The sequence below is a fragment of the Chiloscyllium punctatum genome, chromosome 37 (assembly GCF_047496795.1).
Source record: "Chiloscyllium punctatum isolate Juve2018m chromosome 37, sChiPun1.3, whole genome shotgun sequence".
NCBI lineage: Eukaryota > Metazoa > Chordata > Chondrichthyes > Orectolobiformes > Hemiscylliidae > Chiloscyllium > Chiloscyllium punctatum.
The window spans coordinates 57,208,608-57,280,696 of record NC_092775.1 but is presented as its reverse complement, the minus strand read 5'-3'; the positions used below and the strand labels follow the sequence as shown (position 1 = coordinate 57,280,696).

General features: G+C 43.6%; 3 protein-coding genes across 4 annotated transcripts in view; 1 reads left to right on the top strand and 2 right to left on the bottom strand.

The window, feature by feature from the left end:
- The window catches only part of LOC140463234 (uncharacterized), a 2,091-nt gene extending 983 nt beyond the window's left edge, over window positions 1–1,108 (top strand). The window contains exon 2 of the mRNA XM_072557018.1: window positions 1–1,108. This exon is cut by the window's left edge and continues 122 nt beyond it. Within this exon, the coding sequence (XP_072413119.1) occupies window positions 1–328 (328 nt within the window). The 3' untranslated portion in view covers window positions 329–1,108.
- A 16,720-nt stretch (window positions 1,109–17,828) lies between these two features.
- On the bottom strand, window positions 17,829–60,130 carry ttll9 (tubulin tyrosine ligase-like family, member 9). 2 transcript variants are annotated; one of them, XM_072556883.1, is made up of 14 exons: window positions 60,003–60,130; window positions 59,847–59,887; window positions 55,837–55,929; window positions 53,620–53,731; window positions 51,076–51,261; window positions 49,405–49,473; window positions 43,230–43,320; window positions 39,299–39,339; window positions 32,397–32,484; window positions 29,333–29,391; window positions 28,607–28,803; window positions 25,376–25,489; window positions 21,077–21,192; window positions 17,829–18,236 (listed from the first exon to the last, which is right to left on the bottom strand). In XM_072556883.1, exons 1-14 carry the CDS (start codon window positions 60,078–60,080, stop codon window positions 18,169–18,171), a joined length of 1,353 nt encoding a protein of 450 aa, XP_072412984.1. In that variant the 5' UTR covers window positions 60,081–60,130; the 3' UTR covers window positions 17,829–18,168. The 2 variants fall into 2 exon arrangements, with proteins under 2 accessions (XP_072412984.1, XP_072412985.1); XM_072556884.1 differs by lacking the exon at window positions 51,076–51,261.
- Window positions 60,131–70,736: 10,606 nt separating this feature from the next.
- Window positions 70,737–72,089, bottom strand: part of LOC140463135 (myosin light chain kinase 2, skeletal/cardiac muscle-like) — a 275,704-nt gene continuing 274,351 nt past the window's right edge. The window contains exon 13 of the mRNA XM_072556881.1: window positions 70,737–71,383. Within this exon, the coding sequence (XP_072412982.1) occupies window positions 71,303–71,383 (81 nt within the window). The 3' untranslated portion in view covers window positions 70,737–71,302. The remainder of the gene's footprint in view (window positions 71,384–72,089) is intronic.

Sequence of the window (72,089 nt, the reverse complement as noted above, 5' to 3'; positions counted from 1 at the left end):
CAGTGGCACCATCTTGGTCCTAAACCTGGCATACCATAAGGAGGTCACAGTGCGTTATACCTGCACTGACTGGAACCTTTTCACTGATGTCCCAGCTTTCTTTGAAAACAGCATTGAAGATAAAAAAGACCGCTTTGCCTTCACACTGAACCTATCATTTCATGTTTTGAAGCCAGGCTCCTCTGTCCAGTTTGCAATCAAGTACACAGCCAATGGAATCGACTTCTGGGACAACAATGATAGCAACAATTACACATTGACATACCAGCCATTTCAGCTCACGATCCCCAACAACAACAGCAGCAATAGTTTGGTCAATTCTGACTAACACTTCTACAAACTAGAGGTGAGTCAAGTTGGATTACAGATCAATAAAGGCCCACCAGACTGGATTGAAACCTCCAAAACTGCAGCGATATCATCACAAAGCTGGGCACAGTGTGCGTGACAGTCAGAGACTGAGGTTCCCCCATGGGTAGGAATTCACTTTGGAATAGAAAGGCCCGCCAGGAGAACTAATTGAAAGGGCTCGGGAACAACTGGATCAACTCAGAAACAAGGAAGATCTGCAGCTGGAAGTAGCCCAGATCCTGGGGCTGCACGGGTATGTGTCAGTTCCTGCAGGAAGTGTGGCTACATTCGGGGAACTGATGGTATCATTGACCTGATTAATCATCCGCAATGTTTGCTTACAGTCTTAGTGATCTCATTACTGGCATCCATGGATGGTTCTGTTGTGCTCCTTGATCTGGACAAGGATGTTAGAAGCTTTCCTGTCAAGAGAACTTGTCCAGAATTTGTGAATGGACAATTTCTTAAAACAAGCTCTGAACTGGAGCACGTTCTGATCTCGAATTGATTATTAAACTGTTCATTGATATTAATGACTATTGCAACAATTATTACATTACAAAAATTATGAGACAGGGTTTCAGGTTCCTTGTCTGGAACGATTTGCTTGTCTTTTTTTAAGTACCATTGACACCAAATTTCACTGTAATATCAAGTGAGGAACTCTCCACGTCCCTATCACACAAGTTCATCTTCCAGGACAGCTGAGTTCAGTTATGACACCAAGTATGCCTAAATAGATGGCGTTGCCATGGGATTGCCACTAAACACAACCCTCATAAACATCTTTGTCAGATTTCATAAGAAATGTGCTTTTGTTGGACCTCCACCTAACCTGCTACCCCTTGTATCTTTCTGGTACGTCAATGATATGTCTGCTACCTTCGCATCTGAAACTGCATCGAACAATTTTCTCACCTGTCTTTTATTGGACAGTTCCATTCTGCTCGTTAGTTTCTCAGGCAATGCCTTAACAATCAGAATAATTCTGCCTGGTTTAAAATTTAAACAAAGCCTGGCTATTGATTGGCACATTCTCCATGGCAACACCTCTACCAATCAGAGTCCACTTACCAATCTTTCACAGATGGTCAGTGTGGAAACAGGCCATTCAGCCCTACAAGTCCACACTGATTCTCAGAAGAGCATCCCACCCTTGCTCTATGCCTGCATTTCCCATGGCCAATCCACCTAACCTACACATCTTTGGACTATGGGTAAAAAAAAAATTACCAGAGGGAACCCATACAGACACAGAGAGAACATGCAAACTCCATACAGCTGCCCAAGGCTGGGCTGAACCACTGTGAGGTAGCAATGCTAACCACTCAAGCACCGTGCCATTCAGTGCTCTCCTCTCATACGGGAAAAATGTTGGTTTTCCCCCTTGAATTGGTATTCTTGTAAATTATCCTCTTGAGTGAAAGATGAAAAGATTCTATAGAATATGTCTTTTTCAGCAATACTTGAGCTATGCCAACTTATGACTTATAATAGCTTTTTCGGAGACATTTTGTAAAGGTGGCCATGGCTGGAACAGGAATATTCAAGGATATTTGACATTTCAGGAAGAGGAGGATATGGTTTCGCTCTGGTAATACAGGATGCTCTCAGTAAATTAGTAATAAATAATCTTGGCTTGGAAGATCAAGAATTAGTCAGTTTGGGAGGAGATACATCAAAGAAAAAGAAGATGGTCAGTCATGTGACTTAGAAGCATTAACATATAAAGGAATCAAAGTGTGTATCAGTCCATAAATACATGGAAGTGGCAACTGTCGTGATGATGTGGTCTAGAAGGAATATGGCATGCTTGCCTTCATTGGTCGGGGCATAGAGTATAAAAATAGGCCAGTCATGTTGCAGCTTTGATAACTTCAGTTAGGCCACATTTGGAATATTCAGGTCTGATTGCTACACCACCAGAAGGTTGTGCAGGTTTTGGAGAGAGTACAGTAGTAAGTTTACCAGGATGTTGCCTGGTTTGGAGGGTATGCACTAGAAGAGATTGGACAAATTTGGCTTGTTTTCACTTGAATATCAAAGGAAGAACGAAGACCTGATAGAAGTTTACAAAATTATAAGGGGCAGAAATGGGATAGGAGCTGAAAATGTGTTGCTGGAAAAGCGCAGCAGGTCAGGCAGCATCCAAGGAGCAGGAGAATCGACGTTTTGGGCATGAGCCCTTCTTCGGGAATGAGGAAAGTGTGTCCAGCAGGCTAAGATAAAAGGTAGGGGGGAGGGGCATTGGAAATGCGATAGGTGGAAGGAGGTCAAGGTGAGGGTGATAGGTCGGAGTGGGGGTGGGGGGCGGAGAGGTCAGGAAGAAGATTACAGGTTAGGAAGGCGGTGCTGAGTTCGAGGGATTTGACTGAGACAAGGTGGGGGAAGGGGAAATGAGGAAACTGGAGAAATCTGAGTTCATCCCTTGTGGTTGGAGGGTTCCTAGGTGGAAGATGAGGTGCTCTTCCTCCAGCCGTCGTGTTGCTATGGTCTGGCGATGGAGGAGTCCAAGGACCTGCATGTCCTTGGTGGAGTGGGAGGGGGAGTTGAAGTGTTGAGCCATGGGGTGGTTGGGTTGGTTGGTCCGGGTGTCCCAGAGGTGTTCTCTGAAACGTTCCGCAAGTAGGCGGCCTGTCTCCCCAATATAGAGGAGGTCACAGTGGGTGCAGTAAGTGATGTGTGTGGAGGTGCAGGTGAATTTGTGGTGGATATGGAAGGATCCCTTGGGGTCTTAGAGGGAAGTAAGGGGGGGGGGGGGCGCAAGTTTTGCATTTCTTGCGGTTGCAGGGGAAGGTGCCGGGAGTGGAGGTTGGGTTGGTGGGGGGTGTGGACCTGACGAGGGAGTCACGGAGAGAGTGGTCTTTTCGGAACGCTGATAGGGGAGGGGAGGGAAATATATCCCTGTGGTGGGGTCCGTTTGGAGGTGGCAGAAATGACGACGGATGGTACGATGTACATGGAGGTTGTTGGGGTGGTAGGTGAGGACCAGTGGGGTTCTGTCCTGGTGGCGACTGGAGGGGCGGGGCTCAAGGGCGGAGGAGCGGGAAGTGGAGGAGATGTGGTGGAAAGCATCGTTGATCACGTCTGGGGGGAAATTGCGGTCCTTGAAGAAGGAGGCCATCTGGGTTGTACGGTATTGGAACTGGTCCTCCTGGGAGCAGATGCGGCAGAGACGAAGGAATTGGGAATATGGGATGGCGTTTTTACAGGGGGCAGGGTGGGGGGAGGTGTAATCTAGGTAGCTGTGGGAGTCGGTCGGTTTATAATAAATGTCCATGTTGATTCGGTCGCCCGAGATAGAAATGGAAAGATCTAGGAAGGGGAGGGAGGAGTCTGAGACGGTCCAGGTAAATTTGAGGTCGGGGTGGAAAGTGTTGGTAAAGTGGATGAACTGTTCAACCTCCTCGTGGGAGCACGAGGCAGCGCCGATACAGTCATCGATGTAGCGGAGTAAAAGGTGGGGGGTGGTGCCAGTGTAGCTGCGGAAGGTGGACTGTTCCACATATCCTACGAAGAGGCAGGCATAGCTGGGACCCATGCGGGTGCCCATGGCTACTCCTTTGGTTTGGAGGAAGTGGGAGGATTGGAAAGAGAAGTTGTTCAGAGTAAGGACCAGTTCAGTCAGTCGAAGGAGGGTGTCAGTTGAAGGGTACTGGTTGGGTCGGCGGGAAAGGAAGAAGCGGAGGGCTTTGAGTCCTTCGTGATGGGGGATGGAGGTGTACAGGGACTGGATGTCCATGGTGAAGATAAGACGTTGGGGTCGGGGAAGCGAAAATCATGGAGGAGGTGGAGGGCGTGGGTGGTGTCCCGAACGTAGGTGGGGAGCTCTTGGACTAAGGGGGACAGGACCGTGTCGAGGTATGCAGAGATGAGTTCGGTGAGGCAGGAGCAGGCTGAGACAATGGGTCGCCGGGGTATTCCCAATTCCTTCGTCTCCGCTGCATCTTCTCCCAGGAGGACCAATTCCAATACCGAACAACCCAGATGGCCTCCTTCTTCAAGGACCACAATTTCCCCCCAGACGTGATCGACGATGCTCTCCACCGCATCTCCTCCACTTCCCGCTCCTCCGCCCTTGAGCCCCGCCCCTCCAATCGCCACCCGGACAGAACCCCACTGGTCCTCACCTACCACCCCACCAACCTCCATATACATCGTATCATCCGTCGTCATTTCCGCCACCTCCAAACGGACCCCACCACCAGGGATATATTTCCCTCCCCTCCCCTATCAGTGTTCCGAAAAGACCACTCCCTCCGTGACTCCCTCGTCAGGTCCACACCCCCCACCAACCCAACCTCCACTCCCGGCACCTTCCCCTGCAACCGCAAGAAATGCAAAACTTGCGCCCACACCTCCCCCCTTACTTCCCTCTAAGACCCCAAGGGATCCTTCTATATCCACCACAAATTCACCTGCACCTCCACACACATCATTTACTGCATCCGCTGCACCTGATGTGGCCTCCTCTATATTGGGGAGACAGGCCGCCTACTTGCGGAACGTTTCAGAGAACACCTCTGGGACACCCGGACCAACCAACCTAATCACCCCGTGGCTCAACACTTCAACTCCCCCTCCCACTCCACCAAGGACATGCAGGTCCTTGGACTCCTCCATCATCAGACCATAGCAACACGACGATGGAGGAAGAGCACCTCATCTTCCGCCCAGGAACCCTCCAACCACAAGGGATGAACTCAGATTTCTCCAGTTTCCTCATTTCCCCCTCCCCCCACCTTGTCTCAGTCCCAACCCTCGAACTCAGCACCGCCTTCCTAACCTGCAATCTTCTTCCTGACCTTTCCACCCCCACCCGCACTCCGGCCGATCACCCTCACCTTAACCTCCTTCCACCTATCGCATTCCCAACACCCCTCCCCCAAGTCCCTCCCCCCTACCTTTTATCTTAGCCTACTGGACACACTTTCCTCATTCCTGAAGAAGGGCTCATGCCCGAAACGTCGATTCTCCTGTTCCCTGGATGCTGCCTGACCTGCTGCGCTTTTCCAGCAACACATTTTCAGCATAAATGGGATGGTCAGGTAGATACCTCTCCCCCTGACGGAGGGATCAGTGACTGGGGGCTTAGAGTTAAGGTTAGGTGCAGGAGGATTCAAGGATAAATACCTTTTCACCCAGAGGATGGTAGGAATCTGGAAACCTGTAAGAAACCCTCACTACATCTACAAAGCATTTCGATGTGCACCTGCTATGTCAAGGCACACACGGCTATGGGTTGCATGCTGGAAAATGGGATTAGAACAGGTAGGTGCTTATTTTGGACAGCTTGGATGCGATGGGCAAAAAGACTTTCTTTTATGCTGTACATCTCTAAGTGTCAAGAAATCTCAAATGTGATTTGTGAATAATTGTGTTTTTACCAATGGAGTGCAGTCTGCAATTATAACAATGTAAGCACGAGAACGAGATTCTTTACTATGTGCGTGGGTACTTGTATATTTTTTTTGAATCATGGGGCATGGACCTCACTGCCAGTATTTATTACCCATCCGTAATTACTCTTAAGAAGCTGGTAGTGAGCTGTCTTTTTGAATGGCTGCAATCCTTGGCTGCCTCGTACATCCACAGTGCCTCTAGGCAGGGAGTTCCAGCAACAGTGAAGGGATAACAATAGAGGTTCCAGGTTTGGATAGTGTGTTGCTTGGAGGGGAACTTCCCATTCATCTGTTTCCCAATCCTTCTAGGTGTTAGAGATCATAGATGCGGAAGGTGACATTTAAGGTACCTTGGTGAATTGTTGCAATGTGCGTTGGTAGTGAGGAAGTGAATGTTGAAAATACTAGATAATTAGATTACTTACAGTGTGGAAACAGGCCCTTCGGCCCAACAAGTCCACACCGCCCCGCCGAAGTGCAACCCACCCATACCCCTACATCTACCCCTTACCTAACACTACGGGCAATTTAGCATGGCCAATTCACCTGACCTGCACATCTTTGGAGTGTGGGAGGAAACTGGAGCACCCGGAGGAAACCCACGCAGACACGGGGAGAACGTGCAAACTCCACACAGTCAGTCGCCTGAGGTGGGAATTGAACCCGGGTCTCTGGCGCTGTGAGGCAGCAGTGCTAACCACTGTGCCACCGTGCCACCCACTAATGTGCCAGTCAAGCACACCACTTTGTCCTGGATGGTGTTGCTTCTGGAGTGATGCTGACGTTTCACTCATCTAAGATATTAGATGAGTAGGTGTGGTAGGTGAAGGAGGAAAGGATGATGGGTGGGAGAACGTATGAAGTTGGTATGAGGGTTTTGAGGGTTCATGGGATTACCTGGGAAGGGTGTGGGCTGAGGTCTGGAGGGATGTTTTATGGTTTTTCCCTTTCGGAGAGGTCAAATACCTTTTTGTGTTTTTGAAAATGCATGCATTTTGCATTAAAAGAACATAAACATTTTGGGTCTTGCAAACCTGTCAAGAAACTGAGCAAAAAGTGGATTAAAAATAACACATTGATGGCCATTTAGAAGTGTCTGGATACACAAAACCATTGGGGGATTTGTGCTGATGACTGATTTCCCAATCATTACTTTCACAATGGTGGAGTCTGTGGGCAGGCAGTGTTAATTACTTGAGCGAAATGTTGGTTGTCATTACGAATTAGTTGAAGCAATTTCGATGTATTGTGAGTTTTTAGATCAATTAATGTGTGTTTTTTCAACAATGACATCATCCAGAGGCTGCCAACTTTATTTTCTGTCAGGTTGCCTGCTGGTTAATACTCACCCTGGATAACAGTTGGTTGGAGGATTTGGGAGTCAGGGCTCAGTGGAGCCTTGGGTGATGTGTAGATTGGCATTGGAGGCAATTAAAGGTTTGGGGGTTAGGTACACAGGACAAAAGGGTGAGAAGAGGAGGCATGTTTTCTATTTAAACCTTTATTTTTGAACATAAATAGAGTGCTGGAGCCCTCAGCCAACTTTTCCACCCAACAAACCTTGAAAACTAAGTGAATTCTTCGGCTCTTCCTCAGTCACCTGGCCAACCTCCCAGTGCAGCACACCCTCCCAGATCAAAATTTACAAATGCAGCACTTACTTCTGACGAGTCTGCACCCTTGACCTGGAAACAAAGCTTAGAGCCAATCAACCTGCCTTTATCAACTTTGTTACTAACATCCTTAAAGAAAACCTGCAACAAGCTAATCAAATACAATTACCCATTCACAAATCCATGTTGAATATGTCCAATCAGATTATTGAGATTTAAGCATCTATTTATCCCATCCTTTATAATAGATTCTAGCATTTTCCCTCCCCTGATACTTAGCTACCAGGTCTGTAGTTCCCCCCCCTTTTCCCCCCCTTCCCTTCCCCCCCCTCCCTTCCCCCCCCCCTCCCCTTCCCCCCCTTCCCCCCCCCTCCCCTTCCCCCCCCCTCCCTTCCCCCCCCCCCTCCCCTTCCCTCCCCCCCCCTCCCCTCCCCTTCCCTTTCCCCCTTTCCAGTACCAATACTTGTTGCATTCAAACTGCAGAAACAATTTCAGAATCTAGAATTTTGGAAGATGGTTGTTAATGCAGCTGTTATCTCTATAACTTCCTCTTTCAACATTGTTGGCTTAAAATATCAAGTCCCATGGACTTAGCAATCCTGAGTGCCATTGTATTCTTCAATATAACCTTTTTACTGATACTAATTTTCTTCAATTCCTTTCTTCCTAGTCCTCGGGACTTCGAATTCTGGAGGTTGTACTCTGTGTTTCTTGTTGGAGACAGATACAAAATAGTCATTTAGTTTCTCTGCCTCAGGGCATTGTGGGTCAATCTACAGCAGATGGACTGCAGGACTTCAAGAAGGCAGCTCACCCCCACCTTCTCGAGGGCAACTAGGGACGGGCAATAAAAATGCTGGCCAGCTAATACTGCCCACATCCCACAAGTGAATAAAAAACATTTCTCTATTGCCCATTATAAACTCTCCTGGCTCTACTCGCAGTAGACCTATATTGGACTAAGCTAAATACTTCCTTTTTACGTACCAAAGGAAATAGTACTGTCCATTTAAATGTTGTTTGCCGGTTGACATTCACAGTTTAGGTCAGAGTGGTGCTGGAAAAGCACAGCAGGTCAGGCAGCATCTGAGGAGCAGGAGAATCGACGTTTCAGGCAAAAGCCCTTCATCAGGAATGAGGCTGGGAGCCTGCAGCATGGAGAGATTTACATTCACCTTCTAGTCTCCCTTTTTTTAAAATCAGTTCCTTGGTCCTCCTTGGTTGCATTCTAAAATTCTCCCAATCATCAGGTTTATTATTATTATTTCTGACAAATTTGTAGACCTTTTTTTAATCATATATAATCCTTAATTTCTTTTGTTAGCTACAGTTGATTTATTTCTAAGGGTTCTAACTGGAACATTGTGTAGTTGTTGTAAACTGTGTAATAATTCTTTAGAGGCAATACATTACCTATGTACAGCCATCATACTTTTTAAAGTATTTTCCCAAATCACCTCATCAATTTACTCCTCATATTGTTATAATTTTCTGCATTCAAAGTTAACACCTCAGGTTCAGATTAATGTACCTCACTTTCAAACACAAGATATCATTCTACCAGGTTATGATCACTCATCAGTAAAAGTTATTTTATAACAAGATTATTAATTCAATCTTTTTCATTACGTAATGCTAGATCTAAAATAGCCTGTTCCCTAGTTAGTTCTCCAACATACTGTTCTAGGAAACCTCCTCTAACATACTTCAGAAATTCATCTTTCACAGCATCAGTACTCAGGAAGTTTATCCAATCTATGTGCAGTTTGAAGTCATCAACAATTACTGCATTACCGTTGCTAGATGTACCTCTACTTTCTTGATTTAAATCTTGCACCACATTAACACACTGTTTGGTAGCCTTTGAACAATTCTGATCAATGTTTGCTGCTCCTTGCTATATCTTGGCTTTACAGATTCCACATCTAGCTTTTCTGATGAGACCCTCCCTTACTAATATACTGACTCCATCCTGTATCATCAGCACATCTCCTCCTCTGTTTTTGTCTGTCCTTCCCAAATGTTAAATATCCTTTAATATTCAGTTTCCAGATTTGATCACGCTGTGGCCAAGTTTCCAAAATGACAATTTGATCATGCCTCTATTTGTTCCTTTAAATCATCTACCTTGTTATGAATGCTGTGCATTTTAGTAGAGCACCCTTATTTTTCCCTCTCCAGTAATGGTCAAAATGACAAACTGCAAAGACTGATGGGACTAAAAACTGACAAGGACAAGCAGCTGCCAGCCTGTATCCTGGTGTCTTCCAACAAGTGGCTGTAGAGATAATGGTTGTCATCTCCCAAAATGCCCAGGCCCTGAAAAGATCCCAGCTGATTGAAGAATCACAAATTAGATTAGATTAGATTAGATTACTTACAGTGTGGAAACAGGCCCTTCGGCCCAACAAGTCCACACCGCCCCGCCGAAGCGTAACCCACCCATACATCTACATCTACATCTACATCTACCCCTTACCTAACACTACGGGCAATTTAGCCTGGCCAATTCACCTGACCTGCACATCTTTGGACTGTGGGAGGAAACCGGAGCACCCAGAGGAAACCCACGCAGACACGGGGAGAACGTGCAAACTCCACACAGTCAGTCGCCTGAGGCGGGAATTGAACCCGGGTCTCCAGCGCTGCGAGGCAGCAGTGCTAACCACTGTGCCACCGTGCCGCCCATGAATATAACACCTCTACTCAAGAAAGGAGAAAGACAGAATTAGGAAACTGCATGCCACTTAGGCTAACTTCTTCTTATTCACAAAATGCTAGAATCAGTTATGAAAGAGGAAATGAGTTGGACTGGGGTGGACAAGATCAAATATCAAACATCATCAAGTGATAGTCCAACAGGTTTCTTTGAAATTCCAAGCTTTCGGAGCTCAGCTCCTTCCTCAGGCATGGTATGACGTATGGTATGAGGTAATAGCAGGAACTTCAGAAACCATAATGCAATCAGGCAGAATCAATATGGTTTTGTGATTGGGAAACTGTGTTTGACAAATGTATTAATTCTTTGAAGATGTAACAGGTAAGGGGAGAAAGGACAACCAGAGTAGAGTAATTGAGTTTCCAAAGGGCATAAAAATTATTACAGAACCTAAGGTATTATGAATGATACATAAGCATAGATAAAGGACTTGCTAAGTAATAAGAAACAGGGAGTTAGGAGAGTTTGTTACATTTTGAAATCCAAAAACTGACCAGGTGGAACATCACAGGGATCAATGCTGGGACTTCAACTATTTATGATCCATGTTCAGTTGAATGATGGAACCAAATCTTTAGGATGGCACGGTGGCTCAATGGTTAGCACCAGGGCCTCACAGCACCAGGGACCCAGGGTCGATTCCAGCCTCGGGTGACTGACTGTGTGGAGTTTGCACGTTCTCCCCGTGTCTGCGTGGGTTTCCACCAGGTGCTCCGGTTTCCTCCCACAGTCCAAAGATGTTCAGGTCAGGGTGGAGTGGCCATGCTAAATTGCCCCATAGTACTAGGTGCATTCGCCAGAGGGAAATTAGTCTGGGTGGGTTACTCTTTGAAGGATCGGTGTGGACTTGTTGGGCCAAAATGGCCTGTTTCCACACTGTAGGGAATCTAATCTAAAAAGAAAAGCTGACATTGCAGAGACAAATAGAAAAGCAAAGTAGTGACAAGGATAATGTTATGGAAATGTAGGAAAATGTTACAAGTCATTACTAAAGATTTTATAACAAGGCTCTTGGATACATTCAAGGTAATCAGACAGAGCCAACATGGTTTTGTCAAAGGGAAATCGTGATTAATTAATATTTTAGAACTCTTTGAAGAAGTAACTTATGCTGTTGATAAAACACTGAATATACTGTATCGAGATTTCCAGACTTCATTGATAGCCAATCTTCTGTCCAATCCCCTCTGATAGCCTATCAGGAAGCAGAGAAGAAGTGATTGCTGGGCCTCTTGCTGAGATATTTGTATCATCGATAGTCAAAGGTGAGGTGCAGGAAGACCGGAGGTTTGCAAATGTGGTGCCACTGTTTAAGAAGGGTGGTAAGGACAAGCCAGGGAACTATAGACCAGTGAGCCTGACATTGGTGGTGGGCAAGTTGTTGGAGGGAATCCTGAGGGACAGGATGTACATGTATTTGGAAAGGGAAGGACTGATTAGGGATAGTCAACATGGCTTTGTGCGTGGGAAATCATGTCTCACAAACTTGATTGAGTTTTTTGAAAAAGTAACAAAGAGGATTGATGAGGGCAGAGCAGTAGATGTGATCTATATGGACTTCAGTAAGGCGTTCGACAAGGTTACCCATGGGAGACTGATTAGCAAGGTTAGATCTCATGGAATACAGGGAGAACTAACCATTTGGATACAGAACTGGCTCAAAGGTAGAAGACAGAGGGTGGTGGTGGAGGGTTGTTTTTCAGACTGGAGGCCTGTGACCAGTGGAGTGCCACAAGGAGTGGTGCTGGGTCCTCTACTTTTTGTCATTCACATAAATGACTTGGATGCGAGCATAAGAGGTACAGTTAGTAAGTTTGCAGATGACACCAAAATTGGAGGTGCAGTGGACAGCGAAGAGGGTTACCTCAGATTACAATGGGATCTGGACCAGATGGGCCAATGGGCTGAGAAGTGGCAGATGGAGTTTAATTCAGATAAATGCGAGGTGCTGCATTTTGGGAAAGCAAGTCTTAGCAGGACTTATACACTTAATGGTAAGGTCCTAGGGAGTGTTGCTGAACAAAGAGACCTTGGAGTGCAGGTTCATAGCTCCTTGAAACTGGAGTCGCAGGTAGATAGGATAGTGAAGAAGGTGTTTGGTATGCTTTCCTTTATTGGTCAGAGTATTGAGTACAGGAGTTGGGAGGTCATGTTGCGGCTGTACAGGGCATTGGTTAGGCCACTGTTGTAATATTGCATGCAGTTCTGGTCTCCTTCCTATCGGAAAGATGTTGTGAAACTGGAAAGGGTTCAGAAAAGATTTACAAGGATGTTGCCAGGGTTGGAGGATTTGAGCTACAGGGAGAGGCTGAACAGGCTGGGGCTGTTTTCCCCGGAGCGTCAGAGGCTGAGGGGTGACCTTATAGAGGTTTACAAAATTATGAGAGGCACGGTTAGGATAAATAGACAAAGTCTTTTTCTTGGGGTCGGGGAGTCCAGAACTAGAGGGCATAGGTTTAGGTCGAGAGGGGAAAGATATAAAAGAGACCTAAGGGGCAACCTTTTCACACAGAGGGTGGTACGTGTATGGAATGAGCTGCCAGAGGATGTGGTGGAGGCTGGTACAATTGCAACATTTAAGAGGCATTTGGATGGGTATATGAATAGGAAGGGTTTGGAGGGATATGGGCCGGGTGCTGGCAGGTGGGACTAGATTGGGTTGGGATATCTGGTCGGCATGGACAGGTTGGACCGAAGGGTCTGTTTCCATGCTGTACATCTCTCTGACTCTAAGTCGGTCTTTTTCAAGCTGACAGGCTGTCACAAGTGGTGTCCCACAGGAGTCGATGCTAGGGCCACAACTCTTTACAATTTATATAAATTCTTTGGATGAAGGACCTGAACGAAAGGTAGTGAAATTTCCTGATGATACCAAGATGGGCAGGAAGGTAAGTTGTGAAGAGGACATAAGAAGCCTACAAAGGGATATAGATAGGTTAAATGAGTGACCAAATACCTGGTAAATGGAGCATAATGTGGGAAAATGTAAAATTGTCTATTTTGATTTTAAAAAAGCATATTATCTAAACGGTGAGTATTTGCAGAGCTCTGAGATGCAGAGAGATCTGGGTGTCCCAATGTATGAGTCATGAAGGGTTATAGTACAGGCACAGCGAGTAATCAGGAAAATTAATACAAATGTTGTGTTTTATTGCAAAAGAAATTGAATGCAAGCGTAGGGAGGTTATGCTTCATTTATACAGAGCAGTGGTGGGACCACATTTACAGTACTGTGTACAGTACTGGTCACCATATTTACAGATAGGTATTGATGTGGTGGAAACAGTTCAGAGAAAAAGTACTGGACTAATACCTGAAATGAGTGAATTGCCTTGAGGAAAGGCTAAATTAGTTCGGCTTGTGTCCTCTGGAGTTTAGAAGAATCACAGATGACTTGACTGAAACATAAAAGACCCTGACGGAATTTATGGCTGGATGTGGAAAGAGGATTCCTCTTGTTGGAGAATCTAGAACCGGGGTCACCCATTTAAAACCAAGATGAGGAAGTATTTATTTTTCTCTCAGAGAATTGAGAATCTTTGGAATTCCCATCCTCAAGAGGCAATGGATGCAGAATGTTTACATTTTTTTTTAAAGGCAGAGGGAGATAGGTTCTTCAACGAGGTAAAAACAATGACTGCAGATGCTGGAAATCAGATTCTGGATTAGTGGTGCTGGAAGAGCACAGCAGTTCAGGCAGCATCCAACGAGCAGCGAAATCGACGTTTCGGGCAAAAGCCTGAAGGGCTTTTGCCCGAAACGTCGATTTCGCTGCTCGTTGGATGCTGCCTGAACTGCTGTGCTCTTCCAGCACCTCTAACCCAGAATCCAGGAGATAGGTTCTTGATGACCAAGGGGATGAAAGATTATCGGGCAGGAATGCAGAGTTTAAGGTTAAAATCAGATCAGCCACCACCTTATTGAAGGTGGAGTGGGCTCAAAGAACCAAGTGACCTACTCTTGTTCCAATACAAAGATTTTGCAATGGGCTACAGATAGGATAACGGAGTGGGCAGAAAAAAGGCAGACGGACTATAATGAGAAAAACGGTGACATTGTCCAAAATAAAAACACAACATTCTGGAGAAACTCAGTGGGTTTGGCAATATCTCTTGAGCCAAGAAACAAAGTTAATATTTCAAATCAGATATGACCGTCAGGAAGAATAGTAAAGCACAATATTATTTCAAAGGATAAAGACTGCGGAATGCTACACTACACAATCACAATAAATCAACATGCAGTTACAGCAAATATTTACAAAAGCAAATAGGATGTAGGCCTTCATTGTAAGGGGGAATGGAACGTGAAAGTTGGGAAGAATTATTCCAACTATAAAGCGTTGGTGAGACTGCTTCTATATTTTTGTTCTGATCTGCTTAATGAAGGATATAATTGCTGCAAAACAGGTCAAAGAAGGTTCACTCAGCTTATAGTCACTTAAATATGGAAAAGCGAAGGACATCTTACTGTGACATATACGATTCTGAGGCTTTGATAGAATGCAATGCTAAGAGATTAAGCCCTATTGTGGAGTGGTCTGGAACGAGGGGGGGAATGGTTTAAAAATAAATGGCTTCCCATTTAAGGCAGAGTTGAAGAGGCTTTTCATAGATGGTCATTCATGTTTGAATTCCTTTCACCAGAGAGCAGTAGAATATATCTATTGAATATATTCAAGACTAGGTTTGGCAGATTTTTGATCTACAAGACAGTCAAGAGTTACTAGGAAAGTGGATTTAAGGCCATGATCAATTAACTGGTGCAACAGACTTGAGCAGCAACAAATGTCTACTCCAATTTCTATTTTGTACACACCTATACATCAACTCTAAATCTGCTGAAGCTGAACCAACTCTTCCACAGAGACTGGAGCCTTAATCCAGCATCTTTGACTGCTCTGCCATGCTGCCACAGGCATTCAGCTCCAGGATGCAGCTGTCGCTTGTGTGTGTACTCACTCACTCACTGTCTGAGTTCCACGTCATTACTGATCAACTCTGAGGTCCTGAAAAACATGAACCACTTTATATTAGATTAGATTAGATTCCCTACAGTGTGGAAACAGGCCCTTCAGCCCAACCAGTCCACACTGACCCTCCGAAGAGTAACCCACCCAGACCCATTTCCCTCTGATTAATGCATCTAACACTATGGACGATTTAGCGTGGCCAATTCACCTAACCTGCACGTCTTTGGACTGTGGGAGGAAACCCACGCAGACACGGGGAGAATGTGCAAACTCCACACAGTCAGTCACCCAAGGCTGGAACTGAACCCGAGATCCTGGTGCTGTGAGGCAGCAGTGCTAATGTTTTGGGGCTGATGAAGGGCTTTTGCCCGAAACGTCGATTTCGCTGCTTGTTGGATGCTGCCTGAACTGCTGTGCTCTTCCAGCACCACTAATCCAGTATTTAGTTTTCAGCATCTGCAGTCATTGTTTTTACCTTAATGTTTTGGGGGCCGACTTAACAAAGATAGACACAGGTGACAAAATTCAACAATGCTCTCTGTGCCAGTTCAGCCTTTGGTTAACTGAGGATAAGTATACTTGAGGACCAGGATCAGGATTTCGGAAACTTGCAGTCGGCACCGCAAAGCACTGGGGATTACATCCAGTGGAGCGTATTATAGGATCCAGCAAATCGAGTGGCAGGGAAGGTAGCCCGACAGTACAACCCTCTCCCAAACCAACATGTCCAGCATTAAGAGGCTGGTAACTAAATGGAAGATGTCATTCATATACCTGACTAGACTTCTAAAGTAACAGCGCAACTCAGAACTCAACTACAGCTGGAGACTCCCAACAAAACAACAAAACCCCTTTCGGGATACTCTCAAAGCATTGATGAGCAGATGAAACATCTCCACTGACTCAGGAGACAAAAGCAAAATAATGCGGATGCTGGAAATCTGAACAGACATACAGTTGGCCTTTCAATCTGCCACTGTCCAAAATTACAGCTGATCAGATTGAGGTCTAACTCCATATACCCAGCTACCACTGATAACGCTCGACTCCCTTGTTCATCAAGAATCTCTTCAGCTGTGCTCAAAAATATGAACTAAAGCCAGAAAATACTGGAGAAATTCAGCTTTTCGTGCAGCAAGTGTGGAAAAAGAAACAGTTAAACCAGAGGTGGGGGACCTTTTCATGTTGGAAGGCCGCATTATGTTAGTTGTAATCTAAGGCCGCATCGAAGAAACTTCAATTATATATTCTTCAAAATTCACATTATTTTGTAAAAATCTAACTACTATGTACTAACTAACTAAAAAAAGTGTTAATTCTAAAAAGTTAACTCTCTGGTATTTTAAATACATTCACTTTAAAATTCAAATAAAAATAATAAAAGGATGAAAAAAAATTAATAAAAAATAAAAGATTTGTTCTGCAAAATTTGGATTCATTCAAAAGGCCCCACACAATGGCCTAGAAGGGCCACAGGTTCCCCAACCCCTGGGTTAAACATTTCAAATCAGAGTCTTCTTTGCAGCTCACAGATCTTGGCTTAAGACTGATGGAAATAGAGAAGTTTCATTTGAAAGGACTCAACATATTGAGACACCTATACATCAACTCAATCCAGAATGTGCAGAAGTGAAGTCTTGAATCCTGCCCCACATGTGGCAGAGTCTACAGGTCAGATATCACTGAACTCGTGGATGGGGAATGGAAGCTTCCTACATCCCAAAGGGATGCTTAAAAAAAAGAGATAACAATAAGTCATGCTTGACTCACAGTGTGTCTCACTCAGCACTGTAGTGTATCGTAACAGTGAGTCACATGGAAGGACAGTGAGTCATACCAGGCACTGTATTGATTGACAGTGTGTTAATGAGCATTTTTCTTTTATCAAAGGTAGAAACGAGGTTTTTTTTTATTTTTACAGACCAGTGCCAAACAAAAAATGTTTGGGCAAATGCCCAGCAATCACATCATTACTAGACTTTAACTGTATAACTATAATAATCCATCAGATGTTCAAAACATCTCCTGACAGATGGAACCCTTAAAACATTTCTCTACTTCAAGTCATTATGGTTATACCTAACTATGACTGGGATTTCTTGGAAATAAATTAGTTACCTATTTTAATGAGAATTACAGAAACTGTACAGTGAACACGTTGGATGAACTTAGGTTAACAATCCACCGAAGGACTCCAGGATCACTCTGCAGTCATACAAGTTTTGGGATCTGGTGGGTGGGGGAATAGAGATGAGAGACTCTGCATTGTGTATTTAACTGCTTTTCCTTGAAATTATTACATATGAGAAAAGGCTGATGAGAAGTGGCAACTGGGGACAAAAGGTAATATGCAACCTGACCAACTTAAGGTGGTGCCCTTTGGAGGCGCAGTGGGTCCCTGAACATTTAACTTTGGCATGTCTCTCCGTTGTGGTTGTGCTGCTTGGACAATGTGTGGGTCTGACCAATCTGTCTGAATATTGCATCAGGACCAGACTCGTGTCGGTTCACTCAATTCCCATTTAAAATGCAGCGAACAAGCAGAGTTGGGCACCCAGTCAGAAGACCCATTTGAAATAGTCAGTGAACAAGTTGGAAAGGCCATGCACTGTTAGCTGACACTTATTATTAACCAGACAACCAGGCAAGGTATCATGTAAGTGCTACATACGACACACAGAGTCCCGGACATGATACTCCACTGTCTCTACAAACATTCCCGGCAAAAACATACCACTGTTTTCCAGAAACATACCACTGAAACTTAGATGTTATCCTCCTCAGAAAATTTTATTTTGTTTTCTACAATGTTCACACTGAAGTGATTATTCATTCTGAAACGCAGGAAAGGTCAAACTGTGTGTTTTCACTCCATCAATACTTTGCAGTGAGCAGCAGCAAGGACCTGAACGCAGCATCCTGTAGAAAAGTGGTACAGCAAATCATGCTCCATGTGGTCTTTCAGTGTGGCACCAGGCAGAGTACGGGTTAATAAGTAGGGACACACAAACAACTGCAGCGAGTCTGCTCTGCCCAGTATTACAGTTCCAGTACAGGGGCAATGAGAGTGTTTACATGCTTCATCAGTTTCTATAGGGCTACTCAGCATTGCTACTTCTTCTGTGTACTCAGTGGTTTAAGGAGTTGCCACAACTGCTTCTTCCTGTCATTAATGCAGCCTGCAAATAAAACACAAGCAAATGAGACATTAGCTGGAACCATCGATAGGAGGAGAAATGGGAGCTGTCTGCAAGGGAACAGCTGACAGAAGACATAGACTTCCACAATTGTAATGTGCCAGCACAGCAGGACTCCCAGCTCCCATTGCCAGACTGTTTGTCTGGGTTACAATGGCAGTAGGTACAGTCTTTGGCCTATGGTCTATTTCGTACCCCTGGGCAATCTCAGTCAGGAAGATCCTCAAACCATATCACCACCCACTGATCCCTGTATATTGAGTGATAGCATGTCATCATAAATTGTCACATTATCCGCAGCCAAAATTACTACATAGATTCTTTTATCATATGGCCTGATGTGAGTTTGGGTTCAAGTCAGACTGTTTGAGGAGAAGGAAGACAACTCTTCTCTTTAGGCATAGGCTTCAAAGTAAAGCTGTTTCTTATACATTAAAACTGATTACTGCTATCCATCATAATCATAGATATGCCGTGCTCTGACTTATTAGGTCGTTACATTAGGTAAGGACTAATCTGTCATTTTTGTGTGCCAATGTCTTTCTGCTTTTAGTCTCATGTATTATGGCCTATTGTAGTCTGTTCTTCCCGCACTGTGCTAATTATGCTCAGTGATGTGCAGTTCTGTGACACCATCACATGGTTGCTCCAGGGTTCCAAAGCCCTTGTACAACACGGATAAGACACAAGGAGTGGACATAAGTCAGGTGCCCAGTGAGAAAACCTTTGGGAGAAAGGACAGAAAATGAAAGAGGAGGAGAGAATGAGAAGATGATTAAATTGTGGAAGGCTGAGCCAGAAGCAAACAGCAGGATTTTAGGCAGAGTTGGACAATGTCCCAGTTGGAAAAGGAATTTGAGGTTATCAGCTGGAACTGGTTTAGAAGGTTAGGTTAGATGTCTTCATAACACATATTTGTAGAATGGCAGGTAGGACTATGGTTGTATAAACCTAGAATTCTTCACACATTGCATTTTAGATTTCAAAGAAAGATTAAAAATTACAAATAAATGACCCTAATTGGCCATCTTGAATATAAATGACCCAAGGATTGTTACACATGAGAAGATTGGAGTAAGGTGGACAGTTTAATCAATGAAGAGGTGGAAGGGTATGTCAGAACAAGTTCATTCAACATAATTTAATAATCTGAAACAGTTTAAACTCCAAATTGTTACATGAACTGTAAAACTGTTTCATGACTCAGTGACACTTAACCCAACAAGCATAATGCTTTGAAGAGCCGCAAGCATGTGACAGTTGGTGTGCTGTGGATGTTAACAGATGTTCACGTTGCAGCCAGATTTTCTGGAGGGTTTTGTCTGCTATAACTACAAGCAGCTTAATGCACTCAGGACTGCAGTGGCTGGCCTTGTGTCCATGTGTCAGGGAAAGGAGGTTTCAGAAAGGGTGTATCAGAGAAATGGGGGTGAGAGAGGCAATCCCAATATAAGGGAAGGGGATGTTGACCTCTATTAGATAAAACACCAAGATTCATGTTTTGGTAATTTGGAAAAATTAGTATTGCTGGGATTCCTCAAGAGAGACACTTCATTTAACGGAGAGAAAGAGGTGATGTGGAAATACAAGGTGGCTGTACTGAAGAAGACTGCCATGTGCTGGGATAGTATAGTAACCTCAAGTGATGATATGACATGCACTGGGGCAGTGTAGAAGGCTCAGGTCAGGATGTGCTATGACCCAGGGTCTTGTAGGAAGGGAGGAGATAAAGAACTACAGAACAGTTGTGATATTGGTTGGATTTGATTATTTGATTGAAGGTAGAATTCTGGGCAAGCCAGTCAGAAAAAGTGATGATGTATCTCTCTTGGCAGCGTAGATCACAAACCTGAACACCATTAGTATTGTTCTATTTAGCGCAATAATAAACTCCCCAACTCTTAATGCTGTTAATACTGTTTTATTTAATTTTATAATAAACCCCCAATCTTCTCAATGCTGTTAATACTGATTTATTTAATACAGTAATCATCTCCCAGCCCCTCAATGTAGCTAATACTGCTTTATTTTATTACAGTAATAAATGTGCTTAATATTGTTTTATTTAATGCAGCAATAAAGTTCCTGTCTCTTGATGCTGTTAGTACTGATCTATTGATGACATAATAATTCCCCTGATGCTAAATGCTGTTAATATTATTTCATTTAAAACCGTAATAAATTCCATCCCTCAATGCTGTTAGTACTGTTTTATTATAGTAAGAGACACCCTGTCTCTCAATGCTGTTAATACTCCATTTAGTATCGTAATACTAAACTCCCTGCACCTCAACACTGTTACTATTGTTTTATTTAATGCAGCAATAAACTCCATCTCACATTGCTGTTCATGCTGTTGGATTTAGCACAGCAATAAATTCCCTGTCCCATAATGTTGTTAGTACTGTTTGATTTCTTTTGGTAAATAGACTCCATAAACTTTACAATGGACTCTAAAATCTGACCAAAGACTGAGGTCAGGCTACTTGGCCGATAATTTCCCATCCTTTGCCTTGCTCCCTTCTTAAACAGAGGGTTACATTAGTGAACTGGGACCCTCTGTGACTGGAAATTGTACCACGGTCTGTGGCTCTGTTGTTCACCCTGCACCTGTGACCCACAGTGACATAAAAACTGCACCAGCTTAAGACTCTGCTCTGCATGTGACTCAACTGTAAAGGTTTTCAACTCAAATTTGGGCTCATGTCATGTGAGTGTGCATGGTATTACAGTCAGGTTCAATGACAGAAGGATATTTATGTACCTTATACAGATACAACAGTTACAACAAGAGGAAAAAGGAATACCATTTTTCTTATTACCCAAGTGAGTGTTAGAAATGAGGTTGACACCTCCATCAAAGTTTCCATCACTATAAACTGGACCATCATTCCACATCAGGTCAAATCCTCCAACCTGTTTTTCCTTCCCAGACAATCTGAAAAATAGAACATCATGTAAAGGGTATGGCATTGTAAAAAACTACCGTTTTATTTTTGACTGTGGATTGAAATAGAAAAAGCACTGTAATCCAAACTAAAAATCATGTAAGGAATTTGCTGCAATTTTAAAAAGCAAATTACTGAAACTCTCCACAAGTCTTTACACAGCTACTTTGTCCAATCACTGAGGGGAGGCTGTTTGCAGACAAGCTGCATCAGAAGATGAGATTCAGCTGGCAACAGGCTGGTGATGGGTTTGTGACCAGTTATGGAGCTGAAAGACCACCAACCTGTCGACTATCTGATTGGCACTTAAGTGCTGAACAGTAACAATACTGAACAGCTTGTGGATGTAAATGATACCAGCAGGAACCTGTTGGACAGCTGCAAGGGAAGATACTTTGTATTTCTCTCCAGTAAAATCTCTACCGTTTGAAAAGCTACTTTATTCTGCCTTTGGCTTTAACCAATAACTAAGAGACTTTGCAGCTAATTGCCTGTGGATCCTGCACAGTGACAGAAACAAAAAAAAAGCTGATGAAGAAGGCAAGATCCTGGAAAGCAACAGGATGCATTTATCTGTTTAAGTGGGTCGGAGCTTTAACTTTGTAGAGTTATATGTTAACAGTTTGTTGCTAGCATCTGTTTATTTGTAATATATAGTTGTTTGTGTTAAGTACAGAAACCTGGTCCAAGTTTTTTGTTATCCTAGGTCTACCTGACAGGTAAATGGGAATTTTTGTGTACTTTGATAAAATCTTTATCTTTTGTGATGACTTTAGGAATAGAGGGGCTTCATTTCCAGGGTGCTTGTCCAGTGAGGTGTGACAGTATTATCACAATCACTGGTGCATTGCATTGGAAGTCAAACCACAGAATTCTCAAGGTTGACAAATGTTAAAATCTAAATTATCAAATTGCTCAATCTTTACCAACCATCTAATTCAGGTTTAAAGAAATAGACAAGTGGAATTGCTAATCTATAATTCTATAACTTAAGCTCTACACCTTTTTAAGATTTCAATACACATACAAATAGACATACTAAGAGAAAATATACAAAAACTGTGCTGGGGGCGTGAGGGTGGCAGGGAGGTGTGGTGGTTAGAAATGTACACTTCTGGCACCAGATCTTCGATGTTGATGAGTTGTTTTCTTTCGGCCTCTTGTGAATCCTTCTCATTCTGTGCTAAATAGGTGAGGTTGTAGGTACCCCATTCTCAGTCCTGCATTGACTGGTTGAGAATTTTCCTTTTCAGGGCCTTTCAACGAAGAAATTTGCTGAGAGGAAATGCTCACAGGGAAACGATAGGTGAGAGAAGATTTTCTGTCACTTCTCCACACAGCAGGAAGAGAAAGAGAAAGAGATTTAGATTACTTTTCTTTGGAGCTTAGATGCTTCTCCTGTACTACCCAAACATAAAGCTGGAGCTGCTTGTCCAGGAATCACCAAGAAGTTGTTGCTAAGTTAAGTTCTCCTGAACCCACATTTAAAACTGTAACATCTTCTTAAACAGCTTCCTTGGTTTGAAGCTATATGTTTTAGTCCACAGTTCAAAATAAAAGTGGTCCTTACATGTTCCACCCAGAAAGGAGATGACATGCCATTTCAAAAATGCATTTCATCAAAAGATATATGACAGAGACAACAAAGCACGACTTATATCCATTCAACCTGATTCATTCCTTATATATTTCTTATACAATCTGTACAATTCCCTTGATTCTTCACTTATTCTACCCTTTTTTAATATTCTGAACAATGCATCTGTTATCAGATTACCTTTTCCATTGTCTACAACAGACTCCATCAAACAGTTTTTTAATTTGATGCTTTACATTTTTAAAGAGTCTGGGAAATGTTGATACTTTCCTGACTGGAAGTTGACAGATCGACTTTAGAATTCTAAAGGATAATTTGTAGCAGGAGGCTCACCAATCATTTTGTATTTTTAGATTGTACAAAAGCTTTTGCATATCCTTAGTCTCCCCTTCACTGGGCAACACTGCCATTTCCAGAGCACAGTATAAGTGATCTGGTCATGTTGCTACTGTGATTACTGTCCTACAATATTCTAAATAAAAATAGAGATTTCTGGGGAAATTAGCAGGTCTGACAGCAGCTGCAAGAGAGTGTTACTGTTTCGAGTGTCACTGTTTCGAGTGTCATGACTCTTCTTCGGAACTACTCTCCACAGATGTTGCCAGATCTGCTGAGTTTCTACAGCACTTTGTTTTCATGGATGTAGGTTTGCTCACTGAGCTGGAAGGTTCATTTTCAGATGTTTCGTCACCATACTAGGTAACATTTTCAGTGGGCCTCCAGACGAAGCACCGCTGGTGTTTCCTGCTTTCTATTTATATGTTTGGGTTTTCTTGGGTTCAACTTCTCAAAACTTGCTAACTTTGTTTTCATTTCAACTCTCCATCATTTGCAGCGTCCTGCTTTCATTATATTACATTTGCACATTTAATTGCACAGTATTTGCCTACGTTTCCTTATTCTGGGAAGAAATACCACTTCCAGAGCACCACAATCAAAATTTAAACTTGATGGTGTGGATGATCCTGCTACAGGATGCTATCATTGTAGCTACAACTGTAAAAACTACATATGTTTTGATTAGAGCCTGAAATGGGGGAGAAAACTACAGGCAGTCCTCAGGTTATGAACAGATTCCATTCTGAAGTCCATTCACAAGTTGATTTGTAAGCAAGTTACAAAGCAATGCACAGTACAAAGGAGTCATTTGTAACTATGTCAGATCTTTAAAATTACACCCATCTGAGACTGTGTTCATAAGTAGAGAAACCCCTATGTTATAAGATTGCTGGAGGATTACTGCATGTTCTTTGAAAGCAAGTAACTTAACACTCATTGTAGATAGTGTCTACACAGCTGCTGATAAGCAGCAGTAGTAGGAAAAGATGCAGACGAGCTGGAACCAAAGATGTTTACAAGTGAAATTCAGCTGGCGATAAGTAGCTAGTTTTCTCTGGACTAGTGACCAATTATCGTTGACAAAGGATCTCAGCCTGCCAACAATAAAGTAATTGGCTCGCAGGTCATGAGACTGGGAACAAGATAGGAACAAACTATCAGATCTCCACAAGTTCAGGAGCTCCCTGTTCTCTGCAGTAAAAGCTACTGTAAGCCTGAAGAAAATCAGTTTATTCTTCCTTCAGTAGTTGCAGCAAGCTACGGGTTTTAATTAATAATTCAGAGACCTTTTATTAATGTTAATCAGTCAATCTGGGCCTCCTGCAAAACCAATGAAAGCACCTGGAGAAGGAAGATGGAGAAGCTGCATCCTGAACAGCATCAGAATGATCTCAGCAAATCCTGTGAACAGGGATCACTGCACTGCTTTTCCAATCTCTCCCTTTGTCCTTAACACCCTTTTTTCCCCTGTCGGTGTCTGTCTCTCTGTGTGGATAAGGAAATGTTTACAAGGGGTTACAGTTTTAACTAATAGAGGTTATATGCCTACAATTCATAATTGTTTAGTGGCAGCTTTTAAAAAAAATTGTAATAAATTGTAATTATTGTTAAGTACAGAAACATGTTCTGTGCTTTGTGTCAACTCAGATCCAACAGACTGGTAAATTGAGGAATTCTACATATTTTGAACCTTTGTGATGACTGCAGGAATAATGGATCTTGATTTACAGTGCGCTTCTCCAGTGAGGCTAGTACAACTCACAATGAGTTCCAGTAATTCATCTTTAAAGTTGCAACATATTCCCCCACTGTTTCCTTGATTTAAAGCAATATCCTTTCTCTTTCTTTAGTCCACAATTGAAAATGCATGCCAATAAAGGATCATCAATGATGTATTCCATCACAAGTTCCCTAACTCCTCTATCCTGTGATTCAGCTGGACAATACTGAGAATGCGTGGATTTGTTGAAAAACTCTGTCATGCAACTCAACAGAACATAAAAGAGCTATAGCACATTTCTTGAAGTCTTGTAGGGATTCTCCTGGTGTCCTGGACCACATCCCTCCTTCAACTAACTTTCAAAAATCAGTTGACTGTACATTAACCTCATGGCTACTCGCGAAACATTGTTGTGTGCAAATTGGCTGCTTTCATTACCTACAAAACAACTTCAAATGGACTGCTGATTACCAAGGGCTTGGAGATACAATATAAATGCAAGATTTCCTTCACTCACCTTCCTTCCATGTCTACAACGTGCACTGTGTCCTCCAGTAAACGGCACTTCAGCTCGTAATCTTCCTGGCTACTGGCTATTAGTGAAGGAGAAGCATTCACTTCCAAAAGCCACCTAAAGAAACAAAGACACTCAAACTATTTTAAGAATGAGATGGGAAGTGTGTGTTATAGGTATATACAGTGGAACCTCGATTATCCAAAGTCCTTGGCGGGCAGGTTTTCATTCGGATAATTGATTATTCGGTAAATTGATTTGATGCTAAACAAAGGAAGCTGTACTGCCCATAATTGTGTTATAAAGCATGCTAATAGAGTGTTTATTTCATTTGATCGCTAACATCTTTACAAACACTGCATATCGCTTAAAAATTCATGACATTTTACAACTCCGATCACTTTTTGTGTATCTGTACAATAAAAATAATTCATTGAGGTGGAGGTTGTTTATTATTTCCAAAGAAATTCTCCAGCCGCTGTTGATTGAGGAAGTGCTGACTTTTTTTTTCCGAACAGTAACATGTGACGAAGATGCATCAAATTAACAGCATCAACTTCATCTTGTACTTCATACCACTCCACGAAAAGTCACAAACTGTCAATAGCTTCATTCACAGGGACTGGAGGTGGTGCCGGTATCAGAATTTCCTTACTATCCACACCATTCATATACAGTCCTGTTCTTTCTCTGTGACTACGTTGACTAGTTGATCATTGGTGAGTGTCTCTGTTCCAATTTCGTTGTCACAGTTCACCCAAGCATCAATCTCTGTCTCTGCAAAGTCTCCTAAACCCAGGTGTCTGCAGATTTCGGTGATTTCAGTGGTTATGTTTTGTTCTGGACGGGTGTTCGCTTCACTGGCACGGCTCCCAATACACAAGCTGTTGTACCAACAGTCTGCAATTGTTGAATGGCTTGATGAGGTCCCAAGATTCAGCAATCATGAATAGAGCGTCCTTGACTGTGATTGCCTTAAGGATTTCCTGCAGTCCTTTGTCAGCATTGTCTTCACCCAGGACGGCACACAACAGGTCACAGCGGTAATTCTTTTTTCATAATCGCAATGATTCCCTGATCAAGCAGCTGTAACCTTGAAGTAGTGTTGGGTGGGAGAAACTAACACTTGATAGCTCCGTCTGCAAGGCTGCCTTGCACAGTATGTGCCCCCGTGTTGTCAACAAGCAGAAGGGCATGTTGCTCAAGTCCTTTACCTGCCAAATATGACCCGACAGCAGGTACAAAATCTTCATGGAACCAGGATGAAAAAAGGGCACATGTCATCCATGCTTTATCATGTGCTTTGTACCTCACAGAAAACTAGTTCTTCTCACAGTTCTTAAAGCAACGGGGATTAGCATATCGCCCAATGCAGACAAGCGGTAGTTTATGAGAGCCGGTGGCATTGACACAAGGGAAAATCGTGATCCGATCCTTCTGTGCTTTGTGTCCCAACACCTACTTTCCCGTGGTGGATGCCAGAACAATCCATTTCCATCTGCATTGTACAATTGCTCAGGTTCATACTTTCCTTCATGAATGATGGATTGCAGTTTTAGTCTGGAGTCTTCCACTGTGCTGTCATCCACTGACCTCTGCTCCCCACGAATGCTGAGCTGCCTAATGCCGTGACGATGTTTGAAGCCCGCTGAAACACGGTGATCCGATTCATCGGTGTGGAGGCGTTCATGGAAACTGGCAGCTTTTCCCAGTATCATTGGACCAAATATGGGAATTCCCTTTTCACCCTGCTGTGAAAACCACAAAAACACAGCTTAGTCAAGTTGCTCATCCTTTGCTGGCTTCATGGATTTTCTTTTTAGAGCATTTGCACTGTCACTTAGGCTGATGGATTTTTCAATCGCAGGTCTTGTTTTCTTGATGTCAGACATTGTCGCTATCCCAATGTTGTACTCCTGTACAATCCTTGATGCCTTTTCACCACGACCCAGGCGCTGTAAAATCTCACTTTTCTGTTCAAATGTCACTGTGGTGCGCTTTCTCTTCACTGACATGGTTAAGTACAGTACGTTCAACAATCTCCATCAGTTACACCAGATATGAACTCAGAAAAAGTTGTAGAGGGAATGAAGACACCAGTGACTTTGTCAGGCATTTTAAAATCCTTCAGTATGTCAGTTATTTTCATGTGAGAACATTATTTCAATACTACGACAATTAACTGACTAAGATTCTTGGACCAGTGTCATTAACACCTTATCTGCTGCAGTGCTCAGACATAATTTTTTGTGTGAGTACTCCCTGTTTTCCTCAGTTAAACTAAAGATCCGCTCTTTGCACTATTATTGGTTAAAATTATGTTAACACTGCTACAATTGACTGACTGAGATTGTTGAAGCAGTATCATTAACACCTCTTTTATACAACACTTGCAGATCTACTTCAGTGCAGGCAGCCCTCATTACCCTGTGCTGCTAACAAAAGGTGCGATTGGCGACACCATTATCAGTAACACCACTTTGTTGTAACAGTTTCACGGGACCATCAGATTCCGTTTGGATAATCCAATTTTCGCATAACTGGTATTTGGATAATCGAGTTTCTACTGTATACGTGAATATACATGAAGCATTGGCAGAACCGTGCAAGGGAAGGAAACACAGGTTAAAAGCTATCCAGGGTGTGAAAGCACACACTGTACAATACTCAGTTAACTTCTGTCTAATGTAATAGGACAGGATATTACTGGCTGGACAAGGTCTCACAGAAAGGCACTGATCACCAGCTAAACAGACAGAGCTCCACAGACAGAGCTCCACAGGCAGACACTGTCTATTCAGGTTAATGCTAAATCAAGTATTGTAGGATGGATAGTCATTTTATACTTATAAGGAACTGGGATAAGAAATTACACAAGCAAACTTACACATAATCATTAACATTCAGCTTATTGTTTAGCAACCTAAAAATCATTGAGACACGTTCAGCTTTCATCAGTTCTTCCAGTCTGACATTTAGAAATATATACAATCAGAAAGTCTGGGAGAAACTCATCAGGTCCAAATATTCAATCCATACGATTACCACTGAAGACAGCGACAAAACAAATCATACTCCAAATGTTAACATATACCATGCAATATGTATGGGTACATACACACACACACACACACATAATAAATACAAACGCGTGCGCACACACATACACACACACACAGGAATAAATTTACACTGATTTCACACACAAGTTATTTCAACACTGAGTGTCCTCACGGTTTTAGGTTCTTGTCGATCAGAATGTCGTATCCATAGAGTTCAAAACAGTGCTTGTCATTAATGATCACTGTTTGGACACTTTGCAAACTTTTGATGAAGATATTGTCCATGTCTCTAAAAAGTGCTTCCACTGCCTCAGTGCCATGTTTTGCTGTCAAGTACTGTCGTAGCTGTTGCATTAACCACTTGCAGCCCTAGAAGAACAACATATGAGTGTAATAGTGTATTACAGGGTCTTACACTATCATAGCATATCACTGTTCCAAAGTATTAGCATCTCACATTGTTATAGTACATCAGTGTTGAAGGCCTCACAGTATGTCATAGCATATCAGCGTCACTGCATATCACAGCGTTCCACATTGTGTCACAGAATATTATCACATCAGTGTTATTAGCTTGTCTCCTCCTGCATCCCTGTGAAATGCAGTGAACTGGATTGCACCATGATTATCAGTGTGAAACACATTCCATCATACTGCATTAATGTAGGACAAAGTGTCAATGAATTATCGTTTACCCTAATGTCCACATATACCCAAACAGCGAGTAATAAGAAACCTCAGCAATGTCCCTTTCACCAAGCGCCCTCACCCAAAATCACTACCCCTCCTTTCAGTGCTGCACCTGTCAGAGCCCCTGCACCATCACTGCATGACCAGTAGTGCCACTGTCCCCTGGATGATTAGAATATGTCCCAACTTATTGATTAATGCTACTTACCTTTTCTGGATCGTAGTCAGGGGCAGTTTTCTGCACAGCAACATTCGTGAGATGTATGACTGTGTAAAGTACAAGTTATGGAATAAATGGAGCTGAAGTACAAATAACAAGGCTTCACATTCATCCAATACTGCAGTTAAAAATCCCAACATGTCAAATTCACCCCAGATCAAAAGGCCATAAGCCTGATGTTATTTTAGAAACATTCAATTCCAACAAGATGAGGGAGGTTACGGTCTCTCAACGTGGACCAAATTATTGTCCTCATCGGAGGTTATCTAGTGACCTCATGTCAAATATTATTCTATTCAGGGTAAAATTATACTGAAATGTCAGAAAGGGAGATGCAGACATTTAGACTTGCGATTATTCATAGTTAGCAATGTTTGAGAAGATTTATGTAAGGTCGCTCACTGAGCTGGAAGGTTTGTTTTCAGACATTTCATCACCATGACTAGGTAACATCATCAGCACGAGTTTCCGGTGAAGCACTGGTGGTACGTCCCTCCTCTCTACTCGTCAATAAACAAATCAACTTAGATCCTATCTACCTTCCTTTGAAAAAAAAGAACCAGAAATGGCATCACCAACCTTAAGGAACCAAGACTATAAATAGAGAGGAGGGACACACCACCAGTACTTCACCAGAGACTCTCACTGATGATGTTACCTAATATGGTGACGAAACATCTGAAAACAAATCTTCCAGCTGAGCGAGCTAACTTACATACTTATGAATTCATAGATTTAACATGGTTTATATATATATTATATATGTGTAAAAAGAGGAACAGATTTGTTTAGATTGTGGATGGCTGGCTGAGACTTGTTGCTTGCAATTATAGGATCATAGAGTAATACAGCATGGAGACAGGTCCTTCGGCCCAAACTGGTCCGTGCTGTTTATGGTGCCCACTCAGCTAGTTCCAACTGCCCGCATTTGGTCCAAATTACTCAAAACCTTTCCCATTCATATAGCTATCCAAATGCTTTTTAAATTTTGCTATTGTACCTGCTTCAACCACTTTCTCTGGCAGCCCATTCCATACACGCACCAATTCTCTGCATGGAGAAGTTAGACCATAAGACCATAAGACACAGGAGTGGAAGTAAGGCCATTCGGCCCATCGGGTCCACTCCACCATTCAATCATGGCTGATGGGCACTTCAACTCCACTAACCCGCATTCTCCCCGTAGCCCTTAATTCCTTGAGACAACAAGAATCTATCAATCTCTGCCTTGAAGTCATTTAGCGTCCCAGCCTCCACTGCACTCTGCGGCAATGAATTCGACAGGCCCACCACTCTCTGGCTGAAGAAATGTCTCCGCATTTCTGTTCTGAATTTACCCCCTCTAATTTTAAGGCTGTGTCTAATACAAACTAATACAAACCAATGGTAGAGAAATCTACTCGTGAAGCTCGACTTCCCTTATAAATCAGTGGTTCCCCTTCACAAGGGTGACTGAGCTGATTCTTATTCAGGTCACAATGCTGGTTTTACTGGTTTGGAAGGGACACAGGGTAGCAGGTTCACTTTTTAAAGATCTCGGACTCATCAATTAAAAGCCACAGCTTGCAGCAACTGCTGAAAGAGAGAGAAACTGATTTATTTTCAGGCCTGAAGTGATTTTTTACAGTGGAGAGAGAGAGAGCCAGGCCCTAAGCTAGTACTGGTCTGAAGGCTTCTCCCTGTTTTGCTCAAAGACCCAAGCTGTTTAGCCAGCCCAGAAACAATCACCGAACTGTCGGCAGATCGAAGACATTTGTCATCGGTAACTGGTCATTAGTCCATAAACCAAATCCACTTTGTTGCCTACCAAAGATCCATCTGCACAAAACCCTTTGGTGACAGTGGGGACCTCTGGAGGAGGCCCCAGTCGATCACCCAATCAGTGCCTCGGGCTGAAGATTGTTGCCTATGTTTCCACCGGTGCACTGATAAATTGGGCTGTCCCATCATTGAGGATGGGGATATTTGTGGCATCCCCACCTCCTCTTTGTTATTTCATCATGTACCATCATTCATGACAGGACGCAGCAAACCAATAAAGCATAGAACTGATCTGAAAAAAGAACCAGAATTGCTGGAAAAGCTCAGCAGGTTTGGTAGCATCTGTGGACAAAAATCAGAGTTAATGTTTCGTCCATTGATCCTTCCTCAATTCGGAACTGTTGATAGTGTTATTGCTTAATTGTGTCCAGTGATCAACTTCTGCTCCTAATTCATACACTAGAGTGAGTTACACAGGGGCTGTTGGGTGTCACAGTGAGCCACACGCTCGCTGGGCGGTCCGAAACCTGTTGATCTTCCAGCTGAAGGAGTTGACCCCGACTGAGTGTTGCAGACTGGCACATTCCAACGTCCAGGACTACGTGTTGAGGGACATGCTGAAGCTTGGGGCAGCTGCCGCCAAGGCGCGGTGGGGAAAGATAAATTCTGATCTCTGTATGTAAATGTTTATGTATGTATGGCATGACCAACTGTACAGACCATCAAATTATTTTATGAATAAAGTATATTTTTGAAATAAAAAACAAAATAAAAAGTGAGACACACAGGGGCCGCTGGGGGTCACAGTGAGACACACAGGGGCCTGCTGGGGGGTCACAGTCCGACACACAGGGGCCGCTGGGGGTCACAGTCAGACACACAGGGGCCGCTGGGGGTCACAGTCCGACACACAGGGGCCGCTGGGGGTCACAGTCAGACACACAGGGGCCGCTGGGGGTCACAGTCAGACACACAGGGGCCGCTGGGGGTCACAGTCAGACACACAGGGGCCGCTGGGGGTCACAGTCAGACACACAGGGGCCGCTGGGGGTCACAGTCAGACACACAGGGGCCGCTGGGGGTCACAGTCAGACACACAGGGGCCGCTGGGGGTCACAGTCAGACACACAGAGGGGCCACTGGGGGTCACAGTCAGACACACAGGGGCTGCTGTATTTTACCTGACATTACTGGGTCCTTGAGAGGTACCAGTTGCTATGTTGTTTTATACTTGCCCAGAATTTTTCAATGTGCCTGGCGAGCTGTAGCCCTGAGATATAATAAAGGATACAATGATCATCAATGCTGCTGAGTGAAAATCGAGTATTCGAAAATCGAGCAAATCCGTCTCTGTATAACCATGCTTTCAGCGGAACATACTGTATTGTGGGAGAAAGGAGATGAGATGTCAGTAAATACATCACTTATACTCTGGACAAATATTGACCATCTGACTGTGTTGACAAAGGACTATTCAAACTCTTTCAAAAACCTACCCCCACTCCCTGGCTCAATCCTGCCCCTTTTCCTGATATTTTTTGTCCTTTAAAATACCCTTTTGCACCAACCATCCTATATTTAAATGCATGCCAAATTCTAATCACATATTGCATGAAAAACCTTTTCATGACTTTACCTCTGGTCTTTTTGCCAATCAACCGCAGTCTGAATTCTAATAATGAATCTTATTAGTTAAGAATAAAGATGGCCTAAAAATTGATATAGAAGTAATATTAATTCAGATTTTTGTATTTAAAATTGGCATTTCAGCTGTGGTTCACTTGGTGGCAGACTTGGCTCTGAATCACAAGCCTCCAGGTTCAAGTCTCAGTCCAGAGTTTGTGCACAACAGTATCACACTGAGGAGGTGCTACACTATTGCAGCTGTCATCTTTCAGATGAGATCTTAAACCTTGAAACATTTGCTTTCCAGTCTCTCTGCACTGGAGACCCATACTTCAGGTGCTCTCTCATTCAGAAGGCCAACAAACAAAATTCGGAAAGATTCGTTTTGGCACAAGAAACATGAGTTTCAGGAAAAAAAGTTCCAATTGATCATTTAGGTGAATAATGAATATCGTGACGATTGAAAAGCATAAAGCAGCAAAGCTAACTAATGAAGCCTCTTTCTCATTGTCCTTTTTGGTTAAGAACAGTGAGCTAGAAAGAGAAAAACTCCCAGGTTCTGATCATTTGGGATGGGGATAGGAACGAGGGCAGAGCTAAGGACATAAGTTTAACTATCATTGATGTACTGATCTTGATTCACCTCTGTTGGGACATATTCTGAGCTGGCCTCAGAGGAATTCATGTGAAAGTGGGTTGCCTTTAAGTCTGGGGTTTCCTCCTCTCCCAGTTTGCTTTGTGAATGGGTTTTTGTAGGGCACGGGGAGGGGGAGGAAAGCCTATGCTCCCCAGTCACTCACTCATTCAAACTCCACTTACTGAATCCCCAACCACATAGAACCACTTGGCCCAAGGGTCACCTAAACACTGCTTAAACCAAACCTTAAGCATAAAACGTAAAGGTAAAATCATCATAGTTCTACAGACCATTTGGCTGCTCTCGCATTACAGAAATAAATGATTGGTGGGGATTTAACCTGAGGGTCACTGTACCTCAGGTGAGGGAAGTGGTTGTGAAGGAGAGTCCTTCATGGTAACTTCAGCCAGTGCGAGGAGAGAATCCATTCTGTTGGTGTCATTCTGCATCACAAACCAGCAATGCAGCCACCTGAGCTAACTGATCCTCCCTGCCTGAAATATATTCAACAATGAAGCATCGACAAGCCTCTGGAACAGAGAATTCCAAAGCTTCACAATCCTTTGAGTGAGAAAAATTGAACTTTGAAGTTTCATAGTTTACAATTCTCCCAAGTTGTGTGCGACCACAAACTTTGTGTGTCCCCTAGGATATCAACATCTAGATCATTTCCTGTATTTATAGTCCCAATATCAGCTCCTGGAGAACTCCACAACAAACTTTTTATCAGCTGAAAAATGCCCATTAACAGATACTTCTGTTACTCCAGCCAATTCTGTGTCCATATTACTACTTTTCTTCCAAGACTTAAAACTTTCCTCACAAGTCTGTTGGTACTATATTGAACACCTTTTGGAAGTCCATGTACACCACACCAACACTCTTCGTTATCTCTTTCAAAAACTTCCAGCAAATTAGCTAAACATAGTTTTCCCTGAACTCTCCCAAATCAATCCACATTTTGCGAATTGACTATTAATTCCATCCTGAGTAACTGTTTTTCGAAGTTTCCCCACCACCACAGTTAAACTGACTGGTCTGTAATTGCTGGGCCAATCTACATAATCTTTGGTGATTAAGGCTGAAATGTTTGCAATTCTCCAGGACCCCTCCCAGATCCAGGAAGCTTGAAAGATAATTGCCAATGCCTCTGTAATATCCACTTTCACTTCCTGCAATATCTTTGGATGAATCTCATTTGATCCCAGTGCCTTGTCAATATGAAGTATCTTTAGTTTGTCTAACACCTCATCCTTATCAATTTTAAACCCTCCCAGTGATTAAGTTTCCTCCAATGTTTCGATGACCTTAGGAGCAAATGTAAAGTGTTCATTTACACCTCAGTCATGCTGCTAAGTGTCAATCCCTTTTTTAGCTCCTAATTAGCCCAACACTTCTTTTTATCACCCTTTTATTGTGGATGTTCTGATGGAAGAGAGTGTTTTTTTTAAGATTAGCTGCCGGCCTTTTTTCATACTGCTCATATTTGCTTTTTCATCCCCCTTCTAAATCTTGTTCACTCAGCTTGATTTTACACCTGCCATAAACATGCTTCTTCTTCAATTTAATTCCTAGCTCCTTTGTCCATCCAGGGAGTTCTGGATTTGTCTGTCCTATCTTTCCCTTTGCAAGGAATATTCCTTGACTGTGCCCAATCAATCACCTCTTTGAAGGCAGTCTATTGTTCCGAGACTGTGTTTCCCTCCAACTCTTGGTTCCAGTCTATCCAGCCTAGCCCTGTTCCTGGGCCATTGAATATGGCTCTCCACCAATTCTTACTCTGCACTGACCGATGTCACTTCCTACTCTCATCCTGAATGTTATGACACAATGATCACCATTCCCTAAATGTCCCCTCACTGTCACTTGATCTACATGTCCCAAGAACCAGGTCTACCACTGCCTCCTTTCTTGTTGGACTGGACACAAATTAAAATAAATTGAGAATACTTGTCCCACGCTGCGGTATAATACAACTATCCCAGATGATATACCATTAATTAAAATCCCTACTATAACTACTCCATGATGTTTACACCTCTCTAATCTCCTTATGGATTTGTTCCTCTATACCATTTGCACTAGCCAAAAACCTATATATTATACCAAGCAGTGTAATTGCAGCCTTGCTATTAGTTCGTTCTAGCTAAATTGATCGGTCCTTGAACCCTTTGAAACATCCTCTTAACATAATACTTTCCTTAAGTCAAAAATCCACCCCTTTCTTTTGCCTTGTCTATCCTTTCTGAACACATTGCACCCAGGAATATTTAACAGCTGGACCAGGACCTGCTCAAGCCAGGTCTCCATTGTCACCACATTATCATCATCATCTCAACTCTGTCCCTGCAACATCCCAATCTTATTCACTATCCTCCACACATTCCCATACATGTGGAGTAATCCTGAATTAGATTCCATTACAGTCTCCCTTACTTCAACTCCACCGATTAACGTACTGTTGTCTAGTTCAGTGCTATTAGTTATTAATACTAGAAAATTACCCTTGTAGCTTGAGGGAGAAGATTCAGTAGATGCTGGAGTCTAAAAGGAAGAGTTAAAAATAGAAGCACATCTTTCTGAATCTGCACAGGATTCCCACATGAACAAAATTTCCAACTTCACGCTACACCTATATCACACTCGGGCATAGTCCCATCTCAGTGCATCCGCTCACTCATGCGACTCAAGCCCCAAACGTGACTCTCTCCGACTGCAATGGTTAAATCATCTCTTATAAATAGTCACTGTCTCATAATTGAGGGGTGAACGTCATGTGCTACTTATCATTTGAAGCCTGAAATTGTCCGGCTTTTGCTGTTTGTGGCACAACTGTTTCAGTACTGGGGGAGTTGTGAATGGTGCTGAATATTGTGAAATCAACAGCAAACATCCCTATTTCTTACCTTATGTTAGATGGAAGGTCATTGATGAAGCAGCTGAAGATCGTTGGACCTACGATACTACGCTGACAAACTCCTACAGCGATGATCTGGAGCTGAACTGATTAGTTCCAACAACCATAACCATCTTTCTTTGTCCTAGGTATGACTTCAAACTGCGGAGGGTTTTCACTTGATTCCCTGTGAGTCCAATTGTACTCTGTCTTGGTCAAATGTTATTCTCATGTCATAGGCAGTCACTCTCACCTCACCCTCAGGATTCATTTGTCCATGCTTGGGCCAAGGCTGAAATGTGCTCAGCAGCCAGATTGTCCACATGGAATCCAAACCAAGTGCCAGCAAGCAGGTTATTGCTGAGTACTGCTCGAAACTGCTGTAAATGTCAACTTTGTTGATTCTATAGGCTGATGTAATGGTTTTAGATTTGTTATGGTTCTTATTGACACGCCACACCTTGATAACCTTCCACATTTATCATGTAGATCCCATGCTGTATCTGCTCAACATCTGCAATTTTCATCCTTACCTCTCTCAACAATCCTGAATTTATTCCATTAAGCCTGGATTACCAGCCTTTAGAGTTTCTCTATCTATATTTATCTCATTCAATATCCCAGCAAATTCCATAGCTTTCACATCACATTTTTCCTCAGGAAATCTGAGCGTAAACTCATTTAGTACCTCCATAAACTGATCTCTTCCTTTCAGTCACCAATTGGCATCAGGTGTCCTTTAACAATTGTTTTTACTGTTAACATGCCCACTGAAGAGCACTGGACTCCCAGCTTACTGAAGTAGTCTGTGTTCAGTGGAACAAGTCTTCAAACACATCCAGGCTTGAGCTGATAAATGGAAATGCCAATCAATGATCACCTCAAACAACAGAAAGACCAACTGAACCTCCCTTTGACATTCAATGGTATTACCTTCGTTGAATTGCCCCCTATTATCAACATCCTGAGGAGTACCATTGACTAGAAACTGAATTGGACCAGCCACATTCATACTATGGCTACAAAGATAGATCAGAGATTGGCAAATCTGCAGGAAGTAACTAACTGCAGACTCCTCAAAGAAAAAGTGAGGACTGCAGATGCTGGAGATCAGAGTTGAGTGTGTGGTGCTGGAAAAGCACAGCAGGTCAGACAGCATTCGAGGAGCAGGAGAATTGATGTTTCGGGCATAAGCTCTTCATCAGGAATTAAGCTTGTGGGCTGGGGGCTGAGAGATAAATGGGGCGAGGGTGGTCTACCTATTGCTTTCTCAGTCATCTTCCCCCCCCCCCCCCCCCCCCCCAACCCCACCCCCACCTCCCCTTTACCTCTCAGGCCCCAGCCCACAAGCCTCATTCCTGATGAAGGGCTTATGCCCGAAACTTTAATTCTCCTCCTCCACAATGCTGCCTGATTTGCTGTGCTTTTCCAGCACCACTCCCCAAAGTCTGACTACCAGCTACAAGGCAAAGGTCAAGAGTGGAATGGACTTGCATGAATGAGTGTAGCTCCAACCTTAAATATTCATTCCCTCTACATCCAACACATTGCAGCAGTAGCTTGTGCCACCCTCAATACACACTATGGGAACTAGCTAAGACTCCTTCAACGGCACTTGCAAAACCCATGAAAGTCAAGGGCAGCAGATGCATTGGAACACTACCGACTACAAGATCCACTCCAATTAAATACCATCCTGATTACTGGATCAGTAAGGAGGAGAAAGTGAGGACTGCAGATGCTGGAGATCAGAGCTGAAAATGTGTTGCTGGAAAAGCGCAGCAGGTCAGGCAGCACCCAAGGAGCAGGAGAATCGACATTTCAGGCATCAGCCCTTCGAAGGAGATGTGGCTGTGGTAGCGAGTCTGTTTGAGAACGTGGCTGAAGAGCTTCTGTGCAGGGGAGACGACCTGGGGTGTGCAGTGAGAGAGGGACTCACTGAAATCCTTGTAGAGGGAGGAAGAGAGCTTCTTCAAGGAAGGCATCCTTGTAAGAATTCCTGAAGAAGGGCTTATGCCCGAAACGTCGATTCTCCTGTTCCTTGGATGCTGCCTGACCTGCTGCGCTTTTCCAGCAACACATTTTCAGTACTGGATCAGTATCACCATTCTTTCAGTGTCATTAGGTCAACCAGGAACTCTCTCCGTAACAGCACTGTGGATGTTCCTACACTACAGGAACTGCAGTGGTGCAAGGCAGCTCAGCTCCACCTTCTCAAAGACAATTACAGATCAACAATAAATTGCAATCTAACCAGTGATGCCCACATCCCATGAATGAATAAATGAGCAACTCCTCAAAGGCTCTGTTACCGACGGTGCAAATAACTCAAACCCATCCACTCAACAAAAGATTCTGCAAACCAATCAGGAACCCAATTCACAAATGGCAATAAGGTCATTCACTGTCATGGTGATTATGTTTTGCACATGTTGCATGGTACTGTTGAAAATAAACCAATGTATACGTTTCTTTTGGATGTGTGGTAACCTGTACAACTTGGATGAGATTGGTTGGGAATTCAAGATTATAGCAATTACAGTAACTGTTAAATAAGTTAAAAGTTAACTTCAAGTTAAATAATTATTATTTGCAAAACCAGATGGATGCTTGATGACTGCTGCAGACATGATGGGCAGAATGGTCTCTTTCCCTGTTATTAAAACTATATGAGTCTGTGAAGCTATAACTGAGATTGGACAGTAAATGAGCAGGTGGGTATTACAACCTCACTTGCTAGAAACAGATACATCCGGACCCAATGCAGTTGGATACATATCCACTGAAGACTATGTTAGCAACCCATCACTGACATGCGCATACCGGCTGGGATCTGCCTTGTACCCTACTATCCTGTTTTATTGTTCATTCTACATTCTCACTTTTTGCACTAGCCTCATGTAAATCCACAATCAACTCACACATGAAATGTCTAGACCAAGTCAGGCAGCAGCCAAGTCACCACCTTAAGTAATTACATGCCTTAAAACCGATGATTATTCGCAGTTTAATGGCAAAAACAAACTCTACTTACAGATGTCACCAGTACATAGACTCGCAGATCAAACTTTCTCCCTAGAAATAGCAAAACACCTAGTTACCAAACTTTGTGTGAACAATAGTACGTTCAGGATAGAAGAGCAGCTATAATTTTGAACAGATGACAGATTGAGTGCTGGAATGGGCATCAGGCACAAGTGCTGGAATATAAAGCAGTGTATCTAGCTTCTTTTCAAATGAAACCAATTAACCAAGGACAGGTTGGTAATGGCATTGGAGATGCAGAGGTGTTTGGCTCTGTCTCTCTGTGTGTTTCACCATGTCCTATCTAGATCTTTCTGTTCGTATCTCTTTCTGAGAGTGTGGGTTAGTGAACAAATGGCTAAAAATATCCTTTGCGCTGTATGAATCAATAACCAGAGCTCACATACTATCAATTGGTTACAAAATACCAGGAGGAAGATGTGAATTTTTTAAAAGTCTGTTGGACTCCAAAACTCTACTGGACAAGATGTTGAAAGGTTATTCTATAAATAATTTTTAAAAGAGCAAGAACAAATGAAAGGTTGGAAATGTTCATCAGGTTAGGCGGCATCTGCAAGGAGAGAGGGAGGGTGGAATCTTTCCAGCCAATGAACAATGAATGCATTCGCGAGAAAATTGGGAACATCGGGTGAAACCAGCAGTATGCAGATTTCTCATGTTGAGTGAAAGAAGTCCAATTCTCCAACCAAGTGTTGAACAGTGAGAAAAGGATTTGTTAGCGGAGGGGGAGGGGCCTATTTCCATGCACCTTCATGCACTGACATCTCATTATTGCGTGATCTCACCCCATTTATGTGCAGTTTCCCATTCTCCCACCCACATCATAGAACGAGACAGTAACAATTCCTGAAATGGAAGTCAGAGTGGTAACACAGTGACTCCAGCTTGCCACGAACACCCCCAGCCCTCCATATTAGACACCAATCATCAACATCTCACAGAATGTTCCATGCCCACCAACTGCAAGCATTCATTAGATTAGATTACAGTGTGGAAACAGGCCCTTCGGCCCAACCAGTCCACACCGACCCGCCGAAGCACAACCCACCCATACCCCTACATCTACCCCTTACCTAACACTACGGACAATTTAGCATGGCCAATTCACCTGACCTGCACATCTTTGGACTGTGGGAGGAAACCGGAGCACCCAGAGAAAACCCACACAGACACGGGGAGAATGTGCAAACTCCACACAGTCAGTCGCCTGAGGCAGGAATTGAACCTGGGTCTCTGGCGCTGTGAGGCAGCAGTGCCAACCACTGCCATTCATCTGCCATGGAGGTTGGCATCAGATACATACTTGCCTCAAGGCAACTGCAGATGCTGGAGATCAGAGTCAAGAGTGTGGTGCTTGAAAAGCCCAGCAGGTGAGGCAGCATCCGAGGAGCAGGAAAATTGACGTTTCAGGCAAAAGCCCTTCATCAGGAATGAGGTTAGGAGCCTGGGGGATGGAGAGGTAAATGGGAGGTAGTTGAGACTGCAATAGGTGGATGGAGGTGAGGGTAAAGGTAATAGGTTGAAGGAAAGAGTGGAGTGGAGAGGTGGGAAGGAAGATGGACAGATGGGATAGGTCATGAGGGACGGTGTTGAGCTGGAAGGTTGGAACTGGGGTAAGGTGAGGGGAGGGGAAATGAGGAAACTGGTGAATTCCATATTGATGCCCTGGGGTTGGGGGGTCCCAAGGTGGAAGATGAAGTGTTCTTCCTCCAGGCATCGGGTTGTGAGGGAGTGGTGATGGAGGTGGTCCAGGACCTGCATGTTTCCAGCAGAGTGGGGTGGGGGGTGAAGTGTTCAGCCACAGGGTGGTGGGGTTGGTTGGTGCAGGTGTCCCGGAGATGTTCTCTGAAGCGCTCTGCGAGTAGTTGCCCTGTCTCCCCAATGTAGAGGAGACCGCATCAGGAGCAACAGGTGCAGTAAATGACGTGTGGATGTGCAGGTGAAACTTTGATGGATGCGGAAGGCTCCTTTGGGGCCTTGGATATCGGTGAGGGGGGAGGTGTGGGTGCAGGTTTTGCAATTCCTGCTGTGGCAGGATACCAGCCTCACTTTGCCTCACAGCTCATCTCCAATCCACGTATAATACAGTTCTGCACTTTAGAGTTCATTGGTGCCTTTCATTGGAAGGCCACTGCCAGGGCACTTTGAGGGCAGGGCCAACACTCAACTCAAGAATTAGATCAGGCTGCATCTCAGGGGTCCTCGCTTGTTCTCTTAGCCCTCACTCTCAGTGCTTCTACTTATGATTCTCTCAGCGTTGCTGCTTTGTGTGCTTTGCCTCTCAGTATTTCTGTCTTGCCTTCCAGCACAGACACAAAGCCAGGCAGCTTGTCACAACTGTCAGTAGCCATCAGTCACCTGGGTGGACATGCTGCTGTGTGTCTCTTTGCAACATCAATCTTACACCTGCACATTGTACCAGCAGCCTCCAGAACAAACACACTTACATCAACCACACAGCCACATCTCAAAAGGCTAAGGGGACTAGTCCACAGTCAACTTAAGACAGGCAACTTCAGTCAGGGGCTCTTAGCACAATCGGTCAAGGGCAATCTCCAATGTTGATAACGGGGCTTGGGCACAGTCAGTGGACTGTTTCGGGTGGTCAGGGCCAGGTTCCCTCCTCAAATTGGGGTGAGGAGATGAACGATAGCACCTCACCACCTGTTTTGCCTTTTTATGCCCTGTGCTGGGTCTTTTTCTCCTGGAATGAGACAAAGGGAGGGATTGGGTCAGGGGCGGCACGGTGGCACAGTGGTTAGCACTGCTGCCTCACAGCGCCAGAGACCAGGGTTCAATTCCCACCTCAGGTGACTGACTGTGTGGAGTTTGCACATTCTCCCCGTGTCTGCATGGGTTTCCTCTGGGTGCTCCGGTTTCCTCCCACAGTCCAAAGATGTGCAGGTCAGGTGAATTGGCCATCCTAAATTACCCGTAGTGTAGGTAAGGGGTAGATGTAGGGGTATGGGTGGGTTGCGCTTCGGCGGGGCGGTGTGGACTTGTTGGGCCGAAGGGCCTGTTTCCACACTGTAAGTAATCTAATCTAAAAATAAGTGGCACAGCAGTTAGTGCTGGAGTGAGTAAGTGGCCGGTTAGAGGGAAAAAGGGGAGTCATTGGGAGGGTGAGGTAGGTAAAAGCCAATGAGGGAAGATGCCAAATGCAGGTAGAGCATCAGCCTTGGTGGGAAAGGGATGTGCAGTGAGTATGAGGTAGCAGAGATATAATGGTGACACTCACACTGGTGCAGTGATAAAGGTCACTAAACCTTCTTCCTGAACTGTTGGGAGCTCCCCTGACAGTGGAGACCACACTGATCCAGGCAGCAATCTCAGACCAGACTTGCAGGGTTTGGTACCACAGTCTCCTCTGCCAGTCATGGGGAAAACAGGACAGCCCTCTCTCCATTCCCCATCCACCAGGATCACCTGGCTTGCAAACCAGCTGCAAATTTCCTCTGTCCAATACGTCTGGAATCATTCACATGGTCCATGCAGCAGAGCTGCTGACTGTCAATGCCTGACCTGATACTCAGCTCAGCTTTAAAAATGGCACCATCACCAGGAGTCTTGGGGAGGCCAGCAGGGGCGAATATTCTTGGATGTGGTGCAAAGGTAATAAACGTAGTTTGGGAAGAGTGTGAGACAAATCTTGCCAGGAACCACAGGGAGAAATCCTCCATGAAATAGGATAAAACTGACACTTTGACAATTTTTGGTACAATTCAGTCCAGAATTAACATTTCAGGTCAATAAGCAGTCATCAGTACTGAAGGGAATAGGACCAGGAGAGTGTTTAAGCCAGGAGAAGGTGGGTGGAGGCAAGAAGAACAAAGGGGAAAATCTGTCTATCACAGGTGGAGGCCAGGGGAGATTAAATAACAGCTCCACTTTACCTTTCTGTTAAAGATTAGACACAGTACCTCCAATTAGGTAGGGGTTCTCAATGTAGCGTTGTACAACGTAACTTTCCACAGCAACTTCATCCTTTGATTCATCAGCACGATTCCCATCCTAGAGATAAAGAAATATATTTGAAAGAATAAAGATTCTTCCATTATCTGTTTCAGAAAAAAAATGCTGATATCAGACACACTGTTCCTCATTGAGCTTCAGAGAAGAGAATTACTCCCCGCTAAGACCCCGCAGAGTGAATATAACCTCCTGCAGAGAGCCTCTCCCACTCCTGTGTTCCAGCAGTTTGCTCTGCCTGCATCAGTTCTCCACTAAATTCATCAAGCTGCAATTTCGGAGGGATACAAACTATTACACCCATTTTGCGAGCACATTGTCAGGATGCTGTCTTTAGATTCAATAAGAAAGAGCTGTTTTAAAACCACGGTGACACAGTGGTTAGCACTGCTGCCTCACAGCACCAGGGACCCGGGTTCAATTCCAGCCTCCGGCGACTCTCTGTGTGGAGTTTGCACATTCTCCCCGTGTCTACGTGGGCTTCCTCCGGGTGCTCCAGTTTCCTCCCACAGTCCAAAAATGTGCAGGTTAGGTGAATTGGCCATGCTAAATTGCCCGTAGTGTTAGGTGAAGGGGTAAATATAGGGGAATGGGTCTGGATGGGTTACGCTTCGGTGGGTCGGTGTGGACTTGTTGGGCCGAAGGGCCTAATACAATAAGCTTCAATCTGCAATTTGAGAGGGAGTGGGTACAATCGGAAGTGACAATATTTCAGTTGAATAAAGGGAAATATGGAGCTATGAGGGAGCAACTGGCCAAAGTTCAATGGTGCAATACCTTAACAGGGAAGACCGTGGAGGAACAATGGCAGATATTTCTGTGTATAATGCAGAAGTTGCAGGATCAGTTCATTCCTAGAAGGAAGAAAGATCCCAGGAGGAGACATGGGTGGCCGTGGCTGACGAGGGAAGTAAAGAAACATATAAAGTTAAAAGAGAAAGTATAACATAGCAAAGATAAGTGGGAAAACTGAGGACTGGGAAGCTTTTAAAGAACAACAGAGGATTAGTAAGAAGGAAATACGCAGAGAAAAAATGAGGTACGAAGGTAAACTGGCCAAGAATATAAAGGAGGATAGTAAAAGCTTTTTTAGGTATGTCCAAGGCAAAAAAATGGTTAGGACAAAAATTGGGCCCTTGAAGACAGAAACAGGGGAATATATTACTGGGAACAAAGAAATGGCAGAGGAATTAAATGGGTACTTCAGATCTGTGTTCACTGGGGAAGACACAAGCAATCTCCCTGAGGTAACAGTGGCTGAAGGACCTGAACTTAAGGGAATTTATATTTGCCAGGATTTGGTGTTGGAGAGACTGTTAGGTCTGAAGGTTGATAAGTCTCCGGGACCTAATGGCCTGCATCCCAGGGTACTGAAGGAGGTGGCTCGGGAAATCGTGGATGCGCTGGTGATTATTTTCCAGAGTTCAATAGAATCGGGGTCGGTTCCTGAGGATTGGAGGGCGGCTAATGTTGTGCCACTTTTTAAGAAGGGTGGGCGGGAGAAAGCAGGAAATTATAGACCAGTTAGTCTGACCTCAGTGGTGGGAAAGATGCTGGAGTCTATTATAAAGGATTAAATTACGACACATCTGGATAATAGTAACATGATAGGACAGAATCAGCATGGATTTATGAAGGGGAAATCATGCTTGACTAATCTTCTTGAATTTTTTGAGGATGTAACTCGGAAGATGGACGAGGGAGATCCAGTGGATGTAGTGTATCTGGACTTTCAGAAAGCTTTTGATAAAGTCCCACACAAGAGGTTAGTGAGTAAAATTAGGGCGCACGGTATTGGGGGCAAAGTACTAGATTGGATAGAGAATTGGTTGGCTAATAGGAAACAAAGGGTAGTGATTAACGGCTCCATTTCGGAATGGCAGGCAGTGACCAGTGGGGTACCGCAGGGATCCGTGCTGGGACCGCAGCTTTTTACAATATATGTAAATGACATAGAAGATGGTATCAGCAATAACATTAGCAAATTTGCTGATGATACAAAGCTGGGTGGCAGGGTGAAATGTGAGGAGGATGTTAGGAGATTACAGGGTGACCTGGACAAGTTAGGTGAGTGGGCAGATGCATGGCAGATGCAGTTTAATGTGGATAAATGCCTGGTTATCCACTTTGGTGGCAAGAACAGGAAGGCAGATTACTACCTCAATGGTATCAAATTAGGTAAAGGGGCTGTTCAGAGAGATCTGGGTGTTCTTGTTCACCAGTCAATGAAGGCAAGCATGCAGGTACAGCAGGTCGTGAAGAAGGCTAATAGTATGCTTCATAACAAGAGGAATTGAGTATAGAAGCAAAGAGGTGCTTCTGCAGCTGTACAGGGCCCTGGTGAGACCACACCTGGAGTACTGTGTGCAGTTCTGGTCTCCAAATTTGAGGAAAGACATTCTGGCTATTGAGGGAGTGCAGTGTAGGTTCACAAGGTCAATTCCTGGAATGGCAGGGTTGCCTTACATGGAAAGACTGAAGCGACTGGGCTTGTATACCCTTGAGTTTAGAAGACTGAGAGGGGATCTGATTGAAACGTATAGGATTATGAAAGGATTGGACACTCTGGCAGGAGGAAACATATTTCCGCTGATGGGGGAGTGTCGAACCAGAGGACACAACTTAAAAATACAGGGTAGACCATTTAGGACAGAGATGAGGAGAAACTACTTCACCCAGAGAGTGGTGGCTGTGTGGAATGCTCTGCCCCAGAGGGCAGTGGAGGCCCAGTCTCTGGATTCATTTAAGAAAGAATTGGATAGAGCTCTTAAAGATAGTGGAGTCAAGGGGTATGGAGATAAGGCTGGAACAGGATACTGATTGGGAATGATCAGCCATGATCATATTGAATGGCGGTGCAGGCTCGAAGGGCTGAATGGCCTACTCCTGCATCTATTGTCTATTGTTTCCACACTGTAAGTTATCTAATCTAATCTAATCACTGTCTGAGAGGATGGCTGTGCGTTTTGAGAGCAAACAACCTGACACTTGTTGCTGGCATCATGAAAGCAACTGTTTGAACAAGCAGCAATCGAAGTTTGAGTTGCAGATAAGTTGGAGCAAAAGGCGTGTTTAGCTGCAGCTCCTGTTGGTGATAAATTGATTGGCCTTTGGACTAGGGGTCAATTATCAATAATACAGATATTTTTCTCTGCCAACTGTGTGTTTGGCTTTCGGGTTACTGAACAGCCTGGAGCAGGGAACACGCTACAGTGAGATAGACACCGGGATTCTTTTCTCTGTTTTCTGCGGTCAACTCACTGTAAACCTGAACAAAACCAGTTTATCTTTTCTGCACCAATCGTTGCGGGTTGGGATCTTTAACTGGCAAGTCTGAAACTCTTAGTAAGTGAACCACCCACCTTCTCTTACCAGTCAGTCAAAAGGCCCAGATAATATTGACTCAAACAGCACACTAGCCAGCAGAGTCACGAGGATCATCTCAAATAAAATTGTGAACTAAGGCTACAGACCTATCTTGGCAACTTCTTCCCTGTCCATATCCCATTTTACTGTGTGTGTGTATATATGGGCGTGTGTGTGTGTGTGTAAGGGGAGTGTATGAATGAATTCGAGTCTAATTGCTTGTAATAAATAGTAATTCTTGATCGATACAGAAACCTGGTCCATGCTTTCTATCAACCTATGTCTTAAAGTAAGGCAAACAGGAGGAGCTTGGCATCCTTGATAAAATCTTTAGTTTTTGGAATGACTCTGGGAATAACGGGAATCCATTTCCAACACACTGGCCCAGTAAGGTATAACAGCGTGGTTTATGCAGAATCCTTCAAGCCAAGACCAAACCTACAGCACCAATCTCATCTTCAAATGTAGACCTCAGCAAATTTTAAACTACTCCTCAGACAACTACAACTACTGGCAAGAGCCATGAAAAACACGACAGCAGATTGATGATCTTTTTAAATAGCATTTAACAGGGGCATACTTTTGGCAACTGCAACTGTATGTTTATGACAGGGGGTTATAGCTGGAGCAATGTGTTTCAATTGACAGAACTGCTATCAAATGAGTGTTACATAGCATCATTAACTTGACTGAATTTTTCAAGGAAGTGACAAAGGTGCTCAATGAGGGTACAGCAGTGGATGTTGTTCACATGGACTTTAAGACTTTTGACAAGGTCCCTTATGATAGGCTCATTAAAAAGATTAAAATGCAAGGGATCAATGGTAACTTGGCCAGTTGGATTCAGAACTGGCTTGCCGATAGAAGGCAGAGGGTAGTGGTGGAAAGATGTTCTTCTGGCTGGAGATCTGTGACTTAGTGGTGTTTTGTAGGAATCCGTATTGGGACCTCTGCTGTTTGTGACATGTAGAAATGACTTGGTTGAAAATTTAGACGGGTAAGTTAGTAAGTTGGTGATGATGTAGAAAATTGTCAAAGGGATAGAGATCAGTTGCAGGTATGGGCAGCGAAATGGCAGGTGGAGTTTAATCTGGGTAACTGTGAGGTTCTACACTTTGGGAGATCAAATGTTAAGGAAAAATATACAGTCAATGGCAAGTCAGAAACTCTAGAAGTGAACCACCCACCTTCTCTTACCAATCAGTGGAAAAGTCCAGATAAAATGGACTGAAACAACGCGATCACCAGTAGAATCATGAGAAAGGTTTGTAGCTCAGGTTGAGCTTCAGGGTGTAGGTTTGCTCACTGAGCTGTAGGTTTGATATCCAGACGTTTCATTACCTGGCTAGAGGCCTGGCACTCCAACCACAACACCATAAACAAACACATAGATCTAGATACCATCTATCAACCCCTCAGAAAACGAACAGGAAATGACATCACCACAAACCCCAGGACAAACATATAAATAGAAAGCAGGAGACAACAGCTTTGCTTCACTTGGAGGTCACCACTAGCAACCTAGCCAGGTAATGAAACGTCTGGATATCAAACCGACAGCTCAGCGAGCAAACCTACACCCTAAACAATCATTAGCATCATCTCAACAAAACTAGCAAACAAACTAGCTACAGACCAACTTTTTCCCTGTCCATAACCCATTTTACTTTGTGCATGTATGTATGTGTGAGTATGTCTGTGTGTAAGGGGAGTATATAACTGTTAAACTGTAGCTAGAGTCTACCATGATAGAAAGAAAGTGAAAGAAGTGAAACTATCATGGTATTCAAACAGGTGAATGACTCAACAATCAAGGTCTTTTTCAATGTATAATTTCAGTTACATCACACTGTAAACTTTTGCTATAAATTCTGTGCCTTAGAATTGTGCCCTCCACAACAAGGACTGGCGCTCCGAAACCTAGTGCTTCCTATGAAACCTGTTGGACTATAACCTGGTGTTGTGTGATTTTTAACTTTGTACAAAATTATGAGATACATAGATAGGGTTGACTGTCAGAATCTTTTTTCCCCAGAGTTGAAATGTTTAAAACTAGGGGGCATGCATGTAAGGTGAGAGATGCAAAGTTCAAAGGAGATGGGAGGGGCAAATTTTTTTTTTTACACACAGAGTGGTAGATATCTGGGACACACTGCCAGGCATGGTGATAGAGGCAGACACAACAGGGACGTTTAAGGGATTTTTAGCTAAGCACATGAATATATAAGGAATGGAGAGATATGGACCAAGGACAGGCAGAAGGGATTAGTTTAGTTCGGCGTCATGTTCAGCACAGTACTGTGGGGCAAAGCACCTGTACCTGTGCTGTATAGTTCTATGTTCAATTAACACCATCATCAGAATGTTCTCTGATACGGTGAGCACCAAAAATGTGAATGCATGTTATCGAACATAGAACAGTACACCAAGTTCAGGCCCTGTACCCCATTGATGCTGTGCCAGCCTTTTATCCTACTCTAAGATCAAACTAATCTAAAAAACCTTTATTTTACTGTTATCCACGTGTCTATCCAAGTATCACTTAAATGGCCCGAATGTATCTGACTCTACTACCACCATGTCACCGTCACTATTCTGCAAGTGGCTCTCAAAACTGAAAAAAAAAAGAGCATCAAGGAGACAAACTTCATTCACAGAGCTGAAACAACAAGTATTACAGGTCAAATTTGACATTCCTCACTTTCTAAAAGGAGGTAATATTTTCTACATATTAGAACATTATTACAAGCAGAACATTACCTTTCTCCACTCCATAATATCTTTAAGTTTTCGGAAAAGAAAGATGCCTTTGCCCTGTGATCTTGCAACCTAAGTGGAACAGAAATACTTTGTCAGGAGATATTCAGCAGTAAAGAACATGCCATGAATTTGCTGGTTGTGTACAGGTACATTGAAATCATGTCCCACCTGAAACTTCAAAGGCTGTCAGAGTTACTGGAGTTCACCTGTGTAATCAGCCAGTCGCTGAGGTGACACTGGACTGCACCAATGCTAACAGCGTTCACCTATTTTTCAGCTTCACTTACTGTAATGTTTAGTCCACCAAACAATTTAACTTACTATCTGTGCATCATCATTCCAGATATTTCTGCTTTTTGAAAGTGTGGCATGTTTTTTCCCTCACATTTGTTGCCCACGATGTTCTAACTGCATTTTATGTGGAACTTGTCCAACTGTTAATCATGCCTGGAGTAGAAAATCCATATCTCAGGCATATGGAAGGATAAGTACTACACAGTTCACGACACACAAAGCACTGTTCTAAGTTTGATACAGTGGTTCCTCCACAGTCTGTGGCATAAACCAAGCAAGTGCTGAGCTTACTTTGGTACTCTTACTTGTTCACCTACTGTTCATGCAGTCAGTTGAGCAGATTGTGTTTCTGAGATATATGGACTTAACTTCAAAGTTACGATATTGATAAGTACAGTAGCTTGTGTATAATCAGAGATTGGTGGTAGTTGGAGAACCATGTCAATTCATAGTGATTTAATCACCACTTTAGGGTACACAGTAGACACAGCACAGGGTACCTACATACGGATAGTGTGAGGAGCACATGAGTACGGGGTCCACTACTGACTGTGGGCTGTGTGTATGGTACCGGGTGTTGCGTTTATTGTGGGCTGTGTGCGCTATCCGGGTCTGGGGTTTATTGTGGGCTGTGTGTATGGTACCTGGGTCTGGGGTTTATTGTGGGCTGTGTGTGTGGTATACCGATCTGGGGTTTATTGTGGGCTGTGTGTGTGGTACACGGTTCTGGGGTTTATTGTGGGCTGTGCGTGTGGTACCTGGGTCTGGGGTTTATTGTGGGCTGTGTGTGTGGGGTACCTGGGTCTGGGGTTTATTGTGGGCTGTGTGTGTGGTACCCGGGTCTGGGGTTTATTATGGGCTGCGTGTGGTACCCGGGTCTGGGGTTTATTATGGGCTGTGTGTGGTACCCGGGTCTGGGGTTTATTGTGGGCTGTGTGTGTGGTACCAGATTCTGGGGTTTATTGTGGGCTGTGTGTGTGGTACCCGGTTCTGGGGTTTATTGTGGGCTGTGTGTGTGGTACCCGGTTCTGGGGTTTATTGTGGGCTGTGTGTGTGGTACCCGGTTCTGGGGTTTATTGTGGGCTGTGTGTGTGGTACCCGGTTCTGGGGTTTATTGTGGGCTGTGTGTGTGGTACCCGGGTCTGGGGTTTATTATGGGCTGTGTGTGTGGTACCCGGGTCTGGGGTTTATTGTGGGCTGTGTGTGTGGGTCTGGGTCTGGGATTTACCCTGAGCTGCGTGTGTGGGGGACCTGGGTCTGGGGTTGACTGTGAGCTGTATGCTGAAGTACCCACAGATATCTGGGATTAGGATGCCCTATGGACAGTACAAGAATTTGGGTAAGTGATGTCTGCCTCTCTGTTGTGTATTTTCTCACCGGTTTCATAATCCAGGTGATTCCAGGATTCCTCTTGAACTCCTCCACAAAAAGGTGGTACTCCACAGGCAGCTCAAATGTTTTAGGAAAAAAGTCACATTTTGCTGCCTCCTGCTTCCCCTGCTCACGCTCCAGCTGCTTGCGAAACCTCTTCAGGTTTTTCACCATAAAATTTTTCCGTGTCAACTTCCAAGCAAAAAAAAAAGATTGTATGAACATCAAACCTCTGACGTGTCGTGCTAGAGACCTGTTGGAATAATTCTTCACAACCCAAGTCAAATCAAGGTCGGGGTTTCATGGTGAATGTTAGGGTCTTAAGGGGTGTAGTGGAACAGAGGCACCTTGGAGTTCAGGTGCATGGATCTCTGAAAGTGGAGTCCCAGGTAGACAGGGCAGTGAAGGCAGCTTTTGGCACACTGACCTTCATCACTCAGGGCACTGAGTATAGAAGTTGGGAAGTTATGTTGCAGTTGTACAGGATGTTGGTGAGGCCGCACTTGGAGTATTGTGTTCAGTTTTGGTCACCTTGCTATAGGAAAAATGTTATTAAACTGGAAAGAGCGCAGAAGAGATTTACAAGGATGTTGCCAGGACCCAACAGTCTGAGTTCTAGGGTGAGGTTGCATAAGCGAGGACTTATTTTTTAGAGCATAGGAGACTGAGGGTGGACCATATAGAGGTGTATAAGATCATAACAGGCATGGATAGGGGGACTGCACTCAGTGTTTTTTTAACAGAGTTGGGGGATCAAGGACTAGAGGACATCAGTTTAAGGTTAGACAGGACAATTCTGAGGGGCAACACTTTTACAGAGGGTAGTACGCATATGGCATGAGCTGCCAGCCGAAGTTGTTTAGGCTGGCACGTTAATAACACTGAAAAGGCATTTAACGAATACATGGAGAGGAAAGGTTTAGAAGGATATGGGCAAAGTGCAGGGAAATTGGGTTAGCATAGATGGACATTTTGATCGGCGTGGACCAGTTTGGGCCAAAGGGCCTGTCTTCATGCTGTAGGATTCTATGACTCTATCTAACCCCATTCTTTAACTGTGGCCCACATCATTAACTTAGGTCACAAAGGATGCCTGAGACCTAATGCACTAAAGGAAGAGGTGACGGATATGTTCATGAAGGGCTAATTGACTTTGAATTAGCTGTATAAATATGAGGAGTGTGTAATCAATGGGATGGGGATCTCATTGTGCCATGGTATCATCCCTACCTTTGAGCCAGAGGCACAGGTTCAAGTCCCACTCACTCCAGAGGTGTGCAATGACAGCCACGAACAGCTTGATTCGAAAATGTTTAGTAATTATTGAGCTGGAGTGAGGCTAACTGAAATAAAGCTCCCACTAAAAGTGTGGACTTGGACTCTGTTTAAATACAGTTATCTCCTGGTGCATAACATCAGTGTCAAGTTGGATAAAATAGCAGAAAGCACAATTGGTAATGCACAGGGAGTCCAAACAACACGGGTCTTGATCACTGGTGCGTAAAGTCTGTTTTCATCGCTCTCAGCAACAACTTTCATTTATATAATGCCTTTAGGAAAAGATCCTCGCGTGCTACACAGGTGTGCTGGAGACAACAGTTCACACTGAGTCACAAAGGAAAATCAGTACCAAGAGCTAGTAGGGAAGTGAGTTATAAGGAAGGAGGACAAAGCTGGAGAAGGTTGAGGAGGGAATTTCAAGCTACCTGGCCGATAACTGAAGGCATGGCCATCCATGATTATGCAATTACAAGTCAGAGAACTGGAGGTGCATAGAAATTGCAGAAGTTTGCACATTTACAGGAGGTAACAGAAAGACAGAACATGAAGTCCATAGAGGAATGTAAACATATCCTCATTCTTCAGGATCTTCCTTAAAATCAACTCTTTTGATCACCGTGCCCTCCTTAATCTTCAGTACAAGTCATTGAGACATTCTGTCGGTGTTAAAGACAAGTTGACTCAAGGTGGTGGGGAATGAGGAATGGAAAATGGGGAAGGAGGAAATGGCAAAGGTTCACAAAGAGAGCATGATGCATAATGGCCATTGCCCAAGACCAAATATCACCCTATTATTTTTAAGATTTGGAAGTGCCTGTGTTGGATTGGGGTGTACAAAGTTAAAAATCACACAACACCAGGTTGTAGTCCAACAGGTTTAATTGGGAGCACTAGGTTTCGGAGCGCTGCGCCTTGATCAGGTAGTTGTGGAGTATAAGATCGTAGGACACAGAATTTATAGTATTTTTGTTAAGTCTCTCATCTTTCTAAAAGGTGAGAGATTTAAACAATCCAGGTCTTTTCAATTTCAGTTGCACCACACTGTAAACTTTTGCTATAAATTCCGTGTCCTACAATCTTATACTCCACAACAACCTGATGAAGGAGCAGTGCTCCAAAAGCTAGTGCTTCCAAATAAACCTGTTGGACTATAATCTAGTGCAGTATGACTTTTAATATTATTGTTTAAAATCGGGATGGTTCTGATGATTCCACTTAATGGTAATTCTTTCTACCAGGCTAGGGAGCAATATGACTAGACTTTCATACCTCATAGTGGTTGCGAAAGTGACAGACACGAACATGCTCATCCATGTATGTGTAGCCAAAGTTCTCACGTAGCCAACTGATGTCACACCAGTAAAAGTCCCAATCCCCTTCACTGTCAACAGAGAGAACTGAATGAGAAGACTACATCTTGCTGTATGTTGATGTCTAAGACACAATCCAAATTATTTTGTAATATAAGGCCACATCATGGATCATCATATACACAGTTCACTAAACAGATCACGGAAAAGAATTGTAAATACATTGTGAACAAAGCTGAACGTATTCAGATAGCTCAGACCAAAACCATAAAACTTTAATCCAAGGGACCAGACTTCATATCTCTAGCTTCTATTCTTGAGAAGAGATTTTCACTTGAGAGTAATTTAATAGATGTTTTCAAAACTAAACAGGAGCAAAACCTGTACTCTATATCACCACTTATTTTAAGTTCCACACAACTTCCACAAACCTCAGAAAGGAACAGTGCAGAATGCCACCTTACTGAAAGAGTTTATGCACATGCAGCTAACAACTGGGCAATCAGTGTTCTGAATTGATGCCAAGGCTTCCATCACACTCCGCTGTTTTAACCTAGATGCAGCTGAACACACGTTCAGTAGTACACCACACCTCCCTCTCCAGCTATAAACAAAGGGTCATGAATTCCTCCCTTCATAGGCAGTTCCCTCAGGATGGAGGAGACCTTGCTTCCACTCTTGTTCTTTTGAGATATGTAGTAAGTGCACAATCTACAGACTCTGCCAAGTGCAAACTAGGTGGTGTTTGTGAGGGTCAGCTGGAGGGTTTGTTTGAACAATGTGACTCCTCATCAAATTTCTCAATGTGTCTGGTGCCCTTCTGAATGAGCTTTATTCTCTTATGGCTTTGAATGTACCCACGTGCATTATTAGACACTAATGCCAGGTATTTATTCAAAAGCAGTGCCACCTCCTGGTCCCCCAATATTATTTCCCAGCTTCATTCCTTAAGGGGCCTAGGCTGACTTTGGCCTCTCTCTTCCTTTTTATCTATTTAAAGAGGAGGATCAGGGAAGCCACATGAGAACAGCCATGCTCTGCTAACATTCTGCATGACTGAACAATGTGTGATACCAGTATCCTCAGCCAGGTCTCCCTCGTCACTCATACCCCATACCCCTTTACCTTTCATCCCTTACTGACTGCCAAACCATGCTCTTTCTGACAAGAATGAACATCACCAGAGAACAGTGTTGCAATGTGTTTCCCTGGTGACTGTGGCATGGCTGATAGACGACAGTCGGACCTCCAATTCAGGAGACTGCAGATGGCATAGAAAGACCAGTTTCAAGATCCCACATCACTATATTGAACAGGAGGAAGGGAGTTACCTCATCCTTCAACCAATATCACAAAAGCACATTAAGACACCTGGAGGTGGTGAAAGATACCATATGAAAGCACATCTTCCACTTCTCCTTCCTACTCTGACTCCTACACTGGGACTTACACTGCCAGGTGTGAACAGGTGCAGATCCCTCTCTAGCTGAGTCTCTAAATGTTAACACAGTTTCAGCCTCTGAACTCATGGTTTCAAGTTTAAGAATAAGTGACTCCATTCTTCCATCTTCCACTACTGATGGCAGATCTTCCTGTTCTAGACTACCCTAAACTGAGAAAGGAACAAGGGCTTGGTTGTGGTGAGTGGACAGCAGAAAACAGGAGACGACTTCCCAAAGTGGGGCTCGGGATCATGTGTGGGGTCCTAAGCTACAAGATAACAATGGCTGCCATGAAGATCTGATTGTAACAACTGCATCCCGTATGTAACAGGTCCCACTTATACAGAATGCTGCTCTCTCTTTACATACACAAATGCATGCACACTCACACTTAGACTTACCACAACTTTGAAGCCTCAAAAATGAATTACAATAAGCAAAAGTCAGGGAAGCATTGAAGCGGAAAGTATGTGCTTAGAAACATCTTCAATTTTTAATTTCAAGAAACACATGTATGTGAAGGAACTGAAATGAGGTTTAGCTAGGTGAACAGTCACATAATTGATAGTCCCGGTCCCGGTCATTCTACAGCTTTTCACCCCATTGTGAGTCCTGAGCTGCTATTTGTTCAGGATTTGTCACCTTTGAGTTTGTTTCTCAGAAGCACATCAAGTTATTAAGAGCTTTCAATGAACACCTGTCCCCTTGGCAGACAGAAACGAAGAAACACTCACTCTTTGACTTCAACCCATCCAGGTCGCTGACGAAGAACATCAAGAATAGTGTTGGTCAAAACACATTTGAATCGGATGCTGCTGCGTTGCTCCCTAATGTGAAGAATTACATTACTTCTTCATTAATAACCAGGTTATACTGTTAACCCACAATAATCAGAGAATACTGTTAACTTACAATAACCAGAATGTACAGTTACCCACAATAACCACAATGTGTCGTTAACTGACAATATCCAGAATGTAGAGTTACCTACAATAAGCAGAATGTGCTGTTAACCCACAATAACCAGAGTGTATGGTTAATCCACAAGGGAGGGGGACAAGGGTACGGGGTGGGGGGGGGGGGGGGGGGCAGGAGGTGAAGTGGTAGTGATAGAGGGTTGTTTAGTCAGGGAGAAATTACATTCCTGTGGTTACACACGTGGCATCAAGATGCTGCTGCCTTGGTGCCAGGTCAAGGATGTCTTGAAGAGGATACAGGACATTATTTTGGGGATCATGAACAGCCAGAGGTTGGGGTCCACATCATGATTTAAGTGGGAAAGAGAATGAGGTCCTGAAAGCAGATTTTTGGGAGCTAAAACGGAGACTGAAAAGCATGTTCAGCAAAGCAGTAACCTCAGGATTATCTTCGGGTCTACAGGCTACTGAACATAGAAACAGGGAAATGGAGAGATTGGGCACAGCTGGAAAGCTGGTAAAGGAGGGACAGCATTAGATTTCTGAGGCTTTCAGACTGGTTCAGACTAATACTTCCAAATAAACCTGTTGGACTATAACGTGGTATTGGGTGATTTTTAACTTTGTCCACCCAGGCCAAACTGGCACTTCCATGTATAAACCTCCAGGAATATTATGATCGCAGCTGATATTCTCTCCAGACAAGTCAGATCTCAGACTGAAATCTTGGCTCATATTTTGCTTTGTTTTGGCTTTAATGAGGTGATCTCTCACTGAGTCAGTAGCCTGCAATGTTGCTGATTTTGTTTTATTAATAAATATTAATTTATTCTTAAAATAAACACAGATAAATGGAGTAAACAAATGTTCAAAGTCTTAAACACACAGTAAAATTATAATCCCGTTAATGTGCTACTGTCTTATTGAATGGCAGACCAGGCTCAAAGGGTCAAGTGGCTTTTTCCCCATTCCTATTTCTCATGGTCTTACATTCCCAAAACACTCGTTTAAAAAAAAAATCCCTTGTACAGTAAACAACAGCAACCCTTGTACAATACTGCCACCAGAATCCCTTTCTCTCACACCTTGGTAGATTGAAGGTAGCTGTGACCTTAACTCCTTGACTGGAATCTCTGACAACTTATTCCTGGAGCTCTCATACACCTGAGCTTAAACAAGCTCAGCTTCAAGTCTTCTTTGAGGTTGTAACCCGACACTTCTGGTCTGAGTCTAACACTAACCCCTTACTCTAGTTGATCAGATTTAATTAAAAACTCTCCTTCTCAGAATTGCTGTATACATGTACCTCCTCACAAGGACTTCACACAGCTGTCCAAAATGAAGTAAACTTGAAACAGAAATATCTCCCTCCAAGCTATGAATGTTCCTCTTAGCTTAATAAGAATGCCCCAATGAGAAATTTGCAACAGAAACCTCACTACATCATGAAAATACTAAACTAAAGCTCATTAAGCTGTCCAAAGTAGACCTCACAAACTATTTTAAAAGAAATCACCATGGTTACAGTAACATTTACAATTGTAAACTTCTGACACATTGAAAACCCATGTTATAAACCAACTTAAAATAACAAAGATAATGCAAAACACAAACTTAAAATGAATGATATTAAAAATATACATAAATCAGGCAATTTACATCAGAATATCCTTTCAGAAAGATTGCCTTAGTGCAGTTGGAGGTGTTAAACAAGACTGGCAAGTGGATGGGAACCAGAGGACAGATACTGATAGGTCTATTTCCGAGGAAATAATACAAGACAGAAAATGTGAGAAAACAAAAACTGCACAGGAGCTTGGCAGTGTTATAAGGTGCATATATAAATGCAGATAGTATAGCAAACAAAGCTAATGAGCAGAAACCTCAGTTTGGCACCTGGCTGCATATCATTTCTGGAAGAGAAACTTGTCTTAAAGAGGGCAGAATGGTAGCTCAGCATCCCTAGATGTGAAGGCTTTCAGGCAGAATAGACAAAGAGAGAGATGGAAATACAAGGGGATTTACATTATTGGTTAAGGAGTCAATTCTAGCTGTGTGGAAGGTTGATATTCTAAATGAAACCGTATGGGTTGAGGTCAGAGATAGAAAAAGAGACAGCCACAGCACTGGGAGTGTACAACAGACCTCAAATAGTGCCAGAGAGTGACAAAAGCAGATATGTAGTCAAATTTCTAAGTGCAAAAACAATAGGACAATAATAGGGGAGAACATCAACTACCCAAACCTAAACTAGGATATGAGCAGCATAAAAGATACAGCGGGCACAAAATTCTTGAACAGCATTGAAGAAAATGTCTTGAGCAGCAGGTAGAATGCCAAAGTCAACATTTAGTTGTAGACAATGAAGCTGGACAGGTGGATGCAGCAGGTGTGGGTGCCATTTTGGAGCTATGATCATAACACAGTTCCATGTGGCATTACGGAGGAAAGGGAAAAAGATAGAACAGAAATTTTAAAAATTACAATGGGAGAAACAATTTTTACAGAAACTGAAAGGTGATCTGGTGAAAGTGGATTACGCACAGCTACTTGAAGGAAAATCAGTCCCAAACCAATGGGAGTCATTCATAAACAAGATACTACAGACAGTATAGACATGCACCCACAAAGAAATATAGGTGGAATTGTTCCAAAGAGCTGATTCAGAAGAATTTGAAATCTGCAACTATGAAGATAACACATGGCTTGGAAAGGGTGGATGCTAGGAAATAGTTTCCGTTAGGTGAGGAGACTAGGACCCGTGGACACAGCCTTAGAATTAGAGGGGGTAAATTCAGAACAGAAATGCGGAGACATTTCTTCAGCCAGAGAGTAGTGGGCCTGTGGAATTCATTGCCGCAGAGTGCAGTGGAGGCTGGGACGCTAAATGTCTTCAAGGCAGAGATTGATAGATTCTTGTTGTCTCGGGGAATTAAGGGCTACGGGGAGAATGCGGGTAAGTGGAGTTGAAGTGCCCAGCAGCCATGATCGAATGGCGGAGTGGACTCGATGGGCCGAATGGCCTTACTTCCACTCCTATGTCTTATGGTCTTATGAAGAAAGACTGGATAAACAAGGGTTGTTTTCCTCTGAACAGAAGAAACAGAAGGGTACCCTAATCAAGGTCTGGAAAGGGAAAGATGTGCTCCCACAAGCCGAGAGGTCAGCTACCCAGATTTAAGGCGTTTGGTAGAAGGAAACACGATAAAAAAAAACCCCTTTTTCATCCAGCGGATGGTGGTTTTGTTGCCCGCTCTGGGGGGTCGAAAGGAAAACCCTGAACAGAATAAAAAGAGAACTGGATCTGTACCTAGTTGGTGAAACCTGCAAGACCATGGTCCAGGAGGCCTGCGGTCAAGTCCCACCTGCTCCAGACATGTGGAATAATATCCCACCTGCTCCAGACATGTGGAATAATATCCCACCTGCTCCAGACATGTGGAATAATATTTCTGAACAGTTTGATCAGAAAAAATAGGTGGAATGTGGGGCCAACATATAACTATACATACACATACACATATAACTATACATACACATACACATATAACTATACATACACATACACATATAAATCAGCTGATGCAGACCCAGGGGGATGTTTTTGTGCTGAAACACATTGGTTCTGAAGTTCTTTGTCCAAAGGCACGTTTCGTTAACGCGAATTCACTATAACGCGGATGATGAACGGTGCAGGGGTACTGTTTCTATAACGCGATGTCATGTCTGGTGGTTTTGAGCGCCGTCTCTCTATAACGCGGGGCTGAGGGCACAGCCCAGCGCCCACTAACACCGGGCGGTGTTTAATAAATAAAATAAAAACTCACTTGTGTTTCAGATTACCGGGCGGCCCCTTGTTGCCCGCACCCTATTTAAAAACAAAATGTCAATTAGTTCACTTTCACCGGTGGGAGTGGGGGAGTATTGAGGTAAGGATTCGGGGGGGGGGGGGGGGGGGGTAATAGAGGGAGGGCCGTCTTGACCTTGCCCCGGTTCATGGCACTCCGCACCCGGGGCCCAGGCCCAGGCCCAGGCCCGCTCTCGCCGCCTGCCGTTCCCATGGTAACGACGACAGGCCGGGGCCCGCCAACGAGCGTGCGCACTGACGGCACCGCCGGGCCCCTGAGTGCGCCTGCGTACCACCGAACTGTGCGGCTGCGCAGTCGTGTCTGACCGGGCCCGGGACTGGGCGTGCGCGGTTTGCCTGACCCCCCCCCAAGCATGTGTCCTCACAGTGTGAGGGTGTCACTCTCATTGTTGTGTACTCCTGCCACAGGAAAATAAATAAAGATTCCACACCTCCTTCCCCCCCCACCAGAGTGATGAAACAACAGAGATAGTTTATCAACACAGGAATGGGAGTAGGCCATTCAGCCCATTGTACCTGCTCCATCCTTCAATTTGTGAGAAACAAAGCTCACACTCTTCAATAATTTCAGTCTGAGACAAAATCTGAATCAGTAGTGTAATTTATTTTACACTTGCAAGTGGGTGTGATGTCCAGTGTCTATAAGGCAGAGGACATACACATCCCAAATTCAATTCATACACAATATTTATATAATTTGGTTTCTTTTGTTTTACATTGCTCCTCCCCGTTTACATCCTCCACTTCCCTAAGACCGGCACCCATTACTCCTGTTTATCTCTTGCCTTATCCGGCCTTGTCTGTGACAAAATGCTTATTTCTGGCCTCACAAGGCCGTTTGACCTCATCCTGCTGTAGGTCATTGTTAGGCATATTCTTTCTTCATCATTATCTACCCCCTCCATCTGCGCCTTTCCCGAGGCTGTTCTGATCCCTATGACCCTTTTAATTGGGGTTTGTTCCTCTGTCTCTGTAAAAGTGGGAAACAGATGTTTATACCTACTGTTTGTACAGGCGTATCTAGCTTAACTTCATCCCCTCACAACATCTTATCTACTTGCCCATAATATCTACCATTGTTTTGTATTCACATTTCATTCTGGCATACAATTTTAGCTAATACAAAAACAATTATATATTTCCTCCACATTGTTTCCATTCTTGTTGACTCAGCTCTTGGCCAAAACAATTACACACACTAGTGTGAGTTAATTTACTTTGTAAAATGGAATTGCAGAATTGCAGAAGTAACATTAATTTACCTATATCCCACAAATTGAATAATGATTGACCATGACATTGCTTTACAAATGTGAATGTTGGTGATTGGGTCAATGTTTATTGCCCATTCCTCAACATTGATTCTGGACCCCATGAAGTCTCATGTCTTCAGGTTTAACTTGGGGCAAGGAAACCTCTTGCTGATTACCACATATCAAACCATCCTGCCTCAGCTGATGAATCAGTGCTCCTTCATGTCGAACCCCAGTTGGAGGAAGCACGGAGGGTGGGGGATTTCAATATCCACCAAGAGTGGCTCAGCAGCAACATTTCTGATCTAGCTGGTTGGGTCCTAAAGGAGATAGTTGCTAGACTGGGTTTGCAGCAGTGGTGATGGAACCAACATGAGGGAAAAAACACACGTGACCTTATTGTCACCAAGTTGCCTCCTGCAGATGCATCTGACCATTACAGCATTGGTAAGAGTGACCACCACACAGTCCTTGTGGAGATGAAGTCCCCCCTCACATTGAGAACAATCTCCATTTTGTTGTGTGGCACTATCACTACGGTAAATGGGACTGACTGCAAACAGATTTAGCAATTCAAGCCTTGTCAGTAATGAGGTGCTGTGGGCCTTCAACAGCATCCAAAATTATAATACAATGCAATCTGCAACCTCAGCCCTGCATATTCTCCTCTCAACCATTACCATCAGCCATGTTCAATGGAGGGAGCAGGAGGGCAAGCCAGGAGCAGCACCAGGCAGGCAGCTAAAAATGAGGAATCAATTTGGTGAAGCTACCAAACAAGGATTACTGCGTGCCAAGCAGCACAAGATTTGCAGAAATCTTCAGCCAGAAATGCCGAGTGGATGATCAATCTCAGTCTCCCCCAGAGCTCCTCAGCATCACAGATACTGGTCTTCAGCCAACTTGATTCACTCCATGTGATATCAAGAAATGGTTGAAGGCACTGAATACTGCAAATATTCTGGTAATAGTACTGAAAACTTGTACTCCAGAACAACCCATTTCCAGCTAGTTGTTCCAGTCCAGTTACAACATTGGCATTTACCTGAAAAAATTGCCTCGGCGTGCCCTGTCAACACAAAGCAGAACAAATCCAACCCGGCCAATTACTGTTCCATCAGTCTACTCTCAATCATCTGTAAAGTGATGGAAGATGTCATCAAGTGTTATCAAGCAGCACTTGCTTAGCAATAACCTTCTCATTGATGCCTAGTTTAGGTTCCCCATGGTCACTCAGCTCCTGACTTCATTACAGATTTGATTCAAACATGGCCAAAAGAGCTGAATTCCAGAGGTGAGGTGACAGCGACAGCCCTTGACATCAAGGTGGCATTTGACTGAGTGTCGCATCAAAGAACCCTAGCACCATTGGAATCAATGGGTATCAGGGGCCAAATCCTCCACTGGTTGGAGTTATACTTGGCACATCGGAAGATTGTTGGAGGTCAGTCATCTCAGCTGTAAAGGAGTTCCTCAGGGTAGTGTTCTAAGCCTGAACATCTATAGCTGCTTCATCAATGACCTTCCCTCCATCATTGGTTCAGAAGTGGGATGTTCACCAATGATTGCACAATGTTCAGCACCATTCATGACTCCTCAGATACTGAAATGGTCCATGTTCAAATTCAGCAAGACCTGGATAATATCCAGGCTTGGACTGACAAGTTTCAAATTACATTCATGCCACACAAACGCCAGGCAATGAATATCTCCAACAAGAAACAATCTAACCACTGCCTCTTCACATTTAGTGACGTTATCATCACTGAATCTCCCACTATCAACATTTTGTGGGTTAAGGCAGAGTGGTGAGATTTAAAACGGACCTAAGGGGCAACTTGTTTACATGGAGAGTACTGCATGTATGGAATAAACTATCAGAGGAGGTGGTGGGGACTGGTACAGTTACAACATTTAAAAGGCATCTGATGGTATGTGAATAGGAAGGGTTTAGGGGGATAAGGGACAGGTACTGGCAAATGGGACTAGATTAATTTAGGATGTCTGGTCAGCAAGGACGAGTTGGACCAAAGGATCTGTTTCCGTGCTGTACAACTCCCTAACTCTGTGACTTTAACTGAATTGTCCTATTGGTTGTTCAATCAAGTGATTTTCTGACTTATAGTTAATTTCCATTTTCACTCGAGCCTGTTTCCCTGGTTGTAAATGAGATGAATCGGATTTGATTGATGCAGGTTTATTTACTTCCTACCCAATGTTTGTCTGAAGTGGGGCACTTTCCTGAAATTGTTTGTAAATCACCTTGCCAGATGGTCCCATCATTGTTTCCCTTAGTATGGGAATATGGTGTCTAACTTTTCCATTATTTCAGCAATAACTAACAGGATAGTCGGAGGTTAAATCTGTGAATGGTCCAAGTTTTTTTTTCTAGCTCATTCTCACGGGGTTTCTCTCATCCTGTTCTCATTCGCCTGATGCACCGAATCCCTTTTTTCCTTTCTACGATGATTTTGATTCAATACGCTGCGAGGACACAAGATGTGAATCTTCTTTGAAAGTCAGTTGGACTTTACATTACTAACCCGTTTAATTCCCTTGTATAGACCAGCGGATCTTGTTTTTTGGGACCTCCCCCATAAAAATACGACTCCATCCCCTGCTTGAAATGCTCAATTTTCAGCCTTTCTATCGAGCCATTCTTTCACCTGTCCCTGTGAAGGTTGTAAATGCTCCTGTCCAGGCTCCCATGATCTCTACATGGATCATTTATACATCAGGGTGGCACAGTGGCTCAGTGGTTAGCACCGCTGCCTTACAGCACCAGGGACCTCGGTTTGATTCCTGCCTTGGGTGACTCTCTGTGTGGAGTTTGCACTTTCTCCCTGTGTCTATGTGGATTTCCTCTGGGTGCTCTGGTTTCTTCCCAAAATCCAAAGATATGCAGGTCAAACGAATTGGCCGTGCTAAATTGCCCATAGTGTTAGGTGCATTAGTAAATGGGGGGGAGTTACTCATCAGAGAGCCAGTATGGACTTGTTGGGCCAAATGGTCTGTTTCCACACTGTAGGGAATCTAATCTAACATTTATACATCAAGGATCCATCTTCCTGTCCACGAACCCATTCATTTAGTGGGCCACGAACTGGTCTAATTGGACTAAACATGACAGATTCATTCAGAGCATCTCTGAAAGCAAAGACAAGCAACTCCAGAACTTAGTCCTGAATATTTCTAGAAATCTAGGGTTCTTGGAGTTTGTTCCTCCTTCATTAGACTCTGAAGGACCTGTACTCTCCCTATTTCTTTATTTCTTCTGCTGTACGTTTTCCCACAAGTAGCTGATCCCAGACCAGATCCTGCCTCACTTTCATAAAATCCACCTTCACCCAATCCAAAACCCCTTTTTTGCAGACCATTTTTTTCCTTTTCCATAACAAACTTAAAATGTACGGTGTTGAGAGACCTCTCACTGAGATTCTCACCCACTGTCAAGTCAAACAACTGTCTGGCTTCGTTTCTCAGAATGACAAACTGCTTCATCACTTGTTCGACCTTCAAAAAAGGAACGGATATAAACATTTCAAAGATATTCTTAGATGTTTAAACTTTCCACTAATTCAATTTCTTAAAATATTGGCTTCCGCTGCACTGTCTGAAGACAAATTATGTCTTTGTCGAGTGAGAGACTTTGAACAGCTCCTGCCTCCCTTCACATAGTTACGGATTTAGCTGTATCATTTGAGGAAGAAAGAATTACTTTTCATCTCATCAAAAAACTATATATCTCACCTACCTTGTTCACATCCCTGCAATCACAGCAGAGTTCATCTTTATAATTTTTTGTATTGTGTCACCATAGTCTTACCAGACCATAGGGGCTGCTCTCTCATTAGAGAGAGAGGCAACTGGTGGGGATTTAACCTGAGGGCCACCAAACCTCAGACGAGGGGAGAGGTTGAGAAGGAGAGTCCTTTATGGTAACCTCAAACCAGTGATGGGACTTGAATCCATGCTATGTAAACCAACAGCTGAAAATGTGTTGCTGGAAAAGCGCAGCAGGTCAGGCAGCGTTCAAGGAGCAGGAGAATTGACGTTTCGGGCATGAGCCCTTCTTCAGCAACACATTTTCAGCTCTGATCTCCAGCATCTGCAGTCCTCACTTTCTCCTGTGTAAACCAACAACCCAGCCAACTGAGCTAAACCAATTCCCTCTTCATAATGAAAGCTACTAATTAATCTGTAGTGTTTTAACTTTCTTCTCCTATTCAGACTCGCTCTTATAAATCCCAATAAGTCCCATGGGTTTCCCTTGCGATTTCCAGCATTCTGAATGAAGGTGTCCCACCTTGTTACAATGGAAACACTTAGACTTCCGATTTACACCTTCAGCCTCAGCACTTTTCCATTTTGATCCCAGACAGGAATTGTGGAGCATCCCCAGCTGTTCTTTCTTTACCGTTTTCTGTACGACTTACTTTCTTTTCAGTCTCCCAGTTTCTATCCTTCTCGAGTTTATGGGGATGTTGGGAAAATACTTCAGTTTGATGGATCAGCTCATCATCAGCAGATAACTGCTCTGCCTGTCCAGCTGTTGCAACCCTCTAGTCTTCAACATTAATTCTAAAAATGGAGGAAGTGATTTTCTTTTCTAGTTCTTGTAAGAGAATTTATTCCAAATGCACATATCTAGCTATCAAAATGTTTTTGCTTTTTCCTTTCAAGTTCAATCCAAGTCTGCCCAGGCTGCTTCCTTATGTTCCAAATATTTTTTCCTGAATACCGCAGGAATTAGTTCATATGCATTTCATCGTAATCTATTTGAAAGGTGGTGCATAAACTTCATCAGTGCTACCTGTCAACCTGCTCTGCACACCCAGTGTCCAGTTCTCCTTCAGCTACTTCATTTGTATTGCAACTTTGTTGAATTAAATGCAGTCTACATTTCCTCAAATCACAAAAGTCGTAGAAATTTAAACATCGTATTGCTACGTTCGGTTTTTCTTTTCTATATTAGGTATCTTCATTTGTAACTCCAATCGAACCCAGTATTTTGTTTCTCCCTCCCTTTCTCTTGCCCGAAATACTCTTCGGTCTTTCTTTTTCCTCAAGTTCAAACTATTTTTAAAAATTCCATTTCCTTTTTCTATCCCAATGCTCTTTCCTTTCCTTTCTCTGCTTTCAGAAAATCTAACTGTTGTTTCTGCACTCACTCACCTCCTGGTGTACCTGGTCCCTCTGATATTTCCACCAATCCCAAAGACAGTGCTCATTCTTTGATTATCTCTGTCTTCTTAGGCTTTTCAGGAAATTCCACTCTTTTTTTCGCTAATTCCATTACTTTAGCCTTACTTCAATCTGGTAAACTAGATTTAGATTGCTTACAGTGTGGAAACAGGCCCTTTGACCCAACAAGAGCAACCCCCCCCCACCCCCGACCCATTCCCCTACATTTATCCCTTCACCTCACACTACGGCCTATTCACCTGACCTGCACATCTTTGGACTGTGGGAGGAAACCGGAGCACCCGGAGGAAACCCATGCAGACACGGGGAGAATGCGCAAACTTCACACAGACAGTTGCCTGAGGTGGGAATTGAACCCGGGTCTCTAGCGCTGTGAGGCAGCAGTGCTAACCACTGTGCCACCGTGCCGCCCAAACTAGTTATGGGATGCCTTCGATATCTGCCGGGAAGTTTTAGCCACTTCCAATGCCACTTTAGTCATATTACATGAGAAACATTATTCTCTATTAATTATTACTATTTGACATCCAATGACCCACTGACCATGTAAAATCGCCCAAAATAAGCTGGGCCTGTGTTAGTAGGGTATACATTGATATTCACTTCCATCAACCGCATAAAGGTTCAGATTCAATCAAAACTGATTGGCCAGTTGTTTCCTTTTATTACTGCAATCCAGAAGATAAAAGGCGTTCAACAGACTTCTTTAATGAAGTCAATGTAGTCCATTTGTTATAAACAAAACTCTAATCTCTTCAAAACAAAACTGGTTAACATCTGAACTACATTCCAATATTGAATGGCATCTTTTGTTTTAATCTTCTAAATTCCAAACAAACACACTTGGACACAAAAAGGCAACCACAACTCTGCAGGAACACTCTGTACAGTAACACACTGGGATACACTGCAGGAATACTCTGTACAGTAACACACTGGGATACACTGCAGGAATACTCTGTACAGTAACACACTGGGATACACTGCAGGAATACTCTGTACAGTAACGCACTGGGATACACTGCAGGAATACTCTGTACAGTAACACACTGGGATACACTGCAGGAATACTCTGTACAGTAACACACCGGGATATACTGCAGGAATACTCTGTACAGTAACACACTGGGATACACTGCAGGAATACTCTGTACAGTAACACACTGGGATACACTGCAGGAATACTCTGTACAGTAACACACTGGGATACACTGCAGGAATACTCTGTACAGTAACACACTGGGATACACTGCAGGAATACTCTGTACAGTAACACACCGGGATATACTGCAGGAATACTCTGTACAGTAACACACTGGGATATTTTTAAAAGACCAAAATGTCCACATTGATCACTGGTCTGTAAAACAAAGGATAAAGCTTCATGAATTTTCACAGTTCCCCCAAACATAGTGTTCATAAAATCGAAGTGCTCAATAGTCATATACAGATGGAACATTGTTTAAAAGATATTTCTGTTCATTTGGAAATCAAGTCAAATCCAAGACTCTGTTCACAATTCAGGGTTTCAGGGTGTGCAAGCAGCTCAGGATACTGAGACATCAATTTTATCCAAATTCCAATTTCCAAAAGCAGGAGAAGAGAGTGAGAGAATTTCTGCTGCTAAACCCAAACCAGGAAGGGCTGCTAGGCAACCATCAGCACAGAGACCCCACAGACTCTGCCAAAGGTAGGTGTATACACAAATACATCCTTCTTATTCCAAACAAATCAATATTTTCCAGACTTTAAACAAAGTCCATAAATAGATATATGTATTCCCAACAAAAGTAACGCACTGGGATACATTGCAGGAACACTCTGTACAGTAACACACTGGGATACACTGCAGGAATACTCTGAACAGTAACACACTGGGATACACTGCAGGAATACTCTGTACAGTAACACACTGGGTACACTGCAGGGATACTCTGTACAGTAACACACTGGGATACACTGCAGGGATACTCTGTACAGTAACACACTGGGATACATTGCAGGAACACTCTGTACAGTAACACACTGGGATACACTGCAGTAACACTCTGAACAGTAAGACACTGGGATACACTGCAGGAACACTCTGTACAGTAACACACTGAGATACACTGCAGTAACACTCTGAACAGTAACACACTGGGATACATTGCAGGAACACTCTGTACAGTAACACACTGGGATACACTGCGGGAACACTCTGTACAGTAACACACTGGGATACATTGCAGTAACACTCTGTACAGTAACACATTGGGATACACTGCAGGGATACTCTGTACAGTAACACACTGGGATACACTGCGGGAACACTCTGTACAGTAACACACTGGGATACATTGCAGTAACACTCTGTACAGTAACACATTGGGATACACTGCAGGGATACTCTGTACAGTAACACACTGGGATAAACTGCAGGAACACTCTGTACAGTAACACACTGGAATACACTGCAGTAACACTCTGAACAGTAACACACTGGGATACACTGCAGGAACACTCTGTACAGTAACACACTGGGATATACTGCAGGAATACTCTGTACAGTAACACACTGGGATACACTGCAGGGAAACTCTGTACAGTAACACACTGGGATACACTGCAGGGATACTCTGTACAGTAACACACTGGGATACACTGCAGGGATACTCTGTACAGCAACACACTGGGATACACTGCAGGAATACTCTGTACAGTAACACACTGGGATACATTGCAGGAATACTCTGTACAGTAACACACTGGGATACACTGCAGGAATACTCTGTACAGTAACACACTGGGATACACTGCAGTAACACTCTGTACAGTAACACACTGGGATACATTGCAGTAACACTCTGTACAGTAACACACTGGGATACACTGCAGGAATACTCTGTACAGTTACACACTGAGATACACTTCAGGAATACTCTGTACAGTAACACACTGGGATACACTGCAGGAATACTCTGTACAGTAACACACTGGGATATACTGCAGGAATATTCTGTACAGTAACACACTGGGATACACTACAGGAATACTCTGTACAGTAACACACTGGGATACATTGCAGTAACACTCTGTACAGTAACACACTGGGATATACTTCAGGAATACTCTGTGTAGTAACACACTGGGATATACTGCAGGAATACTCTGTACAGTAACACACTGGGATACACTGCAGGAATACTCTGTACAGTAACACACTGGGATATACTGCAGGACTACTCTGTACAGTAACACACTGGGATATACTGCAGGAATACTCTGTACACTAACACACTGGGATATACTGCAGGAATACTCTGGACAATAACACACGGATATACTGCAGGAATACTCTGTACAGTAACACACTGGGATACACTGCGGGATACTCTGTACAGTAACACACTGGGATATACTGCAGGAATACTCTGTACAGTAACACACTGGGATACACTGCGGGATACTCTGTACAGTAACACACTGGGATACATTGCAGTAACACTCTGTACAGTAACACACTGGGATATACTGCAGGAATACTCTGTACAGTAACACACTGGGATATGCTGCAGGAATACTCTGTACAGTAACACACTGGGATACACTGCAGGAATACTCTGTACAGTAACACACTGGGATATGCTGCAGGGATACTCTGAACAGTAACACACTGGGATACACTGCAGGAATACTCTGTACAGTAACACACTTGGTTACTATGCAGTAACACTCTGTACAGTAACACACTGGGATATACTGTAGGAATACTCTGTACAGTAACACCCTGGGATACACTGCAGGGATACTCTGAACAGTAACACACTGGGATACACTGCAGGAATACTCTGTACAGTAACACGCTGGGATACATTGCAGGAATACTCTGTACAGTAACACACTGGGATACACTGCAGGAATACTCTGTACAGTAACACACTGGGATACATTGCAGTAACACTCTGTACAGTAACACACTGGGATATACTGCAGGAATACTCTGTACAGTAACACACTGGGATATACTGTAGGAATACTCTGTACAGTAACACACTGGGATACACTGCAGGAATACTCTGTACAGTAACACACTGGGATATACTGCAGGAATACTCTGTACAGTAACACACTGGGATACACTGCAGGAATACTCTGTACAGTAACACACTGGGATATACTGCAGGAATACTCTGTACAGTAACACACTGGGATACACTGCAGGAATACTCTGTACAGTAACACACTGGGATATACTGCAGGACTACTCTGTACAGTAACACACTGGGATACACTGCAGGAATACTCTGTACAGTAACACACTGGGATATGCTGCAGGGATACTCTGTACAGTAACACACTGGGATACACTGCGGGAACACTCTGTACAGTAACACACTGGGATACGCTGCAGGAATACTCTGTACAGTAACACACTGGGATATACTACCGGAATACTCTGTACAGTAACACACTGGGATACACTGCGGGATACTCTGTACAGTAACACACTGGGATACATTGCAGTAACACTCTGTACAGTAACACACTGGGATATACTGCAGGAATACTCTGTACAGTAACACACTGGGATATACTGCAGGACTACTCTGTACAGTAACACACTGGGATACACTGCAGGGATACTCTGTACAGTAACACACTGGGATACACTGCAGGAACACTCTGTACAGTAACACACTGGGATACACTGCAGGAATACTCTGTACAGTAACACACTGGGATACATTGCAGGAACACTCTGAACAGTAACACACCGGGATATACTGCAGGAATACTCTGAACAGTAATACACTGGGATACACTGCAGGAATACTCTGTACAGTAACAGAGGGATACACTGTACAGTAGTTCTCTACATGATATTCTTGTCTCCTGCTTATTCCGATTCTTACAGAGTAACACATGATTTAGCTTGAGTGTTGTCCAGTCAGTGGATCACATCTTGAGAATTCTCTCAGATTGTCAGAGTGGTGAGTGATCCACAGCTGCCGATCTTTTTCAGTCTGTTCGCTGCAGCAACGGCATAATAATTCTTCTATAAAACAAAACAAAGGGATTTGATTTCAACTGAACCAGGAAATGAAACAGTTCACATTGAAGCAGCACCTGACAAACGTTTTCTGGTCACATCACTTCAAGGTTTAAACATTGACCTGATTCCTCAGTAAGGAGAGAGTTAGAGGGGAAAAAGAAACAGTGAGACTAGGAGGTGTGAGGGTGGGGATCTGAGAGAGTAAAGGGATGAAGGGAGCAATGCAGATGTGAGACTGGGATGAGGGGGAATGGCAGGGTAGGTGGGTGCAGGTGGTTAACCATCAAGAGGGCTTTTGAACAGGAATAAGGTCCCAATGCTTGGTGAGTGAGGCAGTACCCTCCATTGAAACAAACTCAAGGAGATAAAGTGCCCAGAGTTGTTATCATCTAGTCAGAATATGGTGTGTGTGTGTGTGTGTGTGTGTCTGCGTGTGTGTGTGTGTGTGTGTGTGTGTGTGTGTGTGCAAACGAGAGAGTGAGTGAGTATCTGTGTGGATAAGTGCAAGAGTGAGTGTGTCAGTGAGTGAGTGTTTGGATGTGTATCTCCGTGTGTCTGTGAGTGGATGTGAGAGTATATTAATAAATGATAGGATGAGTGGAATGGGGGACACCTTCACAGGACAGTGAAAGCCCCTTTATTACAAATATCTTCACTTCAATACAAATGTTTGAGACCCAAATAAGAAAGCACCGGTCGTGCCCCTGAC

Bases quoted from the DNA above. Each gene is read 5' to 3' on its own strand.
- ttll9 (XM_072556883.1), bottom strand. From the start codon at position 60,080: ATGGGAACGGCAGGCGGCGAGAGCGGGCCTGGGCCTGGGCCTGGGCCC. The intron at 43,321-49,404 runs GTAATGTTCTGC...CTTTATCTCTAG, and splicing joins ATATTATGGAGTGGAGAAAG to GATGGGAATCGTGCTGATGA. The intron at 18,237-21,076 runs GTAATAAGAAAA...TTTTATTTGCAG, and splicing joins CATTTCTAACACTCACTTGG to GCTGCATTAATGACAGGAAG.